At 46.8% G+C, this 72,089-nt stretch overlaps 1 protein-coding gene across 1 annotated transcript; it reads right to left on the bottom strand.

Moving 5' to 3' along the window:
* Positions 1–29,799: 29,799 nt before the first annotated feature.
* Positions 29,800–70,918, bottom strand: MYOZ3 (myozenin 3). The gene is made up of 6 exons (XM_063928657.1): positions 70,499–70,918; positions 60,491–60,573; positions 51,524–51,678; positions 49,466–49,670; positions 44,684–44,861; positions 29,800–31,007 (listed from the first exon to the last, which is right to left on the bottom strand). Exons 2-6 carry the CDS (start codon positions 60,567–60,569, stop codon positions 30,821–30,823), a joined length of 804 nt encoding a protein of 267 aa, XP_063784727.1. The 5' UTR covers positions 60,570–60,573; positions 70,499–70,918; the 3' UTR covers positions 29,800–30,820.
* Positions 70,919–72,089: the final 1,171 nt, after the last annotated feature.

The raw sequence follows: 72,089 nt of genomic DNA, 5'->3' as shown, positions 1-72,089 counted from the left end.
GTCGCTCGGACCCGTGAAAAAAAACATGAAGTTCGTGCGGGTTCGGATTCAGAGAAACCGAACCCGCTCATCTCTACTTTTTAGTGGTATTAGTATTATCAGAAATATGTAAAACATTTTTCATTGCCTCAATCATGTAACGTGTGGCCCTACTGGAAGTCACGTTTGTCTCTTCCCCGTCGACACTGGAGTCAGTATCCGTGTCGACGTCTGTATCTACCATGTGAGGTAACGGGCGTTTTAGAGCCCCTGATGGCTTTTGAGACGCCTGGACAGGCACAAGCTGAGTAGCCGGCTGTCTTATGTCGTCAACTGTTTTTTGCAAAGAGCTGACACTGTCACGTAATTCCTTCCATAAGATCATCCACTCAGGTGTCGACTCCCTAGGGGGTGACATCTCTATTATAGGCAATTGCCCCGCCTCCACATCATTTTCCTCCTCATACATGTCGACACAATGTACCGACACACAGCACACACACAGGGAATGCTCTGATAAAGGACAGGACCCCACTAGCCCTTTGGGGAGACAGAGGGAGAGTATGCCAGCACACACCAGAGCGCTATATATATACAGGGATAACCTTAAATAAGTGTTTTTCCCCCTTATAGCTGCTATTTGTAATTATTACGCCAATTAGTGCCCCCCTCTCTTTTTTACCCTGTTTCTGTAGTGCAGGACTGCAGGGGAGAGTCAGGGAGACGTCCTTTCAGCGGAGCTGTGAAGGAAAATGGCGCCTGTGTGCTGAGGAGATAGGCTCCGCCCCCTTCTCGGCAGCCTTTTCTCCCGCTTTTATGTGGAATCTGGCAGGGGTTAAAATTCATCCATATAGCCCTGGGGGCTATATGTGATGTATTTTCGCCAGCCAAGGTGTTTCTATTGCTGCTCAGGGCGCCCCCCCCCCTAGCGCCCTGCACCCTCAGTGACCGGAGTGTGAAGTGTGCTGAGGAGCAATGGCGCACAGCTGCAGTGCTGTGCGCTACCTTGGTGAAGACAGGATGTCTTCTGCCGCCGATTTTCCGGACCTCTTCTTGCTTCTGGCTCTGTAAGGGGGCCGGCGGCGCGGCTCTGGGACCGGACTCCGAGGCTGGGCCTGTGTTCGGTCCCTCTGGAGCTAATGGTGTCCAGTAGCCTAAGAAGCCCAATCCACTCTGCACGCAGGTGAGTTCGCTTCTTCTCCCCTTAGTCCCTCGATGCAGTGAGCCAGCAGGTCTCACTGAAAATAAAAAACCTAAAACTAAACTTTCACTAAGAGCTCAGGAGAGCCCCTAGTGTGCACCCTTCTCGGTCGGGCACAAAAATCTAACTGAGGCTTGGAGGAGGGTCATAGGGGGAGGAGCCAGTGCACACCAGGTAGTCCTAAAGCTTTACTTTTGTGCCCAGTCTCCTGCGGAGCCGCTATTCCCCATGGTCCTTACGGAGTTCCCAGCATCCACTAGGACGTCAGAGAAAAGATAATAGTGCAGTGGTTCTTAAAAAATGACAAAATCTTTAATACCAGTTACACTTACAAGAAAAACATAAAATCACAGCAGATTAAAATACTCCACTAATGGCAGGCAGCAGACAGACAGGACTTCCGTCACCTTCCCTGATGTTAGCTGAATGGAAGAGAGAGGATGAGGTCCAGAATTTCAGCCCCTCAGACAGTACCTCCTGGTGTCCGTTTTTTCGCCCGGAGTCGCATACAAACGTCCCGCTTATTTTTTTCAGTGTTCTAAGAACACAAACCCCTCTTTACTGCACCAGTCCCTGAGCCACACATTTACCTCCCTAATCTCCCTCTGCCTCCCTGGACTAGTGTGGTACCCTCAGGTTAGCCCCTTATGGCAATGTGCTTACCAGAAAATCCGTTTCGCGATGATACTCCTATTCTCTTCGCGGAGAGGTCTGAAGGTATGAGTAATACACTTTTGAATATGAAAAACAACGTTCTTTAATAATGCAGGTGTATTTATTTCAAGAACCAGTGCATGCGATATAGTCTGTACACTAGCACAATAGATACTCAGTATAATACATGGGATCACAACAATGACAACTTTAAGCACAGTACTTTGCATATGATTACTTGTTGCCTGATACTGTCTTTCTTTCACCGTAATGACAACTTGTATATAACTTACTAACCGTTATCTGCATAAATCAGTAATAGGTACAACCAATCTAGGGTTATTACTTGAGTGACTCAGATTATTGGACCTTTAGGTAGGGCCCAACTCTGTGACCATTTATCAAGCCTGTTAAGGGATTTTAATACCTTTCAAAAATAGACTCCAAACAAGACACTAATCAATTATCACAACTATGCTTAATTACTGTATAAACATTAGCATCGGGTACCCGAACACACACAACCTGAATAGTGTCCAAATGTTGATTTTATACCTGTGCACAGGATTTTAGGATTGCAATCCTTTGATAAAGCTTGATTTCCATATAATATGTAGGGACTGGCAAGTATAGTGTAAATGTCACCAATTGCTGTATCTAGGATGAGCCCCAACAGATCACTATTGTCAAAGTCAGAAAAATATCTCTATGCACACTACCATATTTGCACCTCACACAGGTCCGTGCTGCGCATGCGTACGCTCTCCCGTACGTGCGCATACTCACAGTCGCGGGCACCCGCAGGCGCACGGTATGCGTATTTACGGTAGAGTTTATGTGATCGTAGCGTGCGACTCAATCATTACATATTTTCACCATATAATGTATTTTTTAGATCATGGTCCCTTTGATAGATTCTGAAAGTTTGGTTAATATAGAATGTTCATGAACAGAGAAATCCCTCTTTGTTTGATACGAAGGGTCAGACAGGAGTAATACAGTGGTGTTTAGTATCCATCGGAAGAATATTTAATTAGAAATATTCCGGTGTTGGTTTGAAGCAGATCAATCGCTCGTGCGAATAGTTATGGACATAAGAAGTTTATGAACATTTACTTTATTTGCACTTTATTACCCATGCGGCGGGAAACCCAGTTTCCCTCCCACCTGAGCTGTTGGAAATAGTCACAGCCCACCTGTATGAATCAACCTATGACCTTTTGTTATAATGCGAAGCCGAATTCCTGTGTCCAATGAACAATGAGATTGTAGGGACCATTGAATTGCATTGTGTGTGGGGCATAAATAGAAAGGCCGATCACATCCAGCTCTCACTCTTCAACGGTTATCATTGCTGAAAATCGGGAGCTGGATGTCCAGAGGCGCATGCGATCGTTTCCTTTGTGCGTAAGTTTTTCTCCGTAATCATACTGTTTCTCTCTTGTTATTGTGGGCCATATCTCTCTCTCTCTTCTCTTTCTCTCATTTTTCTCTTAAACTTAATTGTATTGTATTTACTGTGTAGTTACCTGGTTAGTTAGTCTATGTTATATTGTAGTGTATGATTTGTATTTGTATTAATTCTTTTGCAAGTATATCATTCAAAATATATATATATTAGGCGTTGGACCCTAAGCCCAGGTATCTGTGTATTTCTTATAGAGTTAAGTATTCTCAGAGCGTCGGTGACGCTCAAACTGCTTTTAAGCTAGTAAGGTTATACTGTGTTGCATTTACACCATATCACTACACAAAGGGTTTACTGCATAATACACTGTTTATGGTTTAGATATAAAGGTTTTACATTGTGAGCGTATGCGCCGCTGGTGATCTCCTCGTGGTCTCGAGCGGTCGCATCGCTGTAGCGAATCATTACGGTATTCGGCAGCCAATAGCGTGCCTGCCAGTGATCTCTTGGCCGTGAGCGAACGTAACGCTTGAGCGTCTCGACCACGGCTAAGCGATTGTTACGCAACGTGCGTACCCTTACGGTACTTCATACGTAGTTAGCGTACAGTGTTCTTAGACCTCATAAAGGGTATTATATACGATAAATATTTAGCTTTATCAATTGCGGGCTCGTCCTGTCCTTCACATATCTGCACTAGGTAATTTCAGCAGACATTATCCAGCAGCAAAGGGCGGGAGATCATATTCCTCGTAGTGCTGTTTGGATAAGCGTCTGCTTCTCTTAGTAAAGGGTGCTGAAGGAATCCGGGAACCAGAGGTAAGAACAACACGCTAGTCTCTTTTAAAACTGTTTATTTTTCTGTGTTGCGTACACACGCACGCATATCTGCATTTCTTTTTTTCATTTGTGTATTTTCGTATATCACTCTCCTGTTTGCCAGTTTTATAGTTGATAAACGTGCTAAGAGAGATTTGCCGCTATTTCATAGTTTAAGAGTAAAGGTAATATAGTTAAAGTATAGACAAACACACAGCTGTGCCTGAGAGACAAGGCGAAGTCAGTGTGGTGTGCGGTAGATGATAAAGGATCATCTACATTGATAAACGTATAAATTGTGTTACGGTGGATCTTTGCTTTGCGTACACGTGTCTCTAACAAAAGACTGAGACTTGCGTACGCAATCCAAGGGCCGACGCACACAGCGTATATTACGCAACGGAGCGTACGGGTACGCCCACGTAACTCAAATCACAAGTTTTTTTTTCTCTCCTCTCAACGCGATAAGTAGCGCCACGCGGTAAATAACGCCAGGCGATAAATCGCGCAAATCTATTTTTTTACATTCCAAATTTAAATTAACAGATCCTTCTCCTAATTGCAAAGGAATAGGTATACCCGAAGGTACTTGGGCGCTTAGGGTGTGAGATGCTTCGCCGAGCTGCAGTCACAAAAAAAAGGGAGAGTCACTCCCGTTAATTGCATAAAGAAGAAGGAAGGGTGGTGTGACTGCGCTAGGTTTGATGAATACAACAATAATGGTAAAATATAACAAATTTATTCCTAAAATTGTACAATGAATATATAAGAATAGTATCAATAAAATATGCACATAAATAAACTAATAGATAATGCAATTGTTAAAAGTATGGATTAACATCCCAAGGGACCACCCAATTTTGCCAGGTGTAGAGATTGGACTTTGTGGAGATGTATGCAGTGACCGTTCCAAATGTGTTTCCCCTATATTCTAGTCCAGCTTATACAATAGTCTCAGAGTTTAGGCAAGGTCCAAATGAATGGACTAGTTACCGTTAGAGGGTATATTACTCCGGAATCTGTAGTGGAGAGCTCCTCATGCGTTACGGTTATATGAAGTCCTTTGTATGATGTTTGCCATTTGGAGTCTGAGAATTGAGAAGAACGTCTGGACGATGCTGGGGAATGGTTCGGTCCTCCTTGAAGTCACTTCCTGGCTGGGGTCCCTGGATCACCTGACGCGTTTCGCTGCAACCAACTGGCAGCTTTCTCAAAGCCTTCTCCTAATTGGTAACACATCTGGTCTAAAGAAAAAATTTCTGCGCAGAAATAGAAATAGAAACAAAAGTGTACATGTGGTGAGTGAGTGTGGTGTATACAATTTTACAGGTTGAACCACAAGAAAAGTCGAGTTCTCGTGAGGTACATGCGTGTAAGTGACGTACATGGTGGCTAGGGAGGCATCCCTGGTTAAAACATACAATTTGAGCATTAGAGTGTAGCAGACCAGGAGGTCATACTGTAACAGACCAGGAGGTAATAGCAGACCAACAGGTTCAGGTACAGCAGACAAGGAAGTCCGCTATACAGTCCACAGGCACAACACCAAGAAAGGGTTGGTGCAACACCCATATAGGCCATACAAGCTCTGGCTGAAGGAATTCGCAGCCGCAATTTTCGATTCCACTGGTCGCTCCGTACATAAGATTAGTTGCTTATGTGCTGAACGATTGTACCGCACGTAATTGTGTACATTAGTAAACCTGACCGGTACTATTTGTGTACGAAGGTCATAAACGCTATTTGTACATTCTAACGTGATTTGTGTAATTTTTTTTTATTTTAAGGGAAGTTCGCTGCTCACTCAGGAACTATCCAGCAACCAATAGTTACTGGAAAGAGTAAGTGTTCTTCGGATCACCCTCACAGGTTCCAGTAAATAGAGGTTCAGGTCGCAGGGGCCCTAGGTCGAGTACGCCAGCACCATATCGGTGTGATCAGGTCGTATTGGTCGGCGTGGGCGAGTGAGTGGGGTACTCGGTAAACCGCCACCGTCAGCCTATTTTGGACATTTGGTTTGCGTAAGGGTTGGCTGGATAAAGCAACACTTTCGAACTATGGGGGCCACTTGTTCAGGTAGGGGGCGATCAACCTCGGTTCGGGTTGATTCAGTGAACCGACCAATTGGGTCGGCAAGGTATGTAATGTGTGAGAAATACGGAAGTCACACAGAAGCTTTATGTGATGAATGGGAGAGAATGACAGTACATGACGGGGAGAAATTCCCAAGAGTAGGTAGCTTCAGCACAGAAGTGTTAACGAATTTAAGGAGAAGGATATGTCTCATTAAATCAGCAAAGAGACGAATCAAGCATTATGATTATTTGCAGTTGTGGCAACAGGAGGGTGACATACAGAGAGGATTGGCTCAGGCGGCGGGATCTGGCTCAATCAGAAAACTGATAGCCACGGCCCCACCGCCACCATATATATCGGGAGAGAAATTGGTTGCGGAGAATGACGCACTAAGGTGTAACACACAAACACTTAGCAACTGTGTAAATGTTAAAGATAATGTTAACCAATTAACCAATGCAAGTATTAACCCGTGCAAGTTGTACCCTGTTTTGAACTTTCCTCAGGAGTGTGATCAAGAAGACGAATCGGCAACAATTTCAGCGCTCTCTCTAGCAGCCACCATAGCAGAGACCACAGTAGGCACAGCTCCACCCACGAGATTAGTAACAAGGGCCCCTAGCGGAGGGATAGGTGAGGTCGTATCTACAGGTAAGTACGGCACCATACACTATGCTGAAGCCATTTCACCACAGGCTGTAGAACCCACACAGAGTGATGTTGTTAGAGTTAATCCTGTTAGGGTAATAGTTGTTCCAAATGGGAAAACTGACACATCAGGAGTCACCCCTGTGAGGAACATTGCCATGTATAGCCCATTTTCCAGAATGGAATTAAGGACCATAGTGTCTGAATTCCCTGACCCTAGAAAAGACTTAGTTGCCAGTCAAAAATACATCAGAGACTTAGTAACACTGTAGAGCCCAACAATAAAGACTGGCAGATATTGCTGAGAGCATGTTTACCCTCCAATGTTGACGCAACTCAATTTTTAGCTGATTGCGGATTAGATCAGGATGTACCTCTTACAGATGTGTACAACAAAGATAATGTAAAAAGAATAAGCTTACAGTTAAAAGAGTATTTCCCAGCGGTAGTCAGATGGAACAAGATATTCTCCATTAAACAGAAGGAGTCAGAGACAGCTGCAGAGTATTTTCACAGAGCATTATCAGAAATGGCAAAATACACAGGCATAGAGGACATTAAAACAAACATAAACCATCGAGAAGTAGCAGTATCGGTACTGATGGATGGTTTAAAAGAATCATTAAAGACTAGGGTACAGACCACACAACCATGTTGGCGAGGTCTGTCTGTGGCTACTTTGAGAGAGGCTGCTATTGATCACGATAGGAACATCACCAGACACAGGGAACAACAAAGTGATAAGTTAATGGCAGTAAGTATACAGGCCCTGACCACAAAACAGCCTGTGTTAACATCACCAAACCCTGTGGGTAAGTCAAATGTGGTAACATGTTATTTTTGTCACAAACAGGGACACTTTGCACGAGACTGTAGATCGAGAAATGTACAAAAATCTTATCAACCCCCTAGACAACGACACGACACACGACATTGGGAGCAGGGTCCGCAGAAACGGAGTTATGAGCCACATGCAGGGGAAACAAAAAGATACCCACCAAACAGAGATTGGCAGGCCTCTGGGAGTTCCCATTTAACCCCTTCACAGGTAGTTGCTGCCAGCGGAATTAAGGTAGGTCACCATACCCAATAGGGGTGTGGCCATACCTGTAATCTGCAGCCAGTCAAATTGATTGCAAGCCTTGGAAGTGAACCAGAAATTGCAATCAATGTAGCTGGTAAATCATTAAACTTTCTTGTAGACACAGGGGCGGCCAAATCAGTGATAAATTCGACAGTGGGCATGAGAACCACTGGTAAGACAATTCCAGCCATAGGGGTAACGGGAGTAGTCCAGCACTACCCTGTTAGCAAACCAGCCGAGATTACAGTAGGGCCGTTACATACCAAGCATTCCTTTTTGCTGGCTGCATCGGCACCGACCAATCTCCTGGGAAGAGACTTACTGTGTAAAATGGGGTGCGTCATTTATTGTACTCCTGAAGGTGTATTCTTGGACATACCTGAGAATCACGCTCAGGAAGTACGAGACATGTTAGACTCCCCGTCAAAATTAATGTCACATACCATTATGACAAATAGGACTCCCTCCGAAGTAGAAGAAATGACATCTCAGATACCAGAGTCACTTTGGACAAAAGATGGACAGGACACTGGATTAATGGCAAACGTAGCTCCGGTAGTTGTACAAGTAAAAGATGGTAGGATAGCTCCAAAAATCCCACAGTACCCTCTGAAGCCAGAGGTGGAGTTAGGAGTTTATCCCGTAATAGAGCGCTTGCTACAACAGGGCATTCTGGTAAGAACGTCCAGCACTGCTAATAGTCCCATCTTCCCTGTGAAAAAGAGAGGGGGGAGGGGTTACAGGCTAGTGCAGGATCTAAGGGGGATTAACAAAATAGTTGAGAGTCAGTTCCCCGTAGTGCCAAATCCAGCTGTCATCCTAATGCAAATCCCTCCCACTGCGAAATTTTTCACTGTTATTGACCTCTGCTCCGCTTTCTTTTCGGTACCTCTGCACCCTGACAGTCAATATTTGTTTGCATTTACATACAGAGGAGTCCAATACACATGGACTCGATTACCACAAGGATTCATAGATAGTCCAAGTATATTTTCTCAGGCTTTGCATGATTGTTTACAGTCTTTCCAACCAGTGAGTGGATCAGTATTAATACAGTACGTGGATGATCTACTACTGTGTTCTGATTCATTGGAGGCATCCCTGAAGGATACGAAACAGCTCCTGTTTCATCTTTCAGACACAGGACACAAGGTTTCCAAAGACAAGTTGCAATTATGCCAAACTAAGGTAAAATATTTGGGACACTGTTTAACACAAGGACTGAGACACCTGACCGCTGATAGAATTCAAGCAATTAGAGACATGACTCTGCCACAAACCCAGCAACAGATCAGAACATTTTTAGGAATGTGTGGGTATTGCCGTAATTGGATCCCAGGGTTTTCCATTTTAGCGTTACCTTTGCAGGAGATGGTCTCCTCAAACAAACCTGATCGGATTTCGCATACAGACGAGTCTGAGGCAGCATTTGAGAGACTTAAACAGTGCCTAACGCAGGCACCAGCATTAGGTATGCCGGACTATGGGAAACCCTTTGAACTATACGGAACAGAAAGTGCTGGTTGCGCGGCAGGCGTACTAACCCAAAAGCACGGTGATGCCAGCAGGCCGGTAGCATATTACAGCGCTCAGCTAGATACGGTAGCGCGATCCCTCCCCACATGCTTGCGAAGCGTTGCCGCGATAGCATTGCTAGTAACGAAAAGCGAAGACGTCGTGCTAGGTCACAACCTCACAATTCATACACCACATGCAGTGTCAGCCTTGTTGAATTCTGCCCAAACCAGACACGTCTCATCAGCGCGGTTTACAAGATGGGAATTGGCACTAATGGCCCCCGTAAACATCACCATAAGGAGATGCAGTGCATTAAATCCTGCAACATATCTCCCAGGTGTGCCTGGACAGGCACAAAGGGTGGAGGATGAGAGTGGTGGGGAAGGAGGATTTAATACAAAGGAAGACACTCATGATCGTATGGAATATTTGACCCAAAATTTTACCGCAAGGCCGAACATCAGTGACAACCCACTGGAAGATGTAGAACTTACGTTCTACACGGAGGGTAGTTGTCATAGACAGTCAGACTCGGGAGACTTGTGTACTGGAAACGCAGTCGTAGATGACCAAGGCACCATAGAAGCGGAACCGCTAGGCCCACCTCACTCAGCCCAGGTTGCTGAACTGGTCGCCCTAACCAGAGCATGTGAATTGGCTAAGGGCAAATCAGCCAATATCTACACCGATTCTAGATACGCATTCGGGGTAGTCCATGATTTCGGAGCCCTATGGCGCCTCAGAAATTTCATGACGGCAGCTGGTACACCGGTAGCGCATGCAGCTCACATAAAAAGGCTTCTAACAGCGATACAGGAACCCGACAGAGTGGCTGTTATCAAATGTAAAGCACATACATATAGCCAAGACCCAGTATCGCTTGGTAACAGCCGAGCAGACGAAGCTGCTAAATTAGCAGCTGCTACCCCCAGACAGACAGACACCACACAATTGATGGTATTTAATACCATCAACACACAGAAGTTGTGTGAAATGCAAAATTTGTGTTCCACACAGGAAAAGGCAGTCTGGAAGGCAAAGGGATATGGCCAGGAGTCCTCAGGACTCTGGACGGATGGACATGGTAAACCAGTGGCCCCCAGAGCATACCTTCCATGTTTGGCTGAAGCAGCTCACGGGCTGACTCATCTAGGCAAGGAAGGGATGTGCAAGTTGGTAAGAGCATATTGGTGCGCCCCAGGATTCTCCTCTCATGCGAGTAAAAGAGCCATGTCATGCCTTACCTGTTTGAGAAAGAATATTGGAAAGGCAATACCTACAGAACCATCCCATATCCCACCTGCCGGCGGCCCTTTCCAGGTAATACAGATTGACTTCATTCAATTACCCCCTTGTCGAAATTTGAAATATGTACTTGTTTGTATAGATGTTTTCTCAAATTGGGTCGAAGCATTTCCGGCGGCCACAAATACCGCTATGTTTACTGCTAAGAAAATTGTGCAGGAATTTGTATGTAGATATGGTATCCCTAGAATTATCGAAAGTGATAGGGGTACCCATTTTACAGGTGATGTCTTTCAAGGAATGTGTAAATTGATGGGAATTGATAGCAAGCTGCACACTCCATACCGTCCACAGGCGAGTGCGAAAGTAGAAAGAGTGAACAGCACTATTAAAAATAAACTGAGTAAAGTGATGGCAGAGACAGGACTGACATGGCCAGAAGCTTTACCCATTGTACTGTACAGCATCAGAACCACTCCCAGGTCCCCTCTTAATCTGTCTCCCTTTGAAATCTTGTTTGGTCGACAACCGCATGTTATGATTAACCCTCAGGATGATATGAAGTGTAACAATGAAGTGACTGTAAAATACTTGATTAACATGAGTAAACAGTTGAGGAATCAAAATGATAATCTGAAGATAGTGATTCCTGATTTACCAGATAGTAATTGTCATGACATTGAACCTGGGGATTATGTAATGATACGGAATTTTCTACGCTCAGGTTGCCTTATTGACAGATGGGAAGGACCATACCAGGTCTTATTGACTAGCACTACAGCATTGAAGGTTGCTGAGAGAGAGACTTGGGTTCATTCGTCCCACTGTAAAAAGGTTGCTGATCCAGAGAGGTCCCGTGATAAGGAACAGACGGTAGAGGTTGTATCACTGGAGTGTCTGTTCCAGGAAGATTGAGGCGGCACCTGAGCATTGAAAATCACAAGACCAAAAGCAGTTGTCGATCCCCTGTTCCCTTTTATTGTTTTTCTCCAACTCCCCATCCCCTCTCCCTCAAATTTTTTTTTTTCCCCCTTCTCATTCTTCTCCGTTTCCTCCTACAAGATGGACTTGCCCCAAGAGACTGTGATCCGGATTTTCCTGTTGACCATGATGTTGACCAGAGCAGTCTGTTCCGGCGAGAGTACCATGGAGTTCGAGAGAGGTTCTGGAATGGGTTCTGATGACAGAAATGGAGGCGTAGTTTTCCGAGAACAACATAATCAACAAGCAAAGGCGAGTATCAGAAAACGATCCGATAGCATTGACCATAGAAGGAATTGTGAAGGATTGTTAGCTGAAGAAAACTGTATCTGTCGGCTTTGTAACAATGTCATTGAGGATGGGTGCATAAAGAAATGCCAATCCAGTTTTAATATCCATATGGACCGGCATCCCTTGAGTGACTATCACTCTTTAGTGGGTAGTGTGTTAAATAAAACAGATTGTTGGGTATGCTCTCAAGTACCTCAAGGTCATAGCAAATCAGGGCTAGTACCATTTCCTTTAACGTTAGGGGAGGTACTTGAGTTAAGTGGTGGGAGACCGGTGGACAGGAGGTTTAATATCTCCAGCCCTCCTAGTTTGAAGCTCCACCAATACCATGTGGATAGGTCCCTATTATGTTTTAACATCTCCAATCCCCGAAAGCCGGGAAATTGGGAAGTGTCATGGAGTAATCAAACCATGACCTTTTCACACAGAGCAGATAGAATGCCTACAGATACAGAGCTTATACGCCACATAGCCAGTAGAGGAAAATCTTTCCGGTATAGGTATACCTTAGGAAATAGGATTACGAGAGTTGGAGAGGTATCACCAGGATACTGTGCACATATCGTACAACCTGATACGTGTACTAAGCAGATGGAAGAATTAGGGTTAGGAGATTTCACATGGAAGGTGTGTAATATGGTTATGTCCTACTCCGTCCCATATGTTCTCCCCGATGATGCATATTTCATATGCGGGAGAAAGGCGTACAAGTGGCTTGCCCCAAACTCTGAAGGATTGTGTTATATTGGAAAAGTATTGCCTGAAGTAATGACTGTATCACATGACAAAATGAAAGACATACACCGTGTTGCCCAAACTCCTTATACTCATACTCATTACGAGCACATCGTTAAACGGCACCTGATAGAAAGAACAGAGCACCCGGCCTCTGACATGATCAGTGAATCCACCGGGATTCAATTCTTAATCGCGTTAGATATCACTCACACCGTTAGAGGAGTGTTGAATTTTAAATACATATCTGCGCTCGCCAATTTGTTAGATAATATCACTGAAATGTATGATGACACATTTAGGTATACTGGAAGGGAACTTCAAGCTTACAAAACAGAACTGGTACAGCATAGAATGGTTCTCAATTACCTCACAGCAGTGACAGGCGGATATTGTGTCACACTGGCAACACAATACGGCGTGAAATGTTGCACATATATTACGAATAGCACCGAGGACCCGGTCGAGGTCATAGACCAAAAGATGGACGATATTCTCCAACTAAAGAGGGAATTTCGCAGAAGACACAATCTCACCCTTGCTGCTGTGAGTAATGAGCTGACTGGTTGGGTGTCATGGTTGAACCCGCGAAATTGGTTCTCCGGTTTAGGAGAATGGGCCCAAGGAGTTATAATGGATGTTGGGAAGTTTCTCCTATGTATCTTAGGTGTTATCATAACGATTGGTTTGATATTTAGATGCGGTCAGGCTTTAATGAGGTGCAATCATCGTACTAGGGTAATGAGTTTAAGGAGTGAGGAAACTGTAATTCCAATGGACTTGATTTATGACCCAAATGTAGAAACAATGATGTGATGAAAATGCGATTTCTACGGTCCGTTTCTTTCACCTGTTTTTCCGTTTCCTCCAAGGTAAAAAGACCCACTTGGACGAGGAATTTGATGAGCCGATATACAGACAACAGAGGGATTAAAGAAGAAGTTTTGACAACCTGATACACAGATTTTTGATGAACTATGCCATGGATCCCCAGTTTCCCTAGAAATTTTAAAATTACGCTAGCCCAACACTTTTGTAAATCTATGGACATTGACAGCTTTTGCTCGCACCTTATGGGCAAAAGCACAAAGAAGACTGCATTCAACAGACACCAAACAAGACCTCAATCGACGAATGTACATTTACCTGACATAGAATACCACCGCTTTTACCGTAATTATGTCTTTTCTTCATTTCTACAACCCTCAGGTAATGACACACATAGTCGATAGGGAATACAGGCACAGATATCAGCAATCACATATCTCCCCCATTCATGTATCATCAACTAAAATGTGCTCCCCCATTTTGTTACAACCAAAGCCGAAAAGAGCTCGGTAAAGTTTGACAGCCCATCCACAGACCCGTACCACGGGATAAGAAGGAATTCAAATGTATACTTCGCAATACCTCGAAGCTTGATTTAAAACACGTACGGCACGATGATACATGACCCCCAAGCACGGATTCATACACACATGCTTCTGCTATCTCACTAGGTCATACCCTTTTCCTACCATCTCCTCTCCTCCCTTACCCAACCATGTAAATGTATTAACCCCTAACATATATTTTTCTCTTTTTGAAATGTTTTCAGGAAGTGGCAGTTATTGTTGACTACCAAAGGGTGGACTGTCAAAGTCAGAAAAATATCTCTATGCACACTACCATATTTGCACCTCACACAGGTCCGTGCTGCGCATGCGTACGCTCTCCCGTACGTGCGCATACTCACAGTCGCGGGCACCCGCAGGCGCACGGTATGCGTATTTACGGTAGAGTTTATGTGATCGTAGCGTGCGACTCAATCATTACATATTTTCACCATATAATGTATTTTTTAGATCATGGTCCCTTTGATAGATTCTGAAAGTTTGGTTAATATAGAATGTTCATGAACAGAGAAATCCCTCTTTGTTTGATACGAAGGGTCAGACAGGAGTAATACAGTGGTGTTTAGTATCCATCGGAAGAATATTTAATTAGAAATATTCCGGTGTTGGTTTGAAGCAGATCAATCGCTCGTGCGAATAGTTATGGACATAAGAAGTTTATGAACATTTACTTTATTTGCACTTTATTACCCATGCGGCGGGAAACCCAGTTTCCCTCCCACCTGAGCTGTTGGAAATAGTCACAGCCCACCTGTATGAATCAACCTATGACCTTTTGTTATAATGCGAAGCCGAATTCCTGTGTCCAATGAACAATGAGATTGTAGGGACCATTGAATTGCATTGTGTGTGGGGCATAAATAGAAAGGCCGATCACATCCAGCTCTCACTCTTCAACGGTTATCATTGCTGAAAATCGGGAGCTGGATGTCCAGAGGCGCATGCGATCGTTTCCTTTGTGCGTAAGTTTTTCTCCGTAATCATACTGTTTCTCTCTTGTTATTGTGGGCCATATCTCTCTCTCTCTTCTCTTTCTCTCATTTTTCTCTTAAACTTAATTGTATTGTATTTACTGTGTAGTTACCTGGTTAGTTAGTCTATGTTATATTGTAGTGTATGATTTGTATTTGTATTAATTCTTTTGCAAGTATATCATTCAAAATATATATATATTAGGCGTTGGACCCTAAGCCCAGGTATCTGTGTATTTCTTATAGAGTTAAGTATTCTCAGAGCGTCGGTGACGCTCAAACTGCTTTTAAGCTAGTAAGGTTATACTGTGTTGCATTTACACCATATCACTACACAAAGGGTTTACTGCATAATACACTGTTTATGGTTTAGATATAAAGGTTTTACATTGTGAGCGTATGCGCCGCTGGTGATCTCCTCGTGGTCTCGAGCGGTCGCATCGCTGTAGCGAATCATTACGGTATTCGGCAGCCAATAGCGTGCCTGCCAGTGATCTCTTGGCCGTGAGCGAACGTAACGCTTGAGCGTCTCGACCACGGCTAAGCGATTGTTACGCAACGTGCGTACCCTTACGGTACTTCATACGTAGTTAGCGTACAGTGTTCTTAGACCTCATAAAGGGTATTATATACGATAAATATTTAGCTTTATCACTATTTAAATTGGAGATCCCAAACTGGAAGTCTGCTGAATTTCCTCTCTGTATGAGGGATATAGGGGGTAATACCAAGTTGATCGCAGCAGGACATTTTTTAGCAGTTGGGCAAAACCATGTGCACTGCAGGGGAGGCAGATATAACATGTGCAGAGAGAGTTAGATGTGGGTGTGGTGAGTTCAATCTGCAATCTAAATTGCAGTGTAAAAATAAAGCAGCCAGATTTACCCTGCACAGAAACAAAATAACCCACCCAAATCTAACTCTCCCTGCACATGTTATATTTGCCTTCCCTGCTGAGCACATGGTTTTGCCCAACTGCTAACAAATTTCCTGCTGCGATCAACTTGGAATTACCCCATAGTCTTGTTAATTTCTATTTGTTCTCAGGTGGTGCCCGCAGTGTGGAGGATCACTTCTAAATGCTCAATGTAAAATCAATGTCAGTTTCACTGAGATAGCAGTGATTTAGCTTGTAAGGCAGTGTTCAGTCATTCGTGACCAGAGTCTCTCTCTTATATAGGCTGCCAGCCTTGTAGTCTACGGAGGGGCAGAGGGGGGCCTTTATATTACTTCACTCTTCTTCAGAGGCTCATTATGAGTCTTTACACCCGGACGCAGATGTTTAGTATAGTGTATGAGACTGTCCCAGTCGTTAGGCTACTCCAGAACTCAGTGGCTAACTTAGCCAGACTTATGTGTCCTATCACTGTAGTGATGATCTGTTTACTCAGGGGGCCACCCCACACGAACTCCGTTGTCTCACCATGCAGCGCTGCTTCTCCTCTGTGCACAAGAATTATTGCTGTCTCCGTCTGAGCTGCAGTAATTCACAGCATGTGGAATGTTTACTTCAAATCACGCTGATGACTGCTTGAATCTCTCAGGCCCTCCGTCACACTCCGGCAAATGCAGGCTTTCTCAGCTCACTGGCGTCTGACGTCACATCCCCCTCTGCAGCCTATAAATCCTCTATCCTTTTTCCCCGCGCTCCTCTCAGGCACAGTCAGATTCTCCTGGGTCTCAACACCCTCCAGATTGATTCCGTTGTGCACAGCCTCGGTTGCTTAGCACCCAGGCTGCAATTGCAGAATCCCAGACTGTCACAGTTCATTAAGTTCATAAGTGACACAGCCAAGCCACAGCTTGTAACCCTTTCCTATGTTTCCATAAAAGGGGTATCCCTCAGGACTGGGATGCCACACTAGCGCGTGGCACAGTTAATATTTCAGAGAATACTACCTTAGATGTCCTTGCCTTTAATTTTTGCACGTTTGAGATCTCCCCAGAGTGGCTCAATGATATTGAGGTCAGGAGACTGAGATGGCCACTCCAGAACCTTCACTTTATTCTGCTGTAGCCAATGACAGGTCGACTTGGCCTTGTGTTTTGGATCATTGTCATGTTGGAACGTACAAGTACGTCCCATGCGCAGCTTCCGGGCTGATGAGTGCAAATTTTCCTCCAGTATTTTCTGATAACATGCTGCATTCATCTTGCCATCAATTTTGACCAAGTTTCCAGTGCCTTTGTAGCTCACACATCCCCAAAACATCAGCGATCCACCTCCGTGTTTCACAGTAGGAATGGTGTACCTTTCATCATAGGCCTTGTTGACTCCTCTCCAAATGTAACATTTATGGCAAAAAGTTAAATTTTGGTCTCACCACTCCAAATGACGTTGTTCCAGAAGTTTTGAGGCTTGTCTCTGTGCTGTTTGGAGTATTGTAAGCGGGATGCTTTGTGGCATTTGCGTAGTAATGGCTTTCTTCTGGCGACTCGACCATGCAGCCCATTTTTCTTCAAATGCCTCCTTATTGTGCATCTTGAAACAACCACACCACTTTTTTTCAGAGAGTCCTGTATTTCAGCTGAAGTTAATTGTGGATTTTTCTTTGCATCCCGAACAATTTTCCTGGCAGTTGTGGCTGAAATTTTTGTTGGTCTACCTGACCGTGATTTGGTTTCCACAGAATCCCTCATTTTCCACTTCTTAATTAGAGTTTGAACACTGCTGATTGGCATTCTCAATTGCTTGGATATCCTTTTATATCCCTTTCCTGTTCTATACAGTTCAATTACCTTTTCCCGCAGATCCTTTTGACAATTCTTTTGCTTTCCCCATGACTCAGAATCTAGACACGTCAGTGCAGCACTGGATGAAAGATGCAAGAGTCTTTCAGGAGTCCAGAAACTCACTGACCTTTTATACACACACACTGATTACAAGCAAACAGATCACAGGTGAGGATGGTTACCTTTAGTAGCCATTCAAACCCGTTTGTGTCAACTTGTGTGCATGTTATCAGGCCAAAATCTCCAGGGTATGTAAACTTTTGATCAGGGTCATTTGGGTAGTTTCTGTTGTCATTATGATTTAAAAAGAGTAAACACAGTTGTTTGACAATAAATGGCTTCACCCAACCACTAACCATGAGTGAAAGATAAGTTTGTGAGTTATCATTCATATTCTCTGACAAATGGCCAGAAAATCACAAATTCTGCTAGGGTATGTAAACTTATGAGCACAACTGTATAATATACACACCACATTAAAATCACTGCTGTTATCATTGGTTTTATCATCAGAATATCTCAATGGATTTATGAGCAATATTAAGCACATTACCAAAACAGCAGTGTGCAAGCATCTAAAACATGTATACACAACCAATATAATAACATAGTAGCCTACATAGCAACTTCTACAATGTGATAAAACATCAACATGTCAAATATAGGATAGCAGAATTCATGTAAGCCCTTCAGTCGGTTGTGACTATAAATCATGTTTGTACGCATATAGAAATGAATACAATCCTAACAATCAAAACACAGACAAACAAGAAAAGTAACAAAACACATATAGGAGTTCATCAGTGTGGAAAAGGGGTGTAGTATGGCTGACCAGCGGTCTCCTGACCGCCGGTCAGCTTACCGACGCCGGGATCCCGGCAGCATACCGACGCCGGGATCCCGGCGGGGAGGGGTGAGTGCAGCAAACCCCTTGCGGGCTCGCTGCGCTCACCATGCTGCGGGCTCAGTGGCGACCTGTGGTCGCCACGGGTTCTATTCCCACTCTATGGGTGTCGTGGACACCCACGAGTGGAAATAGTCCCTGTTGGTCGGCATACCGACCATCGGGAAAGTGAGTCTTCGGGCTCGTGGAGGAGGTCATGTGACTGTCGGTCAGCTGACCGGCGGTCACATGAATACCACCCGTGGAAAAGATACCAACCGGCCTGTAAGCCTGGTCACAGATCCACCCATTGTATCCTACAAAAACAGTGATAACCATAACTCCTCATTTAGCCCATCTGGGGCCATAGAGTTCAACTGGTAAATCCAATGATTCTCCAGTTTCAAAAGCAACTTGTTGCGATTACACCCTCTTCTTAATGGTGGCATATGATCCAGTGGCATGAATTTAAAGTCCCTAATAGTGTGTCCACTGTTGACAAAATGTCTCACGACTGGTGGAGAGCTTGGGTCCAATAATTGTGGTGCTTTCTTAATCAAGGAGCGATGAATGGAAATCCTCTCTTTAACCATGTGTATGGTCTTGCCCACATAAAGTTTTTTTACACGGGCATAAAATTATGTATGTCACATATCGAGTCTCACAGGTCATTCTGCGTCGAAGACAATATCTGTCGCCCAGAGTGGGATGCACAAAGTTATTACCGATGCATCCCTCTCTGGGTGACAGATAATGTTGGTGTTTGTGACGCGGCGGCCCCATTACCTTGATGACCTGATTGGGGGTGTGGAATTGCGGCCTGAGTTGCCGATTCGTCACTTACGGATGACATCAGGGCATAGCCCCTTGGCGTCCTGGAAGTCTGAACAGCGTGTGCTCATTGATCACTGGCTGGATGAGTAGTGGCTTTTAGTAACAGGTGAGCACAGTTACAATTGATTGCTAACGTATTTAATAAGCATTCTGGGCAACATTAGACTACACTCCCCTGATGACAGCAGCTGCCGAAACGGCCGTTGGGAGCTGGTGCTAGGTCGGATTTATTACCCCGGTGATATTTGTATACTGGATACGTGAGATTACTTGATATGCCTTGAATATTATGTGCTATATCCTGTCATGCTGATTTTGCACAAATTTTGCACACATGTCTTGGGTGACATTAATTTATTGAAATGGAGTGCTGGTCTTGTCTGCATCATAACCCCTGCCGGAGCCTCATACTGTGGATTTAGTAATAGATATATGAGTGTATGTATATATATATATATATATATATATATATACTGTATATACAGTATATATGGCTCTTGTCAGGGTGGTCTTCAGTATGCCGGCTGTCAGGATCCCGGCGCACAGTACACTTATTCTCCGTCGTGGGGGTCCACTACCCCCCTGGAGGGAGAATAAAATAGCGTGGCGCATGTAGCGAGCCTGCAAGGGGCTCATTTGCGCTCGCCACACTGTCGGTATGCCGGCGGTCGGGCTCCCGGCGCCGGTATGCTGGTCGCCGGGAGCCCGACCGCCGGCATACCATACTACACCCCTCTTGTCATATGTACTACAATGTGGTGTACCGATTCCCCAATGACTAGATAGATCCTTAGACAGTGGATATGCCCCTGAGTGTCTGGTATAGCAAGAGAATGCCACCTAATAACAGATTATGCCACAGCAGATGATTGTTAAAGGGCTGCAGCCACCATTATGCCAGTGTATGTGCTGCTCCATCTTTGCACACTGCATTAACTTCAAAGATCTTGGCTGGATCGGTCACTTAGTACATGAATGCACATATAGTAGTAACGGCTACCAAGCATTCTGTTAATGAACAAACAAGCCTTGTTAATTGCCCTGCAGGGTGGGCTGACATCAATTGCCCCCTGGTGATACCTAGTAACACCATTGGTTCTTCCAAGAAGCGGTTTGTCAGAAATCTGACTATAGTGGACAAATGATTGGTCAACAATTCTATGGCAGCAGGTTAGTAGGGAGGTGATGTCTAGAAGAAAAACACACCTGCCCCTTACTGCTTGCTGATGCCCCTTTCACTACTGTACAGGTGTGAATGCATAGCTATGTACATGCATATGGGTGAATATGATAAGGATGGCTGATCTGCCGCTGATAGTCAATGGTTTTCTGACATTGTACACGCCATTGCACTGGGGCTATGGAGCTTAGCTCTGTCACCCCACTTCCTCACTGTTTGCCTGCTGAGTTTTGCTGCACTGATGGCAGTCAGGTTTCACGTATTCACTGATGGCGCCATCAGTGGTAGACCTGCTAATGACCATCCCTGGCATGTCTTATAGGGGATGGTATTCAGTATACCGGCTGTTGGGATCCCGGCGCTCAGTATACCGGCGCCAGAATACCGACACCCGGCTTACTGACAACTATTCTCCCTCTTGGGGGTCCACGACCCCCCTGGAGGGAGAATAAATAGCGTAGCGCGCCACCGTGCCGCAGTGTGCCCACAAGGGGCTCATTTGCGCTCGCCCAGCTGTCGGTATGCCGGCAGTCGGGATCCCGGCGCCGGTGTGTTAGCCACCGGCATAACATACTACATCCCTTATAGGGAAGGAAACTATATACGAGGCAGGAAGTAGTAATCTTCAGCGCATCTGCTGTCTGATGGGAAGAACTGTAAGGCCACACCCACTGCTAATCTGATACTATTGTAGCACTTCCTACATGGGCTTGTACTGTGATTGGCTGGTTATAGCTGCCTCTTGTTATCCTTCATGACTTGCAGAATTGAGAACTGTTCAATTGTGTGTTCCCCCTTACCATGCACTAAGGATGTCATTTAATAAGAATCTCTAGCACCTAAAAGACTAATCTCTGATAAGATTATTTGCACAGTTTGGTACATAGGGGCAGATGTATTAAGCCTGGAGAAGTGATAAAGCAGTGATAATGCACCAGCCAATCAGCTCCTACCTGTTATTTTTCAAATACGTAATGATTAGAGATGAGCGGGTTCGGTTCTCAGAGAACCGAACCGTACCGAACTTCACCATTCAAGTCCGATTCCAAGCCAGGCTTGTTCGGAAACCCGAACAAGGCAAAACGTCATCATCCCGCTGTCGGATTCTCGCGGGATTTGGATTCCATATAAAGGGCCACGCGTCCATTTTCACTCCAGTCTCGGAGAGTGTAGTGAGAGGACGTGTCTCCGTCCTCAGTGTCTGTGTGGGGGCGGGAAAGTGGGGTGGCGAGTCTAGTGCTGTGTTGTGCTGCTCAGTCCAGTCCAGTGTAGCCAGTGTCTTATGCTGCATCAGTCCAGCCAGCCACAGTGTTGGTGTCCTCTGCTGCTATATGTCCCCAGTGCTGCTGGCTGCTGTATAAGGCCCTTGCATTTTTGCTGTGTTGTCTTGCATCAGACCAGGGGAAGTGTCTTGTGCAGCATCAGTCCAGTGACCAGTCACAGTGGTGGTGTCCTCTGCTGCCATATACTGTATCCAGTGTTACTGCCGTATAATTCCCGTAATACTGGCGTATAATTCCAGTGATACTGGCGTATAATTCCTGTGATATTGCCGTATAATTCCCGTGATACTGCCGTATAATTCCAGTTATCCTGCCGTATAATTCCATATAATTCTGAATAAATCCAGCCCAGTGGTGCTGCCATATAAGTTCAGTGGTGCTGTCCTGTGCTGTATATTATTTACTCCAAATAAAGGGGCTATTAATATTTAATCCAAATAATTTTTACAGGGTTTGCCCTGTGAGGTGTAGGGGTACGCTCTCTTGTGCCGCATATTGTGTTATATAACTCCAGAAAAATAATGGAGAACAATTATTTGGGAAAGATCAAGAACCACTTCCTCCTAGTGCTGAAGCTGCTGCCACTAGCCATGACATAGACGATGAAATGCCATCAACGTCGTCTGCCAAGGCCGATGCTCATTGTGATAGTAGAGGGCATGTAAAATACAAAAAGCCAAAGTTCAGTAAAAAGACCCAAAAAAAGAAATTTAAATGGTCTGAGGAGAAACGTAAACTTGCCAATATGCCATTTACGACACGGAGTGGCAAGGAACGGCTGAGGCCCTGGCCTATGTTCATGACTAGTGGTTCAGCTTCACATGACGATGGAAGCCCTCATAACTGAGGCTTTGAAACTTATGTTGGTGTTAGACGTGCATCCGGTATCCGCCATTAGTGCAGTGGGATTTAGACAATTGATGGAGCTATTGTGTCCCCGGTACCAAATCCCATCTAGATTCCACTTCACTAGGCAGGCGATACCGAGATTTTGCCATTTAATTCAAGTGATTTGGACGTATAATTACAGTGATTTGGACGTATAATTACAGTTGGAATTGTTTGTGTCACTCTGCTTAGTCATACAGCTACCTCATTGCACCTCTTCGACATCTTTGCATGAGGTGCTGTTTGGGGCCTAGTTTTTGAAAAGTGCCATCCTGTCTGACACTGCCATATGATTCCAGTGGTACTGCAGTATTAGTCCTGGGGTACTGCCGTATAAGTCCACCAATTGCAGAATTTAAAAAAAATTACAGGGGCGTGCTGGAGATGCTGTCAGTGGACCGAACAATTGTGGCCCACTCTCGACATTCAGCCACTGCGTGACACTACTAGATGGGCCAAGTGGTTGTGTCGCTTAGCTTAGTCATACAGCAACCTCAGTGCACCTTTTTTTCTTCTTTGCATCATGTGCTGTTTGGGGACTATTTTTTTAAAGTGCTATCCTGTCTGACACTTCTGTATATGTCCAGTGGTACTGCCATTTAATTCCAGTGATTTGGACGTATAATTCCAGTGATTTTGCAGTATTAGTGATTTTGCAGTATAATTCCAGTGATTTTGCCATTTAATTCCAGTGATTTGGACATATAATTCCAGTTATTTTGCCATTTAATTCCAGTGATTTGGACGTATAATTCCAGTATGAATTGTTTGTGTCGCTTGGCTTAGTCATACAGCTACCTAATTGCACCTCTTCTACATCTTTGCATGAGGTGCTGGTTGGGGCCTAGTTTTTGAAAAGTGCGATTCTGTCTGACACTGCAGTGCCACTCCTAGATGGGCCAGGTGTTTGTGCCGCACACTTGTGTCGCTTGGCTTAGTCATACAGCAGCCTCGGTGCACCTCTGTTTCTGCTTTGCATCATGTGCTGTTTGGGGACTAGTTTTTGAATAGTGCCATCCTGTCTGCAACTGCAGTGCCACTCCTAGATGGGCCAGGTGTTTGTGCCGCACACTTGTGTCGCTTGGCTTAGTCATACAGCTGCCTCGGTGCAACTTTTAGGCCTAAAAACAATACATTGTTTGTGAGGTGTGAGGTTTCCAGAATAGACTGGAAATGAGTGGAAATTAATGTTATTGAGGTTAATAATACCGTAAGAGCAAAATTACCCCCAAATTCTGTGATTTTAGCTATTTTTATGTTTTTTTCAAAAATCATCCAGATCCAAAACCAAAACACTAAAGGGTGGTTTTTGCAAAACCAAGCCAAAACCAAAACATGAAAGTGGAATTAGAACCAAAACAAAAACAAAAAACACGAAAAGTGCCAGCCGCACATCTCTAGTAATGATTAGCTGGTGTATTATCACCTTCCACTTAACATTGCTTTATCACTTCTTTGTCCCTTCTCCGGGCTTAATCCATCTGCCACATTATGCACAATGGGGTATATGCATTAATGCTTAGAGCGGCTTTTCTCAAACTGTGCGCTGCGGCACCCAAGGCGGGGAACAGTATTGGGAATTGCTTTGCATTCCCGATATTGATACATCAGGCAGCATCGCATCTCCCATAGAAACCTAGGAGGATGCGGAGGGAATGCAGCAGGTATCAGAGACCTACTGCGGCTCCTCCTTCTTACATGCAGCTGATACTTAAAATTTGCAGCTAACCACGAAAACTGTTTTCGGGGACATAGCCGCCAATATTACTTGATAAATGGGCCCCTAGATTACAAAGCACTAGTCTATTACCGCTCTGTCTATCTTCAAATATGTAAAGGGTCGTTACAAGGAGTTAGCAGGGGATTTGTTTATTAAAAGAACTCTGTATAGGACACGTGGGCACTCGCTGAGGCTAGAGGAGAGAAAATTCCGTACACAATGTAGGAAAGGGTTCTTCACGGTAAGGGCAATAAAGATTTGGAACTCCCTGCCGGAGAAAGTAATAACGGCAGACTCTGTAAATGCATTTAAAAACGGATTGGACAAATTTCTAACTGGAAAAAGTATCCAGGGTTATAGCATTTAACATAGTGACATTAATATCTTGGAGTGGTAAGATCCATAGTTGTTAATTGGTACTAAACCATTATTTCAGCTGGTGCATTATAAATTATAATTTATAATATGAACAGCTTAACACAGAACACAGGTTGAACCCGATGGGAAATTTGCTTCTTTCCAACCTCACTAACTATGTAACTATGATGGTGATAAATGTATAATGACATGAGGATCATGGTTCTGTCCAAATAGCTTTATAATCAGAGAGATGATACAATTGTTGCTCTACCTTATGTATCTGGTGATGGGGAAAGTGCGGCTAGTCGGCTACTGTAAGGGAGACACATTATTGGCCACTGATTATAAAGCAGCCATTGATGACTGGTATTTTCGGCCAGTTACTGTAGAACGAGGAGAGCCTATGGAAGGTGGGGGCCTGAAACATGAACTGGTCACTGTAAAAATGTTACAACAGCTGACGACTGTCCTTCACCTTTTATCGTAATTAAACCCTTGCTCTCCTAGGTCTGGAGAAGCATACTTGCCTACTTATGTAAGGTTTTCAGGGAGATTGTGAAAGTAACACCTATCAGCGCGGACATGTACTGCTACATCTGAGAGACGTGTCATAAAAATGACTTACATCCAAATGTAAATGAGCCGCAACATTTGTAAGATTTACTTGTTGAAGAAAAGACACTGATATTTTTCAGGGCTTGCTCATGTATTGTGTTTTACAAGTTGTTCCATATTCCACGGCAAGCCGTAGGGGTCACTGTGCCTTTAACCGATGCAGGGAAATGGCACTAATGAATGATTTCATTTGAAGGTATATATCTTTGATTTCTTTTTGTGTCTCTAGAATAAAACTGCTAAATAATGGGTGTAAGCTATATTTTGGGAGATTGCAAGACTCTTCAGGGAGTTAGGGAGATTGCTGCTATTTCAGGGAGTCTCCCTGATAATCAGGCAAGTTGGCAAGGAAGTGGAGAAGGCTTTTACATGGCATGGGTACTGTATTCCAGTATTATCTACTAGATTAGATGTGTGCATGCTATTATACTCCTTGTTTATTCTAAATTATGTCTAGTCTTAATAGGCGTGTGTGTATATAGAATTGTCAGAATTGGGAATAAAGATGGAATAAACCATGTTGCAAACCAAGCAGTGCAAACACATTATGCTTTTGCATACAGGGTAAATACTGTGCACATTTGCATGTAGCCTACAAAAGGGTAGCAAACACATTTACTATATACTTTGTTGGCAGGGTAAATACTGGCTGCTTTTGCATGCAGCCCACAAATACTAGACTTTAGTTTTACACTTTAGATATTAGTTTGGATGCAACCCTGGCCAATTTAACTCTCTCTGCACATGTTACATCTGCCCCCCTGCAGTGCAGCATGGTTTTGCCCAGGTGCAAAGTTACTTGCAGCAAGAAGACAAATCCACGTAGGCCCAAATGTAAAAAAAAAAAACAACGCAATGATTTAAGAGGAAAATCCAGGCTGGTTTGGCCTGAATTAACATTGCTTTAAATCTAGCAGCTAAATCGCCAAGATCACACTGGTGTCTGACATTCACAGGCTATTACATTTGGGTCACACACTTTATTTGAAACCTATTTTCCTTTTAGATTTGTCGGCTTTGTGTTCCAGACAATACTTGTTATTGCCAGGGTGTGCTACTTGAACACTGCCTAAAATAACTAGAGTGACCTCTGCGTGTTCTGTATCTCGTTACAGTAACAGTATTCTGCAATTCCTAGTGCGGTGGTCGCAACTTCTACTGTAAAGTCTCAAGAGATGTGTCATGTATAGTACAGTATATAGCATGAGGTGAGCTCCAGGTGACCCCACGCTATAATACTGCAGGTAGTTAAAGCCCCGGGGCTCCATTTAGATCAACGGTCGCCAACTTGTCGCTCGCGAGCGACGGGTAGCTCGGTACCGCTTTTTAAGTAGCTTGTGGCGGTGGCTGCATAATAATATGGTGCCGGCCGCCAGCCAATCAGAGCTTGTGCGCCGGCTCCTGATTGGCTGGAGCACCATATTGGCACCATATTTCAAATGACCGCGCACCAACTGCACCTGCCACGCTTGCTCCTTCTCCGCCGCCGAGCTGCCGTTCCCCAGCACCTGCAGCTCTACCGGATCCAGCGAGAGCAGGCTGAGGTGAAGGCCCGCTGAACAGGGTGGAGGCAGTGAGTAGCAGCAGCGAGAGCAGCGCCCGCAGCCAGGCCGGCACCCCCTCCCGCACCTCTAGCGCCAAGTGCCACCCGCCGTGGTGCTCCCACTGCTGCCAGTCATAGGCGCACAGAAAGAAGCACTTCCCCCACTCCCCCTTCCGCAGCTGCTGGGCAGGAGACGTCAGTGCCAGTCAGTGGTGCAAGTAGAAAAAATGTCTTACAGGTACTGAGTGCACGCGCGCCAAAAAATGGGTGTGGCCAAATGCCATATGGGGCGTGACCAATGAAAATGTGGTCGTGATACACATATGGGGGAGGGGCAGATACACATATGACCCCCACAGTGCCAGATACACGTTGCCCCACAATGTCAGATACACGAATGCCCCACAGTGCCAGATACACGTTGCCCCACAGTGCCAGATAAACGAATGCCCCACAGTGCCAGATACACAAATGCCCCACAGTGCCAGATACACGAATGCCCCACAGTGCCAGATACACGAATGCCCCACAGTGCCAGATACACGTATGCCCCACAGTACCAGATACACGAATGCCCCACAGTGCCAGATATACATTGCCCCCACAGTGCCAGATATACATTGCCCCCCACAGTGCAGATATACATTGCCCCCCACAGTGCCAGATATACATTGCCCGCCACAGTGCCAGATATACATTGCCTCCCACAGTGCCAGGTATACATTGCCCCCCACAGTGCTAGATATACATTGCCCGCCACAGTGCCAATTACACATTGCCCCCCACAGTGCCAGGTATACATTGCCCCCCACAGTGCCAGGTATACATTGCCCCCCACAGTGCCAGATATACATTGCCCCCCACAGTGCCAGATATACATTGCCCGCCACAGTGCCAGATACACATTGCCCCCCACAGTGCCAGATATACATTGCCCGCCACAGTGCCAGGTATACATTGCCTCCCACAGTGCCAGGTATACATTGCCCCCCACAGTGCCAGGTATACATTGCCCCCCACAGTGCCAGATATACATTGCCCGCCACAGTGCCAGATATACATTGCCCCCCACAGTGCCAGGTATACATTTCCCCCCACAGTGCCAGATATACATTGCCCGCCACAGTGCCAGGTATACATTGCCTCCCACAATGCCAGGTATACATTGCCCCCTAAAGTGCCAGATTTACATTGCCCCCCACAGTGCCAGGTATACATTGCCCCCTACAGTGCCAGATATACATTGCCCACAACAGTGCCAGGTATACATTGACTCCTACAGTGCCAGATATACATTGCCCCCCACAGTGCCAGATATACATTGCCCCCCACAGTGCCAGGTATACATTGCCCCCCACAGTGCCAGATATACATTGCCCCACCACATTGCCCCCTACAGTGCCAGGTATACATTGCCCCCTACAGTGCCAGGTATACATTGCCCCCCACAGTGCCAGGTATACATTGCCCCCCACAGTGCCAGGTATTCGTGAAGCAGCAGCAGAATCCCCCCCCCTCCCCTTCCCCTGCTCACCGCTGCTGCTGTCTTGTGAGAGGGGAGGAGAACGCAGCCTGCGCCTCTCCTTCCCCTCAGTCTCCGGCGGGTGAGTTCAATATTCAGCGCCGATCCGTGAGCCAATCAAAGCTCCGCGAGCTCTGATTGGCTCACGGGCGGCGCTGATTTGAACAAAGACACTGATGGGCAGGAGAGGCGCAGGCTGCGCTCTCCTCCCCTCACATCAGCGGTAGCAAGCGGCAGGCCCGTCTGTGTGGGTACGGCGTACCCACGGCGAAATTCTTAAGGGTACGCCGTACCCACCCGTACCCGCATATTTGCACCGCTGGTGCCAGTACTACTTCAGATGGAGCAGGAGACTGAGCATGTGTTTAGTGCCGGGCTCTCCTCTCCTCATCTTCTCCCATCAGACACAGTGGCTGCTGCAGATGGCAGTAATTGTGAGCACTACTTTTGTATCTGTCACTAATGGGGAAATTACCAGTATCTGCACTGCTGGGGGGGTGGGGGCATTATTTATGTATCTGGCACTGCTGGGGGGCATTATTTGTGTATCTGGCACTGCTGGGGGGCATTATTTGTGTATCTGGCACTGCTGAGGGGCATTATTTGTGTATCTGGCACTGCTGGGAGTCATTATTTCTGTATTTGGCACTGCTGGGGGGGCATTACTGTTGTGAGGCCACACCCACTTTTGTGAGACCACATCCACTTTTCTGAGGCCACACCCACTTTCACAGGAATGCGCGCGCATTGGGGGGAGGGGGGAGCTCTTCCAGAGGTTTTATTTTCCGAAAGTGACTCACACCCCAATTAAGGTTGGAGACCACTGATTTAGATTTTGCAACAGTGCCTGTTTATTAGGTATTAGAGACTTTCTAGCTCTGAATTCACATTGTGGTGGGGTGGTCGCACAGAGTGGCGTCATCCCACAAGGCTCCTCATTTACAATTTTTCCTATAAGTATGGTCACAACCAAGTTGCCCAGAAGCCACATAGGATATTTGGATCACAGCGGACATGCAAGACTGCGGGAAGGGGGTGCTAGGTTTAGGCAGCACCGGGGAGGGTTAAATTTAGGCTGTGGGCAGGATGGATTAGGGTTAAGGGGGTCGGGGGGAAGTGAGGTAAGTATACTACTTACCTTCCCTGTCGGGATTCCGCGGTCGGGATTCTGACCACCGGAATCCCAAACGCCGGAAAATTGAACCCAAGTCAATAAAATGGATGGAACTATTAGTAAGCTGCAAAATAAGCCTTTATTGAGCTATTATTTTTTTTTACAAAGACGAATTGTCATAAAAAAACAATCAGTTGCCTTGTTTACACAGCTGTTATTTTCTTGGGTATTGATATCTTTGGTGGACATGATGAGCGGTAGTTAAAACTCTGCAGAACAGAAAAAGGTGTAGACCAGTGATGGCTAACCTTGACACGCCAGCTGTTGTTGAACTACACACCCCAGCATGCCCTGCATCAGTTTTCGCATGGCCAAATAGCAAAACTGTAGCAGGGCATGCTGGGATGTGTAGTTCAACAACAGCTGGAGTGTCAAGGTTAGCCATCACTGGTGTAGACAAACTTGGTACCATTAATTAGTTGGTCCACTATCATCACCTGAAGCCAAATATTTTAGTGTAATCCCATCAGCATTACAATTTTTCAAAGTGAATTCCTTTTGGTTTTAGCATTTTTTTCTTAGGTGCCGAAAAACCTTGGCTTCTTCAATACAGGATTATTTTGTTCAATATACCCACTATTAGAGAGAAACTCTGGTTTATGACCGAATCCTGCCAGATCTACAATTACACCGAGTGCTAACAATTCAGCTGCCCTGAGGATTTATGTCTTAAAATGCAGAGATGCCTTCACAATGGCATTGCATCACTTTAACTAACTATGTAAACAAATTAATTCATCATTGATGTAGTGTACAAACGAGATACTAACATGGCAAAATGTAAAATTATTCCAAGGTAGCTAAACGCGTGGGTTTTGTTTTCTCGGGTATATGGCAGAGTGCAGTGGAGAAAATATATGGTTTCCTAAATGGCTATAACAGGTGAGACTGTGCTGCCCTCTAGATTCCCGAAATATGATCTAACTTCAGCCCTCCATTAGCAATTACAAATATTTTTAACTATAGATAGCATTAAGCTAGCAAAACAATGCAAAACGAAGTGACATTATCCTGTTCTTAGTTAGGAAACGCCTTGCGTTGATGTTATTCATAAGATACAACATTTATACCACAAAGTAGCCTACAAGTCTACTGATTCTGGCACATATCTCATTGCCCATCCCCGAGGTGCTCTGTTGAAGCTTGGTCTTTGACACATGAGTTCAAGTCCACTGGTGGATTCCTCGATTTGAGCTTGTAGTTCCTCAAAAATTATGGGAGCTGTTCCATTATCAACCATAGATAAACTTCCAAAGGGGATAGGAGTTCTTAATAAGACAAGAAAATAGGTTGTATTAATAAACAAGCATTTTTGGGACATGATAGAAACTTTCAAATATATCAAGGGTTTTAACAAAGTCCAGGAGGGAAACATTCTCCAAATGAAGAGAAACAATAGGACATGAGGACATGCACTGAGGGGGGGAGGTTCAGGGGAAATTTGAGGAAAAATGACTTCACAGAAAGGATAGTGGACAAGTGGAATAGCCTCCCATCAGAGGTGGTAGAGGCTAAGGCAGTAGAGCAATTTAAACATGCATGGGATAGACATAAGAATATCCTTACAAAGAAATAAGGATCAAGTAAGGTTTGAGAAAAAAAATATAGAAAAAAAAAAAGGGCAGACTAGATGGGCCAAGTGGTTCTTATCTGCCGTCACATTCTATGTTTCTATGTATGTTTTCTATGTTTAGTAAAACGCGTGGACATGAGCTGCAGAGAGCATTTGATTTCATATTTCTACTGAATATACTTTCCTACTTAAGTACTACCCTCCAGAATTTACAACTTTACTGGGGAAGTGAGTGGGATCTGGGAGGAGGTTCTACTCTCCAGGGAGTGTGGGAGATCTCCCGCGGAATTTAGGAGAGTAAGGATGTATGGTATGTATACAGTAGGTGTTTATAGTGTGAGCTTGCGTATAGTTTACCATTCTAACATTATATTGCCTCAGCCACCTACACACACTAGAAATCATTTGTGAATGCAAAATGTCCACTCTGCAGCCTTGGACCTGTTGATCACTTCACTTTGCGCCTAGCTTTCTGCTGGGGGTCATGATTGTCAGAGCATATGTGGATGCACAGCTGTATGCACAGGTGGTGCAGCTGGGTGGTATTGGAAGCGGATGGCATATATGTCTTCCTAGTGAAAAATGGGCTGTCAAACTGATATGTGCATGGCAGGTGCCTCCATGGGAAGACAATGAAGTCTAGAGGCTATCAGGCTGAGACAACAGACAGCACACTTGTCCTGTCCAGTAGGCAGTGCTGGTGGGTGAGGCAGTGCAAATCGTGTCATAACTGCCCTGCTTCCCTGCTTCTGTGCAATGCAGCCAATCGCGGCATGACTCCGGGGAGGCAAGATCATGATGATGCAATCTGGGGAGGTTCGCGCCATCAGGCCATCCTCTTCCCCTCCACCTGTGGCCTATTTCACTAGTAAGGGAGCAGGAGGTGAGAGGGTGACACGCTAATACACGAGAAGCACATTTCTAGGTACACTCGGGGCAATGTAATAAAAATCTACACACACATTAGAAACACATGTAATAAAAAAGTTCTTCTTTCTCCTCAACTCTGAATAGTTTGTCATAAATAAGGCTAACTTGCATAGTATTTTAGGAGACAAATGGGAGCTTTTAAACTAATGAGTGGGTCAGTCCTAAAGCTATAGGACCAGGAGTGCTTTAAGGGAGGAGGAGGGCCGTGTCCAGCCTCCTCCTCTCTACCAGCAGCGCTGAGAGTCTGAGCACTAGAGGGCTCAGACTCTACTGCGCATGCGTAGATCTCCGGGAAAATGGTGCGGCGGCCATTTTCCCTGAGATTTGTATACTGCGCATGTGCAGAACTCCGTGAAAATGGCAGCTGAGCCATTTTCACTGTGTTTTAACAGCACTGCGGATGCTGGCGCTGGACTCCGGAGCGGTGAGTATTTTAAAAATGGGTGCAGCGTGTGCAGTGGGGGCCCCTTCTGGACTCAGGGGCCCGTGTGCACCGCACACACTGCACCTATTATAGAAATGCCAGTGTATAGGACCTTGATGTGTCATGTTTGAACAACTCACATCCTAAAGAATATAGCACCTGTATAGTGCATTTTATTTTCATTGTGAAGGTGTCAAGTAGTTGGCATTCCAATGCTCTGGATGAAGACTGGCGCCGGAATCCTGCTGTGGGGGGAGGGGGGGTTAAGGGTTAAGCACTAGGGGGAGGATTAGAGTTAGGCTGTAGTAGGGGAGGGTTAGGCTGCGGGCTATGGGGGTCAATCCGACCCGATTGCAGCATGCTTTCGTTTGCACAGCTGCGACCGGGTCACTACTGCGCATGCGCGGTGGCCGTAATGCACATCTGCGTCATTGCCCGGCAACTGCAGTCGCTGGGTAACGACGCTGACTACGAAGAAAGCGGTCCTCATAGCGAACGCAAGAAGATTGACAGCGGAGAGGCATTCCAGGGTGGATACTCGCCGTTGGATGCCGTTTTGGGGGAGTGGTCGGCCGAACACAGGCGTGTCCAGGCGAACGGAGAGCGGATGTCTGACGTCAAAGCTGGGACCTTCGTCACTGGATCCGTCGCACAGGGTAAGTAGCTCCAGCCTTACTCTTCACTTGCACAAAATTTTTAGTATAGCAGAGCTGCACAAGCGGTCGCAGCCCTGCTATGCTAAAATAATACACTCCCCCATAGGTGGAGATTAGTTGATCGCACCAGCAGCAAAAAGTTGCTTGGTGCGATCAACTCGGAATGACCGCCTATGAGGGTTAGGGGGAGGGAAAGGGGTAGGGTTAGCTTACGTTAGAAAAATTGTTGGAATTCTAACTAACTGGATACCGCTGTCAGTATTCTGACCGCCAGCATCCTGACTGTCTCCTGATTGTAGTAAGCAGGCATGTATCTTATTCTTTATATGTGCTGGGAGGACCATCGAAAAACCAAGTTATTGTGTGGTGGTCCTCACTGTACTAATCATCTCCAGTAGAGACAGCATTTTTAGATTTGAACAAATGCTCATGATAACGCTACCTATCCAATGGCTAGGAACTAGATAGGCGGACATTAAGGGTCTGATTCAGGGGTGAAAGCATAAGTGCACGCAGCAGCATCTGTTGGCAGTTGGCCTTGTGCAACTTTATGCAGCCACTACAAAGTCCTTCCCTTGTGTACATCCGTGTGACCAAATGTGCAAGGACTGTGACACCCGCTGTCAGTATCTGCACACGCAGTTAATACCGATTGGTGCATCCTTATAATCCACAAGGGGTGCACCATGGAAACTTACACCAGCCCTGCGGCAGAAGCAGTTTCTCTGTCTGGCCATTGCCTCCCATATCTGTGGATGTGTATGCAGCTGCTTTCACTGACACGCCCCTGACACTCCCATAACACGCCCACTGAATAGACCATTTTTTGCGTGCACTACTGACCACCTTCCAGTCACTGCCCAGGAACGCCCATCACTTTTCCACAGCATCTCTGATACCATCTGTCCAAATCAGAGCCGGCACCTGGCACAGGCAGTATACGCATATTCCTGGAAAAGCCTAGGGGCATCTGGGCAGGCTGGACATCTAAGCTTTGCCGTAACGGCTCCAGAGTTTAGAAGACCCGGCTGACGGTGACTGCCCTCTGGTGGGTTATAGGTTTCCAGGACTATATTGTATGGCAGGCAGCAGGGAAGCAGCAGCAGAAAGCCTGTACAGCCCAGCACCGATCATACAGCTCTTGCAGCTTCCATCAGTGTGATGCTGGTATGACCTACTGTAAGGTCAACCTCATTCACAGGCGAGAGGGCACCATGGTGGAGAGAAGAAGAGGGAAGACAGCAAAGGAAAGTAAAATATAAGAGCTTGTTAAAGAGATTGGTTGGGGATTGGATTAATGGATACAAACAAGGGGGAGAGATGTGACAGGTGGAGACACATATGGGGGGAGATTTGATGGCTGGAGACAATTACACCTTTTGCTTCCCCAGTCACCCACTGTCACAAGGCCACTCCCATTTAGTGAGGCTACGCCCCATCTCAGGCATGTGTGTGTCTTCAGTAGGCACAAAGGGTCCTACATTGGGGCTGGGGGGCTCCATCCAAAATCTTACCTAGGGCATCAATTGTTCAGGGCTGGTCCTGGTCCCAATCACAACAGCAATTTTGGACTTTGGGTCTGATTCAGTAGCGTCGTACGGGTACAAAGCTCTTTGTGGTTGTGCACAGGTCCTAGCGAAGTTTTCAGTTGCACTGACGGCCGCAAGAAGATTGACAGGAAGGGGGCGTTTCTGGGTGTCAACTGACCGTTTTCAGGGAGTGTTTGCAAAAACGCAGGCGTGTCTGAAAAAACGCAGGCGTGGCTGGGCGTTTGCTAGGCGGGTGTATGACATCAAATCCGGAAACGAATAGGTTGAAGTGATCGCAAGCGCTGAGTAGGTTCAGAGCTACTCAGAAACTGCACAAACTGTTTTTGCAGAGCTCGGCTGCACATGCGTTTGCACTTCTGCTAAGCTAAAATACACTCCCCAGTGGGCGGCGGCATAGCATTTGCACGGCTGCTAAAACTAGCCAGCGAGCGATCAACTCGGAATGACCCCCCATGTGCAGTGCAGGTGGGGCAGATGTAACATGTGCAGGGAGAGTTAGATGTGGGTGCAAAGCTGGCCCTAGGTATAGACAAACTAGGCAAATGCCACTAGGCAAATTCTGCTGATTAAAATGATATGCGGCATCCCTATAATCTGTGTGTGACTGCGGCTGTATGTGCATATGAAATGCTACATTACAGTGTATTCCTAGAAATCCCTGTAACGTAGCATTTCGTATGCAGATACAGCCACAGTGGCACACAGAATATAGGCATACTACATATTGTAATCAGCAGAAGCTGCTTGTACGTTCTAGTCACATAGCAATGAAAATTAGATGCATTTTCTGCAACGTTAGCAGAGCTGGACAGGAGCTGCATGGCATATTGAAGCAAGATGTATGAGGACACATCTGTATCCAAGCAGAGGAAGAGGTCACAGTGTTAGTGGCATTTGTGTAAGAGGCATTATGTATGTTATGTGTATAAATGCATTAATAATGTGCAACATATGTGTAAGGGGCTTTATGTGTGTCATTATGTGTATAAGGACATTAATAAAGGTTGGCATAATGTTTAAGGCGTATTATGTTTATAAGGACATTAATAATGTGTGTCATATGTGTAAGAGGCATTACTGTGTGGTATTATGTGTAGAAAGGCATTACTAATGTGTGGCATTATGTGTATAAGGTGCTCTACTGTGTGGCGTAATGTATAGAAAAGGCACTACTGTGTGGTCTAATGTGAATAAAGAGCAATATGATGTGGGGCACTATTGTGTGGCCATACCCCTTCCCAAAAGAACATGCCCCTTTTTGGGCTGCACGCCGAATGTGCGCACTGTTCCTATTTAAAATATAGTGGCTAGGAGCACCAAAATGAGGACTGCTATGACTGAGGGGTGATGGTGGTGGGAAAGGGGTGCAGGGTCAGAGGCGGAACTAGCAGCTGTGCTGGGGGCACCAGACAAAATCTTGCCTAGGGCATCATATTGATTAAGGCTGGCTCTGTGTGGGTGGGTTATATTGTTTCTGTGCAGGGTAAATACTGGCTGCTTTAGTTTTACACTGCAATTTAGATTTCAGTTTGAACACACCCCACCCAAATCTAACTCTCTCTGCACATGTTACATCTGCCCCACCTGCACTGCACATGGGGGGTAATTCCAAGTTGATCGCAGCAGGAATTTAGTTAGCAATTGGGCAAAACCATGTGCACTGCAGGGGAGGCAGATTTAACATGTGCAGAGAGAGTTAGATTTGGGTGTGGTGTGTTCAATCTGCAATCTAAATTGCAGTGTAAAAATAAAGCAGCCAGTATTTACCCTGTGTGAGAGGACGGCGTGTTGGGGGAACGGGGGAGGTCGCCCACCTCCATCTCCCCCGGACATACAGCGGCGGGACCCAGGCGGCATTGCGGCGGGTTTCTAGCACGGAAGGGCTTGCGTCCGATAGGATTCAAGCCCCTCCAATCACGGCGCGGCAAGACAAGGATGGCGCCGGGCGGGAGCCAATCAGGGCTCGCGCCCGGTCAGCCAATGGGAGCATGCCGCGACGAGCCAATCAGGGCTCATCGCGTCATAGCGCCGCCCCCTCCCAGCGTCTTATAACAGACGCGGCGGAGCGGGAGAGGCCAGTCGGCGTCGGACCCGGAGCAGTGAAGAGCTCCCAACGAGAAGAAGACGCGGTGGCCGAAGAGAAGAAGAAGAAGCGGCGGCGGCCGAGGATAAGCAGAGGAAGAAGGAAGAGACCCCCGTGGAGAGCAACAGGCGGCGCCCGAGGAGAAGACGTCGAGGCGGCCGGAGAACAGGAACCTGAAGAGCCCACCAGGAGGTCCGGTGGAGAGTGCTGCAGTGTGTGGGAGGCAAAAGAGCTAACGAAGCTCCCCACTGCAGCCTCTCCCTACGGTCTGGTAAGCGGCCTCGTGCCGAGTCTCCTACCCTCCCTAGACCACCGGGTGTTCGGGCATTAGGCCCGTGGGCATATACGGGCAATAGGCCCAAACGCAGATAGGAGTGTGGTGGGGGGGGTCATTCTGTGCGGTGGTTTGGGCGTTAGGCCCAAGCCATCCTCTTGTCCCAGTCAGGCGGGCAGTAGGCCCGGGCAGCATATCAGGCACTAGGCCTGGGGGCCATTAGAGGGCATTAGGCCCTAGGGACACTGCGGGGAAAGGAAATAAGGTAACCCCGGGCATTAGGCCCCGGTTATCTAGCTGGCAGCAAGTAGGGCAGGCACTAGGCCTGAGGCTGCAGTCAGGCTCTAGGCCTGTGCCACAGTCAGGAGAGGGACACCGTTTGGCTGCCTCGTGTCAGGCCAGGGGAAGACGGCCTTAATCCTAACCTCTGCTGGGGGTCTGGGTCCTTAGACAAGCGCACCGGGGGGGGGGGGGCGTTCCTAGTACAGTCTGAGCCCCGCCCTTTGGATACTCCGGCGAGTGGGCTGTGCGGCAGCTCGCGCGGGGCCCATTGTAGGCTGGGTACGGAGGGTCGGCTGACCCTCGCATCTTGTACACACCTTGGGTGTTAGGGAGGGGCTGTGGAGAGATCGTCCGTTTTCTTGCACGGCCTATACCCGGGTGCTGGAGTGGACGGTGATCGCCGCGAGGAGTTAGGGCGTATCTGAGATTGTTCTAACTGGGGAGAGGTAGCAGAACCTGCATCGTACCGGATTGTAAAGGTAACCCTCATTTGCATTGTATTCACACCGTGAACCTGTATTTGCTTGACCTGTGATTGAAGTTAGATGAAGTAGCCAACAAGTTACACTGTTTGTAGTTCATAGTAGATAGGCTCAGTTCTGTTGTTAGCCGTTGTTTAGTTGTAGGGAGGCTGCTGTCATTTTCTCTCCAGGAGCAGAAGTTAGCGACGAGCAAGCTCACAAGAGTACCAGTGTGAGTATTCTCTGTGAGTGTGTGTCCTTGTCCGTGTTGAGCGCCTGTCGCGAGACCCCGCTAGGCCTAGCGGGCTCGCTCCCACCTAGGTGCGCAAGTGCCGAATAGGTGACAGTTTGGGTGGCTGAGGCCCATGGGCCGATGATGACATTCACCTAACCGGTGAACATCGCTGCCACCCCGGTGTGCCACTTTTTCCCCGAGGAAGGAGTGGGCACACAGTGATAGTGTTCCTTGTTTCCTCTAGCCGTCGGCCCCCAGACTGAGCCTCGGGCGGAGGCCCCGAAGAGGAATCCTTCCCGGACGAGCCGAGGCGGAGTGGCCAGAGTGCGAGATGCAAGCGGAGGTAAGAAGCGGTACGTTTGGACGGTCACAGGCAGTACACCATACCATCACCCTTACACCTGCACAGAAATAAAATAACCCACCCAAATCTAACTCTCTCTGCACATGTTAAATCTGCCTCCCCTGCAGTGCACATGGGGGGTCATTCCGAGTTGTTCGCTCGCAAGGCGATTTTAGCAGAGTTGCTCACGCTAAGCCGCCGCCTACTGGGAGTGAATCTTAGCATCTTAAAATTGCGAACGAAGTATTCGCAATTTTGCGATTACAAACTTCTTAGCAGTTTCAGAGTAGCTTCAGACTTACTCGGCATCTGCGATCAGTTCAGTGCTTGTCGTTCCTGGTTTGACGTCACAAACACACCCAGCGTTCGCCCAGACACTCCCCCGTTTCTCCAGCCACTCCTGCGTTTTTTCCGGAAACGGTAGCGTTTTTCCCCACACGCCCATTAAACGGCCTGTTTCCGCCCAGAAACACCCATTTCCTGTCAATCACATTACGATCGCCTGAGCGAAGAAAAAGCCGTGAGTAAAAATCCTAACTTCATAGCAAATTTACTTGGCGCAGTCGCAGTGCGGACATTGCGCATGCGCACTAAGCGGAAAATCGCTGCGATGCGATGAAATTTACCGAGCGAACAACTCGGAATGAGGGCCATGGTTTTGCCCAATTGCTAACTAAATTCCTGCTGGGATCAACTTGGAATTACCCCCATGGTTTTGCCCATTAGAGAAGGATTTTGCTTTTGCGATCCATGCTGAATTAGGCCCCTTATTCAGAGATGAACACAGTTCACTGCATATGCAGGCATATCTGCGTTCTTCTCCTCACATTCTGGGGGCCGCCCAGCACAGTACTGCCCTTCCCCTGTTCGGATCTCCCCGCCCCCCCATGCTGCAACGCCGCCCTTTCCCCTGACGTCTGCCGCTGTCAATCACACTGTGGCCGCATCCTTCCTGGTTGTGGGCGATATGTGTAAGGTTGCACACAAGCAACAAAGGCCGGTGTGCATGCGCAGACCACCTGTATGCGGCCGCTGCGTACAAACGCGCAGCTGCGTCCAGTTCTGAATAACCCTATTTGTGTAACTCATGCGAAGTAGGGTTTTTTAGGATATCTTGCTCATGACCACTTGCAAAAAAAACCTACTTAACTATGGGCCTAATTCAGACCTGATCGCTCGCCAGGGTTTTTTTGCAGCGCTGCGAGCAGATAGTCGCCGCCCAAAGGGGAGTGTATTTTTGCTTTGCAAGTGTGCGAACGCCTGTGCAGCCGAGCGGTACAAAATAGTTTTGTGCAGTTTCTGAGTAGCCCAGTACTTACTCAGCTGCTGCGATCACTTCCGCCTGTCCGGGGACGGAATTGACGTCAGACACCCGCCCTGCAAACACTTGGACACGCCTGCGTTTTTTCAACCACTCCCAGAAAACGGTCATTTGACACCCAGAAACGCCTTCTTCCTGTCAATCTCCTTGCGATCGGCTGTGCGAATGGATTCTTCGATCAATCCATCGCCCAGCAACGATCCGCTTTGTAGCCGTACGGCGCGCCTGCGCATTGCGTTGATTACACATGCGCAGTAGTGACCTGATCGCTGCGCAGCGAAAAATCCTAGCGTGCGATCAGGGCTGAATGACCCCCTATGTCAACATCTGCACTGTTTGTGGGTCTGAATCAGCCTCAAATTATTTATTGGTAACATGTCTAGATTATTATATGTGACTGTGCTTTAGAACTGCAAATACTTCTGGTTAAAGATACAATCAATTTATCAGGTAAAAAATACTTAACTTTGCTACAGTAAGTAATTGAAAAAGCCAACAATTAATTAGGAAAAGAAACTCGGAAGCAGGTTATTTTGGTTATCCTAAAATGGACAGACAGAAGGATTCTGCAGGTGAAAATAAGACAAGACCACTGGCCCAAACGGTATCTGGATGGCAGATCGACAGTGACATGGGGGTCATTCCGAGTTGATCGCTCGCTAGCTAGTTTTAGCAGCCGTGCAAACGCTATGCCGCCGCCCACTGGGGAGTGTATTTTAGCTTAGCAGAAGTGCAAACGCATGTGCAGCCGAGCTCTGCAAAAACAGTTTCTGCAGTTTCAGAGTAGCTCTGAACCTACTCAGCGCTTGCGATCACTTCAGCCTATTTGTGTCCGGATTTGACGCCATACACCCGCCCAGCAAACGCCCGGCCACGCCTGCGTTTTTTTGGACACGCCTGCGTTTTTGCAAACACTCAGTAATGCCCTCTTCCTGTCAATCTTCTTGCGGCCGCCAGTGCGAAGAAAAATTTTGCTAGAACCTGAGCACAACCACAAAGGGCTTTGTACCCGTACGTCGTGCGTGCGCACTGCGGGGCATACGCATGCGCAGAAATGCCGTTTTTTCACCTGAGCGCTGCGAAAATCGGCAGCGAACGATCAACTCGGAATGACCCCCATAGTCAATAGTGACTAGGTTGACAGCAGGTGGTCGATAGGGTCAAAAGGTCTACAGGCATAGGCGTGCGCAGCATATTTTATTAGGGGGTGCACCATTGGAGGGGCGTGTCTAGCACCGCCTTTTGGGCGTGTCTAGCACCATCTATTGACATCAACGCAATATAAAATATCCACCGTTGTACCAATCCTAATAAAGCAGATACATTGTCAGATGTTGTGGTGTGCACCAAACAAACACCCCTGATGGCACTCACTGCAATTACACTGCTCCTCCTCAGCCTGGTCTGGCTCTCCCTCTCTTTCCCCTGCAAGTTGCAGCAGCTTATTTACAAGTCACTCACTGACACTGACAGTCGCAGACTAGTGCTGCTGCTGCTGGAAAAACGAGTAACGTGTCAATGCTGCTGTCGACCGCCTGCCAGTATTGAACGCTGGCTGCATGCTGCTCCTCATCAGTGGCTGGCGTTGTCATAGCATAGAAGGAGAGAGGTGGGCGTGTGACGGGTGGGTGTGTGAGCAGCATGACATCATCACGTCACATCACGCTGTTTTTGTACATGGAGGTGGAGCCGGGAGTTTGAAAGCCGGTGGCAGTGGCACCCTTGATTAACCCAGGCGTCCGGTCAGTAATACAGTCCTGACAGGGTGCAGCGCAGAGGGGACAGTAATCAGCCTGCTCGGCGATCGCTGCGTCAGGCATGTGAGATCGGGGTGCCAGACATTAGGGGGTGCCTGTGCGCACCAGGCACCCCCCCCCCCTGCGCACACCTATGTCTACAGGTTTAAATGGTTGGCATTTAAACATTTGACACAAAAAAGGTTGATGCAAGGTTTTTCAAGGTATAGCATGATTTTCAGGGTTAGGGTTAGGCACTTGGAGGAGTGTTAGGGTTAGGCTGCAGGAGGGTTAGGGTTAGGCTGCGGGAGGGTTAGGGTTAGACATTACGGGGAGGGTTAGGGTTAGGCTGTGGGAGGCTTAGGAACTAGGGCAAGGGTTACAATTAGGCTAAAATAAAAATAAATCATGTGCCAATCTTTTTTGTGTTGACTATTTGAATGTTGACCTTTTGACCTGGTGAACCAATTACCTGTTGGTCTATTGACCAGGGACATGCGGTGAGATAAATAGCTGAGGAGGCGCTGGCTAGTACCAGAGCCAGATTTATACACAATACAGTGCCTAGCTAAAGTATTCACCCTCCTTGGCTTTTTACCTATTTTGTTACATTACAACCTGTAATTTAATTTTTTTTTATATGAATTTTATGTAATGGATATGCACAAAATAGTCTAAGTTGGTGAAGTGTAATGAGAACATTTTTTATAAAAAACAATTTTTATAAACAAAAATGTGAAAATTGGCACGTGCATATGTATTTACCCCCTTTGCTATGAAGCCCCTCAAAAGTTCTGGTGCAACCAATTACATTCAGAAGTCACATAATTATTGAAATGAAGTCCACCTGTGTGCAGTCTAAAGGTGTGTACACACGGTGAGATTTTTTCTTAAGATTTTGACTATATATTCGTAAGAAAAGTTAGTGCAGATCGCAAGGTGAAAGTCACCTTGCGATCCCGATGCGCGGTCCCGCCAGGTCGGCATCGCAAGAAAAGATAGGCTGTGCAGGCAAGTCAATCCTTGCTAGATCGGTGTACTATCTAGTTCATCTCACATGTCAATGACATCTCACATAAGCCAAAATCTCACATAAGCCAAAATCGTAAGCACACATAGTCCAAGTCCATATCTCAAGAAAAGTTAGTCAAAATCTGTCCTATCTGGCCTCCGGGGAGTTCAAGGGAAATCGCAAGTAAAAATAGGACATAGCAAGGATCTCACCATGTGTACACACCCTAAGTGTCCCATGATCTGTCAGTATAACTATAAACACACCTTTTCTGAAAGGCCCCAGAGGCTGCAACACCACTAAGCAAGAGGCATCACACCATGAAGACCAAGGAGCCCTCCAAACAAGTCAGGGACAAAATTGTTGAGAAGTACAAGTCAGGGTTGGGTTATAAAAAAATATTCAAATCTTTGATGATCCCCCGGAGCACCATCAAATGCATCATCTTCAAATGGAAAGAACATGGTACCACAACAAACCTGCCAAGAGAGGGCCGGCCACCAAAACTCACAGACCGGGCAAGGAGGGCATTAATCAGAGAGGCAGCACAGAGACCAAAGGTAACCCTGAAGGAGCTGCAGAGTTCCACAGCAGAGACTGGTGTATCTGCACATGTGACCACAATAAGCTGTACACTCCATAGAGCTGGGCTTTATGGAAGAGTGGCCAGAAAAAAGCCATTACTTAGTGTTAAAAATAAGAAGGCACGTTTTGAGTTTGCCAAAAGGCATGTGGATGACTCCCCAAATGTATGGAGGAAGGTGCTCTGGTCAAATAAGACTAAAATTGAACTTTTCGGCCATCAAGAAAAACACTATGTCTGGCGCAAACCCAACACATCCCATTACCCCAAGAACACCATCCCCACAGTGAAACATGGTGGTGGCAGCATCATGCTGTGGGGATGTCTTTCAGCAGCAGGGACTGGGAAACTGTTTCGAGTCGAGGGAAAGATGGATGGTGCTAAATACAGGGATATTTTTGAGCAAAACCTGTTTCACTCTGCCTGTGATTTGAGACTGGGATGGAGGTTCACCTTCCAGCAGGACAATGACCCGAAGCACACTGCTAAAGCAACACTCGAGTGGTTTAAGGGGAAACATTTAAATGTGTTGGAATGGCCTAGTCAAAGCCCAGATCTCAATCCAATTGAGAATCTGTGGTCAGCCTTGAAGATTGCTGTTCACAAGCGGAAACCATCCAACATGAAGGAGCTGGAACAGTTTTGCCTTGAGGAATGGGCAGAAATCCCAGAGGCAAGATGTGGTAAGCTCATAGAGACTTGCAGCTGTAATTGACGCAATAGTTGGCTCTACAAAGTACTGAGTTTAGGGGGGTGAATAGTTATGTACGCTGAAGTTTTCTATTATTTTGTCCGATTTGTTGTTTGCTTCACAATAAAAAAAAAATCTTCAAAGTTGTAGGCATGTTCTGTGAATGGAATGATGCAAACCTTCAAACAATCCATTTTAATTCCAGGTTGTGAGGCAACAAAACATGAAAAATGGGCGGTGAATACGTTAGCAAGGCACTGTATATGAGCCAAAGGGTACATGTGGGCATTATGCAAAAGTGCAGCGGTATAAACTCCTGGAAATTTGGTGAGTTTTGATCAGAGATGTGCGGATACGGTAGACAGGTGGGGCACTGACTCACAAGTGGCAAGTGAACAAAGAGAACGTCAATGGTTGGGGGGGCCTAAAATACTGGATGAGTGGAGTTATGTTGTTTTTAATGCCCCTGCGGATCCCCGGCATGGAGCGCTGACCTCTGACACAAAGGAGATGAATTCAGCAGTTTTTATATGTGAAGCTGCCGACTGCGGCTCCTCCGTGGGAATGTAACACTGGGCATGCAGACCCCCCAACAAGTTCATCCCCCTTCATCTATGATAGCAGTCACCTGTGCTGATCTAATTACTGGTGAGAACGGTGTTACAACGCAGGTGACTTCAATCATAAATCAGGCGGGAAATCATGTACCATCTTGGTGCTCCTCTAGCCCCGCCTGCCCCTCAGCCCTCCCAGGGCTTGCATCGATTCCGGTTATCATGCAAATACAAACCTGTTATAGCTACCATATTGGACATTGAGGGGTGTTTCTGTGGGTGGTGGGAGTGATTCGTTCACATGTATGACCTGCTCTTCTGTGTGTCTCGTAATCCAGGGTGATTGGTAAGATTTAGGGATGGCTGTTACGTTGAATCTCTCATATGGGATCTCCTTTAGGGGCCCAGAATAACCTTAATTCAGAAAAAAAACAAAGTTAGTGCACAGAGTCCCACTCACAGTGTATGCACACTTACAGTAAAATGTATGTATGTATGTATGTATGTACTGTATGTATGTATGTACTGTATGTATGTATGTATGTATGTATGTATGTATGTATGTATGTGACACCACAGTCAAAACAAAAAAACTGCCAATCATTCTGTTTTCTAGTAACTGTTCAAATGTTCACTGTTTCCTAGTAACTGGCCAACCAATCACTGTTTCCTATTAACTTTCTCCAATCATTCTATGTTTCCTAGTAACTGTTTCCAATCATTCTGTTTCCTACAGTAGTAACTGTCTCCGATCATTCACTGTTTCCTAGTAACTGTGTCCAATTATTCACTGTTTCCTAGTAACTGTCTCCTATCATTCACTGTTTCCTAATAACGGTCTGCAATCATTCTGTTTTCTACAGTAGTAACTGTCTCCAATCCTTCACTGTTTCCTAGTAACTGTCTCCAATCATTCAATGTTTCCTAGTAACTGTCTCCTATCATTCACTGTTTCCTAGTAACTGTCTCCGATCATTCACTGTTTCCTAGTAACTGTCTCCGATCATTCACTGTTTCCTAGTAACTGGCCAACCAATCACTGTTTCCTATTAACTTTCTCCAATCATTCTGTTTCCTAGTAACTGTCTCCGATCATTCACTGTTTCCTAATAACGGTCTCCAATCATTCTGTTTCCTACATTAGTAACTGTCTCCAATCCTTCACTGTTTCCTAGTTACTGTCTCCAATCATTCAATGTTTCCTAGTAACTGTCTCCTGTCATTCACTGTTTCCTAGTAACTGTCTCCGATCATTCACTGTTTCCTAGTAACGGTCTCCAATCATTCACTGTTTCCTAGTAACTGTCTCATGTCATTCACTGTTTCCTAGTAACTGTCTCCGATCATTCACTGTTTCCTAGTAACTGTCTCATGTCATTCACTGTTTCCTAGTAACTGTCTCCAATCATTCACTGTTTCCTAGTAAATGTCTCCAATCATTCTGTTTCCTACAGTAGTAACTGTCTCCAATCCTTCACTGTTTCCTAGTAACTGTCTCAAATCATTCACTGTTTCCTAGTAACTGTCTACAATTATTCTCCTTTTTCTAGTAACTGTCTTCAATCATTCACTGTTTCCTAGCAACTGTCTCCAATCAGTCACTGTTTCCTAGCAACTGTCTCCAATCAGTCACTGTTTCCTAGTAACTGTCTACAATTATTCACTTTTTTCTAGTAACTGTCTCCAATCATTCTGTTTCCTAGTAACTGTCTCCAATCATTCTCTGTATCCTAGTAACTGTCTCCAATTATTCTCTGTATCCTAGTAACTGTCTCCAATCATTCACTGTTTCTTAGTACATTGATACATTTTTTTTATTCTCATAAATATTGATCAGCCCACAAAATGGTTGCCTCCACTCTGTACATGTAAATATAGGAGAATAACATTACCATTATACGCTGTTATCTGTCACATCGCCACCCCAGTACCATGACAACTTCACCAGCTTCTTTTCTTATTTTCTCTGTTACTTTTCCACTGACTAACCAACTGTTATACTAGGGAATCCCTCCCCCCCCCCCCCACCCCCCTTATGTCACTGCCACTGAACTCCTTCTGTCTCTGCAGTAGACATTATTGAAGTAACACTTTCTGGAGCTAATTTTCTGTCATCCTTGTATCATCTCCAGGTTTCCAAACTCTGCCCTCCTAACTCTCTGACCACAAGCTTATCTTTCTCTCCCAACCCTCATACCCACCCAAATCCCTCCACACAAAGTGGTGCTTAATCACCTTAACTCAATCATCTTCTCAACCTGACTAGAACCAGTGCTCTCTTCTATTTCTAGTGTGTCCTGCCCTACTATCGCTGTTCATTCTTCAGACCTAGGCATGGCAGCTCCAGCCACTACACATTGTCGCCAATGAGCCAAACTCAAACCCTGGCACTCATAGACTGGTCACCTGTAAAAGTACTCCTGTACCACGAAGCACAGATGGAAACAAATTGTCTTACTATACTGCCCTCTCTCTCTCTCTCTTGCACTGCAAACCTACTTAGAACCTTCATATCTAACCAGATGACCATCTTTGGTCTCCTGTTTGCCACCATCATCGTTTTTCTCTTACAACATTCCTGACCTTGTCACTAGATAACCTGCCTCTCACCTTATTTATCCTCGCTCTAAACTACTCTGATAATCATCCCTTTCACCTGCCCCCAAGCCTTTTCCTGCTCCTCACTTATGTCACTACCTGACCAGGATCTCCCCCAACCTTCTGCCTGTAGAGAGCTCTCTAATAGCCACCTCTTCACCTACGGCCTATCCTACTTACTCTGCATGTTGTACCATATACAGCACACCCTCCTATTGTCTCATTACTGCCCTTTCCCTCTAGACCAGGCATGTCAAACTCGTGGCCCTCCAGCTGTTGTGCAACTACAAGTCCTAGCATGCTTTGCCAGCATACCTTCCACTGATCAGCTGGCAAAGCATGCTGGGACTTGTAGTTTCACAACAGCTGGATGACCATGAGTTTGACATGCCTGCTCTAGACTGTAAGCTCTCAGGGACAGGACCCTGCCTACCCTTTGCCTCACATCTGTACTTCCTTTGTCAACCTATTCTTTAAGTTCTGTTTTTAGATGTAATTGTATTTTGTATGATTGTCTACTCTGTTCAGCCCTACAGAGTTTTGTGGGGCCTCACAAATAAACCATCATCATCATTATGTAGGGGGGCAAGAAGAAATTATATGGTAACATAATTAAGTTTTTTGGAGGCACAATGAGGCTATACTGCAGCAGTACAGGGCTGTGTGGTGAATTCTGAAACCTCATCTCTATATTAGAGAATACCCTGCTATACTGCTTACATTAAAGCGCATCCAACACTGTCCTAATCTCTACATTCGCTCCTATACCTGAGGGGGGCGGGGTACAAGTTACCCAAGCTGGGTCAGTAGCTGAGCACTGCTGAGGATTCCCAGTTTGCAGAGCGCAGCGCTGCGGGTCAGTTGCTGAGGGGGACATAGCCTCTCTTTGCAGCACGCAGTGCCGCATAGTTTTTTTTTCACATTATTTGAGGGGCGTAGCCACATCCTCCAGATATGGTTACACCCCCAGTACCTGCTTCCAGGACAGTGCTTGATGGCCCTGCAGGGAATGAGCGCTCTCTCATGAGCAGGTCCCTCACAACCAAGGGTGTACCTACCTTAGGTGCAGGCAGTGCCGCTGCAATGGAGCACTGCCTGCATGAGAGGGGCCACCTTCCCTGTCACAGTTCCATGTGTTATATACATTTTCCACCATAAGTAGATACATAAGGGCCCTTACAAACTTTTGCCTTGGGGCCTACAAAATATCTAGTTACGATCATGGTTCTGCTCACTGTAGTGTGGTATAAAATTAACTAGAGGGCATTATAATGTTATATAATATGAACGGGGCTCTGTAATGTGGCACATTATCAAGTGGAGTCATTATAGTGTGACATAATATGAACTTTGTATAGTTATGTGTACTGGCAGCCCTACAATGTGGCATAATGTGAACTAGGGCACTACTATGATTCATAACATAAACTAGGGCACTTCTATGTGGCATAACATCAACTAAGGCACAACTATGATTCAGAGAATGAACTAGAGCACTATTATGGTGCATACAATTAACAACAGTGGCAGAAAGGTTATCTCTAGAAGTATTGGGACAGGGCCCCTTCAAAATGTTGCTATGGGGCCCGCAAAGTTCTGGCTACGCCCCTGCTCACAACCCTTTCATTGTCTGTACTTATTTTGCCTATACTGTATTCCCCAGTTTTATGTATGTCCTTGTTTAATATATGACCTTCTCTCCATACTGTCCTGCACTGCGGAGCACCACTCTCCATACTGTCCTGCACTGCGGAGCACCACTCTCCATACTGTCCTGCACTGCGGAGCACCACTCTCCATATTGTCCTGCACTGCGGAGCACCACTCTCCATACTGTCCTGCACTGCGGAGCACAACTGTGCCTTAAAAATCAGTGATTATAACAATAATGAGTAAACCTGCAGATTGGTAACGTCACATACTCCTTCATGCTAAGTATTTTCTCTCAGGCCAGTACTTGATAATTGATGGAACTTTATTCACAATTTGTATAGCATGGATTTTGAATGAATGTTAAAGGGCACAGCTGATGCTGTATTCAATTAATGTATTTAAACTCATTCCTATATAAACTTAGGTACTATAGGCGGCAGGGCTAAGTGTGCAGGAGAATGGCAACGCTCCGTGAGCATCGCACAACAGCTAGCAAAGCTGAAGGGGACATGGTGAACTATGGGGTGTAGCTGTAGTTTCGGCAGGCTCTGGCCCCTTCAACGTACTCTGTACAGGATTGTACCCACCCTTCTGCTCAGTACCCCCGGAAATAAGCCGAATTAACTTACCAGATAGGACTAAACAGTTTAATTCTTTCTTTCTTTCTTTCTTTCTTTCTTTCTTTCATTCTTTGATTTCCATGCATCGCTATCCCAGTTGCTCTAGTTATTGGTATTTGTGTATTCCTTATGAATAAATACTATTACCTGGAGCTATATCTCCTGGATGCAAAGACATCTGCATCTGCAGGACCTTGGCAGATTTCTTGGGAACGTGAGGAGGGGTCCTGTTGTCTCCTGGGACTATGTGTATTTCAGAGCGAAAGTTCTCCTTCCCATTCACCCTTGAGGTGCCAGTTGAGTCGTTGGCTGCTGTCCACTCTGTGTTTGAAGCATTCACATTGCCAGCTGCCTGTTAAATGGACAGAAAGTTAGAATACCAGCATTAAGGTGAACCCAGCCAATGTGTGTGTGTTTGTGACTGAGGATGCAGATTACTACGGAGGATATGTATCATGCCTTGGGTAGAGATACAGTAGAGAACTGGTCTATGGTGGTCATTCCGAGTTGATCGCTCGCTAGCTGATTTTAGCAGCATTACACACGCTAGGCCGCCACCCTCTGGGAGTGTATCTTAGCTTAGCAGAATAGCGAACGAAAGATTAGCAGAACTGCTACTAAATAATTCCCTGCAGTTTCTGAGTAGCTCCAGACCTACTCCTAGATTGCGATCAGCTCGGTCCGTTTCGTTCCTGGTTTGACGTCACAAATACGCCCTGCGTTCGGCCAGCCACTCCTCCGTTTCTCAAGACACTCCCGCGTTTTATCCTGACACGCCTGCGTTTTTTTGCACACTACCTGAAAACGGGCAGTTTTCGCCCAGAAACACCCACTTCCTGTCAATCACACTCCGATCACTCGAGCGTTGAAAAAACGTCGCTCGAGCTTGTGTAAATCTCCAAAGTTTTGTGTTAAATTACTTAGCGCATGCGCGGTGTGTACCATGCGCATGCGCATTTTCCACCTAATCGCTCCGTTGCGAAAAACGGCAACGAGCGAACAACTCGGAATGACCACCTTTAGCAGCTTCTGACAGCTTCTAACTGTCATTTATATAACACAGGGGCAGATGTATTAACCTGGGGAAGGGATAAAGAAGTGATAAAGATGTGATAAGTGCAAGGTGATATCGCACCAGCCAATCATTTTGGATCTGAAAAATGACAGTTATTAGGACTGGAGCTGATTGGCTGGTGCTTTATCACCTTGCTTTTGTCACTTCTTTATCACATCTTTATCACTTCTCCAGGCTTAATACATCTGCCCCTCAGTCTTTGGAATGACAGATAGAAGCTGTTTGGTTGCTTTGGGCAACCAACCAACTTTATCTCTCTCCAAGGCTTGATGCATACTGCTGCACTTCACTAAGAACCAATGAGATTTTTATGTATTTAGTGTATCTCCCGAAAATGACTTCATATGTTATTTTTCTTTAGGTTTAACTATATGTACATTATTTAAGGGGCCAGGTAGTTAAAGAACCAGACTGATCGCCTAATTCAGACCTGACCGCTGGGCTGCTAAATGTGCTGTCCTGTGATCAGAGAGTCGCTGCCCAAGGGGAGTGTATATTCGCCCCGTGCAAGTGCGTGATCGCATGTGTACGCCATGCTACAAATATCCCTCAGTCAGCGGACAGCTGCAAATACGATCGCACCTCACTCACCATCGAATGATTTTTCCACTATGTGCAGTCTGTGCGCAGCCCAGGACTTACTCCTACAGCATGAAGAGAACGGGCTGATCGGGTCTGGAACTGACATCACACACCCTCCCTGAAAATGCTTGGGAACGCCTGCGTTTTCCCTGACACTCCCAGTTACCACCCACATACGGCCTCTTCGTGTCAATCAGCTTGCGATTGAAATTTTCGCACCAGCTTGTCGCTGTTTGGCGATGCCTGTTGTTGTCTGGCGATGTGCGTGCACATTGTGGTGCATACGCATGCGCAGTCAATCGATAATCGCCTGCTGTGCAAAATCGCACAGCACAGATCAGGTCTGAATCGGGCCCTGACTCCAGTAAGCATCCCCACTGAGTATTGATAGATCAAGTGTAAACTGGATTTGATATTATTCGAGCGATTGAACTAGCATGAAACACTAAATGCCCTGTATATACCTGAGTCTTCCTTCCAGCAGTAAATGGTGATATTACATAATTACCAGGTACATAACTTTATAATGTTCCTCTCTAGGTACTCACATTTATACGATTCGATGGGTACTCAAATGTGTATCTTTGTGCACGCTTCTGCCGTTCCAAGTACATGCAAGAGCCACGGTTGCGCTGTAAGTTGAGTTCTTCCATCATTAAATCTTGTGGTATGCTAACCTTCTTACCCAGGTCCAACAGTGGGGCTGGCAGAGAAATCAATTCATATGTTATGTTATACAGATCTCAAGGCATACTTGCCTACTCTCCCGGAAAATCGTGTGGCGCTTCCAGCCCCCCGGAAGAGTGGGCAAGTCTCTCGGCCGAGCGCCCACCACCCGCAACCCCCCCACACACACACACACATCCCTTAGCAAACCCCTGGCGGCGCAGTTAAAAGTGGGTGGTCTGGGGGTCAGATGACGCGATTTGCGGCATCCCGGCCCTGCCCCCTGTCTTGCAATGCCAATATTATCGGCATTGCTAGACAGGGGGTGGGGCCACGATGATGTGAACATATGGCCACGCCCCCAATCCCGCCCCTAACCGTCATCCTCCATCATCACCACGCCCCTGCTGCTCCGACCTGGCTGCCTCCTCCTGGAGGGGGCTGCCAGATTGTCGGTAAATATGCCTCAAGGCAGCCAAACAGTCCAGGTTTTAAGGATATACATTCTTACAGTGGCACTGAGAGGGGGTAGGGGGAGCGGGTACTAAATACCTGGGCTGCTGGAGGGGCCCGACAGGGGCCCAGGTCCGCCTCCTCCACTCCCCGAATATATTTACTCCTGGCTGGTGCTGGGCGGCACCATCTTCCCAGTGACAACTTCGGGAAGATGGCCACCACACCATGAAAGCAAAGATTTGGGCACTGTTCCAGAGTCTTAGCTCTCAAGTGCACATGCGCCATCTTCCCAGATGTCACTGGGAAGCTGGCGCAGCCGGCCGAGGAGCAGATACCCGCATCCGATCAAGCAAGGTAGGAAGCGGGTGCCATCCCCTGCATCCTACCTGCCCCCCCATTTAGGTCACGCCCCTCGTTACATTACCAGGGCCCCACGTGACTCTCTACGCCATTGCGTTCTTGAGCACAGAAAGTTGAAAGAAAAAAAATTATTGAGTTAAGTCACCTGTTCTTAAGCATGGGTATTCTTGAAACCTGGACAGTGTCAGACTGGGTCATGAAGGGCCCACCGGGGGGAATGCAGTAATAGGGGGCCCATACTTCTAAGTGTGGCCAGCCTACAAAGGGGGTGTGGCCAGCCTTCACAGAGGATTGCAATACACAATTGTCTTGTGCAGTGTAATGCAACATATCTACCATCTGTAATACAAGTGCACAGTCTGGAACCTCCCTAGAGGAGGGGGTGTGCCCTCGGGCAGTGGGGCCCACGGGTGGTTTCCCCTGTGCCCCTGTGGGCCGGCAGTGCCGTTTCTTGCGGCGGACGAGCCGTGCAACCGCACGGGGCGCCCGCCACGGCACTTTACGGGTCTCAAATCCCCCCCTCCTCCCTTTTCTCGAGTACTCCTGCTCGGGGGGCGGAGTTTCGCGGTATGACGCGGTTGCGTCATGACGTCACGACGCAACAGCGTCAATCCGCGAAACTCCGCCCCCCGAGCAGGAGTACTCGGGAAAAGGGAGGAGGGGGAGCCAAGCAAGCTGTTAAGAGGAGGTGGCCGGCGCGAGGAGCGGGGAGATCTTCTTCACATGTATGTTGTTCATCTCTCTCCCCCCCTCCCTCTCCCTTCCTCCCCCCCCCCTCCCCACTTGACACTTGCCTGCCGTACTGCATAGAATAGGGACACTTTCCTGCCGTACTGTATAGAATAGGGACACTTTCCTGCCGTACTGTATAGAATAGGGACACTTTCCTGCCGTACTGTGTAAAATAGGAACACTTTCCTGCCGTACTGTGTAAAATAGGAACACTTTCCTGCCTTACTGTGTAAAATAGGGACACTTTCCTGCCTTACTGTGTAAAATAGGGACACTTTCCTGCCGTACTGTGTAAAATAGGGACACTTTCCTGCCGCAATGTGTAAAATGGGGACTCTTCCCTGCCGCAATGTGTAAAATGGGGACACGTGCCTGCCGCAATGTGTAAAATGGGGACCCGTGCCTGCCGCAATGTGTAAAATGGGGACCCGTGCCTGCTGCAATGTGTAAAATGGGGGCACGTGCCTGTCGCAATGTGTAAAATGGGGGCACGTGCCTGTCGCAATGTGTAAAAGGGGACATGTGCCTGCCGCAATGTGTAAAATGGGAGCAAGTGCCTGCCATACTGTGTAAAATGGGGACACTTGCCTGCCGTGCTGTGTAAAATGGGGACACTTGCCTGTTGTGCTGTGTAAAATGGGGGCATGTGCCTGCCGCAATGTGTAAAATGGGGGCACGTGCCTGTCGCAGTGTGTAAAATGGGGGCATGTGCCTGCCGCAATGTGTAAAATGGGGGCACGTGCCTGCCGTGCTGTGTAAAATGGGGTCGCGTGCCTGCTGTAATGTGTAAAATGAGGACTTTCCTGCCGTACTGCATAGAATAGGGACACTTTCCTGCCGTACTGTGTAAAATAGGAACACTTTCCTGCCGTACTGTGTAAAATAGGAACACTTTCCTGCCTTACTGTGTAAAATAGGAACACTTTCCTGCCTTACTGTGTAAAATAGGGACACTTTCCTGCCGTACTGTGTAAAATAGGGACACTTTCCTGCCGTACTGTGTAAAATAGGGACACTTTCCTGCCTTACTGTGTAAAATAGGAACACTTTCCTGCCTTACTGTGTAAAATAGGAACACTTTCCTGCCTTACTGTGTAAAATAGGGACACTTTCCTGCCGTACTGTGTAAAATAGGGACACTTTCCTGCCGTACTGTGTAAAATAGGGACACTTTCCTGCCTTACTGTGTAAAATAGGAACACTTTCCTGCCTTACTGTGTAAAATAGGAACACTTTCCTGCCTTACTGTGTAAAATAGGGACACTTTCCTGCCGTACTGTGTAAAATAGGGACACTTTCCTGCCGCAATGTGTAAAATGGGGACTCTTCCCTGCCGCAATGTGTAAAATGGGGACACGTGCCTGCCGCAATGTGTAAAATGGGGACACGTGCCTGCCGCAATGTGTAAAATGGGGACCCGTGCCTGCTGCAATGTGTAAAATGGGGGCACGTGCCTGTCGCAATGTGTAAAATGGGGGCACGTGCCTGTCGCAATGTGTAAAATGGGGACATGTGCCTGCCGCAATGTGTAAAATGGGGGCAAGTGCCTGCCATACTGTGTAAAATGGGGACACTTGCCTGCCGTGCTGTGTAAAATGGGGACACTTGCCTGTTGTGCTGTGTAAAATGGGGGCATGTGCCTGCCGCAATGTGTAAAATGGGGGCACGTGCCTGTCGCAGTGTGTAAAATGGGGGCATGTGCCTGCCGCAATGTGTAAAATGGGGGCACGTGCCTGCCGTGCTGTGTAAAATGGGGTCGCCCATTTTAATTTTAATGAGGCCACACACCCTTGTCGGGAGCACGCATGCTTTTCCTCTTTATATCTATGGGGGGGCGCATTTTTTTTAATGTGAATGGGGGGGCGCATTTTTAAATCTCGCACTGGGAGCCAAATTGGCTAGAAACGGCCCTGTGGGCCGGTCCGACCCAGACTGTTAAGATGCCTGGAGGACGAGTGTGGGAAACACTGAACTGTATGAGTATAACCAATGCATGAGATTTACCACAATCCGTCCACTAGATGTCACTGTTTAGCTGTGTAAGAAACATGAACCCAGAGCATTCCACACTATAGTTTAGTATGTGACCTTTCGTACCAGGCACAGCAATAAATCCCCAAATGCACTGACTTTAGCAGCACTTTCTGAAATTTGGAAGGAACATCCTAAATCTAGTGACTTCCTAATGTGCACATCAAGAGGAGAATATTGGAATGTCACTATTTACGCCTGGTATGGCTTGCCGGCGGTGTCGCTGAATTGGACGTGGTACAGCATCTTATATAACTGTGCCGTTGACAGCACACCCCTGCTTTTATTTTAGTTCCAGTGGCACTATGCACACATTGCTAAGTACTGACTCACCCCCTAAGAGTTGTATAGGGGATAATATAGGTGGTCATTCCAAGTTGATCGCTAGCTGCATTTGCTTGCAGCGCAGCGATCAGGCTAAAAAAGGCAGTTCTGCGCATGCGTATGCGGCGCAATGTGCACGTGCGTCGTATGGGCACAACGAACGATGTAGTTTTGCACAGGGTCTAGCTAAGCATTTCAGTCACACTGGTGGCTGCAGTGTGTTTGACATGAAGTGGGCGTTTCTAAGTGTAAACTGACCGTTTTCAGGGAGTGTTCGGAAAAACGCAGGCGTGCCAGGAAAAACGCAGACATGGCTGGGTGAACGCGGGGCGGGTTTGTGACGTCAAAACAGGAACTAAACAGTCTGAAGTGATCGCAAGTGCTGAGTAGGTTTAGAGCTACTCTGAAACTGCACAAAAAAACTTTGCCGCCGCTCTGAGATCCTTTCGTTCGCACTTCTGCTAAGCTAAAATACACTCCCAGTGGGAGGCGGCATAGCGTTTGCACAGCTGCTAAAAACTGCTAGCGAGCGATCAACTCGGAATGACCCCCATAGTGTGTAGTCCTACACAATTTGTGCAGTTCTAAATAAAACTGTGCAGGTGTAAACCCAACATTTGTGCAGTTCTAAGAACTAGGGATGGCCATCGATGATTCAAAATCATCGATGGTCTATGGCCGATGTAGAATAGTTTTTCCATCAATGGGAGAACCAGATGGTTCCCCGCAATCGATGATACACAACCACCAAAAAAAAAAAAATTTCAAGTAGTCGGGACACAAAGCTTATCTCCGCCCCCGGCTTTGATCGGCCCACAGCTTAATGAATAGTAAAACAAGGTTGACCATCGGTGGGTGAAACCATCAATACTTCCCTTACAGATAGTTTCATACCATTAAGGTTACCCATCAATGGTACCAGGGCCGTAACTACGTGTGTGCCAAGGGGGCTTGGCACACAGCGCAGTTGCCCTGGGGGCGCAACGGCCAGCGGCATGTAATGAGTCAAATTGACTCATTACATGCCGCCTCTGTGTGCGCCGTGCGCCGCGCTGGAGGAGAGTGACCAGCGCCGGGTTCAAGGAGGAGGAGGGAGGGGGAGCAGGGAGCCGCAGCAGCGCTATTTGATTGGTAGTAAGCGCCGCTGCAGCATCCCTCTCTCCTTCTGTATTGGCTGCCCGGCGCTGCTATGGATGCTGGGATGCGGTTCATCCCAGCATCCACAGCAGCGCCAGGCAACCAATACAGAAGGAGAGGGGGATGCTGCAGCGGCGCTTACTACCAATCAAATAGCGCTGCTGCGGCTCCCTGCTCCCCCTCCCTCCTCCTCCTTCTCACCTCACACAGCCTGCACCGAGAGGGAGCTGCACGAGGAGCCTGTCAGCGGGGAGAAGGTAAGTATGTCTCTCTCTCTCTCTCTCTCTCTCTCTCTCTTTCTCTCTCTCTTTCTCTCTCTCTCTTTCTCTCTCTCTTTCTCTCTCTCTCTCTCTCTCAGGGGGACACCGTCTGCCGCAATGTGTAAAAAGGGTTCCTGGCTGCCGTAATGTGTAAAAAGGGGACCTGGCTGCCGCAATGTGTAAAATGGGGTCCTGGCTGCCGCAATGTGTAAAAAGGGGGACTGGCTGCCGCAATGTGTAAAATGGGGTCCTGGCTGCCGCAATGTGTAAAAAGGGGGTCTGGCTGCCGCAATGTGTAAAAAGGGTGCCTGGCTGCCGCAATGTGTAAAGAGGGGGCCTGGCTGCCGCAATGTGTAAAGAGGGGGACTGGCTGCCGTAATGTGTAAAAAGGGGGACGCTGTCTGCTGTAATGTATAAAAGGGGCTCTACCTGGTGTAGTGGCGCTACTGTGCAGCGTAATTTGAATAATGTAGACTACTGTGCACCGTAGTATGAATTGCTGTTATTTTGTGGCCACGCCCCTTCCCCGCGCACTGCCCCTGTCTTACATGGGGGGGCGCCACTGTCGTTTCTTGCACACAGCGCTAAAATGGCTAGTTACGGCACTGAATGGTACCGTTCATTCCTAATCAGAACACCTTGCTTATAACTACAGAGGTAATAATTCCCTCCAATCAGGGCTCAGCACACACTACCCAGCCCCAGGGGAAGATTTAGGGGTCAGGCCAACCCTAGGCACATTATTGACCAACCCCCCATAACGTCACCGCTCCCTTAATTTTGAGGTCTGTCAGGATGCCTCAAAGCCCTCAATGCAGCCTCAACCTCACCCCACTACTACCCTCCAGAACACAATTTTCTGCCCCTACTCAGTCAGTTGCAAATAAAATTTATAAAAAAAATAAGCTGTAATGACAAAAATAAACCACAATAATCTGGCCTCATCGCTCTGATGTGCCGTCCCCCAACAAGTGCCACCCCTAGGCAGTGTAGGCACGTGCCTCATGTGCCTAGTGGGAAATCCACCACTGCCCAGCCCTGGTGATCGGTCTGTGATTGGGACTGAGCCAATAGCGACACTGTATTAGAAATATCAGCCCCTGTTGCACTCTCATTATAGCTGCTGAGCATCATATTTACACTGCCTTTGACGCGTTACGCCAGAGGTTCCCAAAAGCGGTCCTCACGACACCCTAACAGTCCGGGTTTTAAGGTTATCCATGCTAAGGCACAGGTGATATAATTAGTACCACAGTCAGTTGATTATACCATCTCATACCCTCCAACGTTTTACACATAAAAATCGGTACAAATTCGAAAAAGGGGCGTGGTCATGGGTAAAGAGGGCGTGTACACGCCCCTACTTCTATACTTTCAATGGAAGTTTGGAGAGCCAAAAATCGGTACAGACCATAAAAAAAAGGTACTGTACCTGCCAAAAAGGTCCAGCTGGGGGGTATGACATCTGTCGCCTCTCCAGATGCAGGTGGCAGCTGATGATTATAAAGTCTGTAAGTAAGTGTTATGCACCGGTCCAGGGCACTCAGAAATAGCAGGTGCCCTATCGCCGAGCTCTGCCTGTCATTAGGATGGTTTAAAAAAATATACATCTAAATCAGACCTGGGCAAAGTACGGCCCGCGGGCCACATACGGCCCTTTGACCACCCCTCTCCGGCCCCTCTCCGCCCACAGGCTCCCTGCACCATGGATGCTCGGGTGCTGCTGGACGCGCTGTGAATCACAGTGCTGTGTGTGCCTCAGCCAATACTGAAATGCTACTGGCTGAGGCGCACACAGGATGAGTGACTCACAGCGCATCCTGCAGGACACAATCGTTCCCCGTTGCCCGCTTCCCCTGTCAGTCACCGCCAGCATGTTCCCAAGGCGCCTCCTGATAAGTCCGTCGTCCCTCCTTGCCTGACGGCGCGCCGCTCAGTCAGCACCACAAGTACTGCTTGTGGAACTACAAGTCCCAGGTTCAATTGTCTCTTAATTTTCTCCTGTAAATACCCAGCGCTGGTGCACTTAAGACCTTCTTAATTAGGTTGGCGTCTTCCCCTTATTCCCGTATCCACCGTCAGGTAATGTGTGCAACTCAATTAAAAAGAAGGGGTGTGCACCACAGTGCATAAAACCACACATTTATTAGGACAACCACATACAATTAAGTATAGAATCAAGTACTAACAGTGGCAGTATAAACCACCGCAAGCAACATCAGCATCATTGGTTCGGCCCTCCAACACATTTCAGATTTTTCATGAGGCCCCCTATAGAAATGAATTGCCCACCCCTGATCTAAATGGTCAGCAACAGGTGGTTGTCACGCCCCCTAGGTCCAACTGGGCTGTAGGCACCCACCTAGACTGCCTAATGGGTAATCCAGGCCTGCTCGCAAACATGCTTGCGTATACAGTAGTATTCAGTGGTCACTGGGCAGTGACTGTAGTAAGTGTTGTTGCCACTACCACATTTGAGTTGAAGCCTCAGAATTACTTTATCAGCCTATCCCCCCTCCCCCCAGTTATCCCTCTCCTGGGAATTTCCCAAAAAGTAGACCATTGGCTTCTATATATCCAACGCCATCTAATGATGCTAGGTATCGGGCACAAGCGCTGGAAAATTCCACTTGCCAGAGCTTGACGCACGGGGCCGCAGCTCAGCCTCAGAGAAACCTATAGAAATCTCTGTTATATGCTGTGGTCCCTATACATGCATATGGGCACCATCTCCCTCCTCACAGAGGTGTCCCGGCCACCATGGCCAAGGGTAGTTTGGGACAATAGGACGATATACTGTATTACAATGGGCAGAACTCCTTTTGGTCTCTAGCCAGTGGCGTAAGGACACTGTGGATAGACTGGCAAATGTCCAGGGGCCCACAAGGTGAAGGGGGCCCACCCCAAAATCAGTCACTAAGGGGTCTATTTACTAAGCCTCAGGTGGAGATAAAGTGGCCGGAGATAAAGTACCAGCCAATCAGCTCCTAACTGTCATGCCACAGGCTGGGTTTGAAAAATGACAATTAGGAGGTGATTGGCTGGTACTTTATCTCCGGCCACTTTATCTCCACCTGAGGCTTAGTAAATACACCCCTTTGTACTGTAGTCACCAGTGGCGGCTCCAAGGCGGTGCTGCAGCGCAGTCCAAATTTTAAATAGGGGAACCACACCAACTGCCACCAACTGTCACCCCAAACTGACTCACTGGCAGTTGGTGCGGCTCCTCTTTTTATAATTTGGACTGCACAGCAGCCCCGCCTCTGGAGCCGCCATTGGTAGTCACTACTCTTGTGTAACTAGCCAATGGGAGTCTAGGGGCGGGCTTATACAGGAAAAAGGAAACCGAAGCTGAGTGCTGCATCCCGAGTGCAGATGCGGCGGCTATGATACACAGCGCTGCCATTCCCAGGGGTCAAATAGGAGGCCCACCTTGAGAATTGGCAGGGTCCTCCAAGCCTCTAGTCACACCACTGTCTCTGGCTTAAAGGCAAGTTTGCTATTCATCCTGCTATACGCCACCTTTCACTACTTCTGATGAAATCTTACCTTCCCCTCTTATTTCTCTGACTATAGCTGACGCCAGACCTTTCCTCTCCTTCACCAGATCTGCATGCGTGGGAAACATTGTCCTGGCCGGGAAGAAAGAATAAGAATAATTATACCACAAGATTACTTCATTTAATCCTTTTATTGCTACAAGATTTAATATCTCTGCTTGCGCACATATGAAAGAGTTACAGCCAGGACTGGGAAAGTGGAGATAACTAGATGAACAGAGAATATTTTGGGGCTAAAGAGTCGGTCAGGGGATTAAACAACTTTCCGCTTGTAGTTTGAGAACAAATGGAGACAAGCACATTATAGATGAAAGTCGCAGTAACACAGAGGTAATTACACAGTGCAATTATTTTGTTATGTTCATAAATGATGTGATGCTGTTTGTTCGCATGTGCTTTGCCCTCTATTAGCAAAATAGCAGCTGCTGTAGAGACTTGTCTGCGCGTTCAATATGTGTGGCTGCTTTATCTGCCTGCGGATTTATGGACAGTCATGAACAGCTACTGTGCTTATGTAATACTTGACTGCTTTGTCTAACTCCTATCCGGGAGAAGCATGGAGAGAAGTTGCACATGGCCACTGAGGGGGTGGGGCCTGGTGCTTTGTAATTAAGCCACTCCCCTATCACAGCATAATCCCGCCAATCACAAGTCTAAGAAGGAGAGGCAGAGCCAAAAAGATCTAGTTCACACAAGTCCTGTACAATGCCGATAATCTCATGTTTCATGAGCTACTGACAGAGCTTTCTGACCAGAGGAGAGATAGGAGGGTGGAGAGAGCTGTAAGTGACACATGGATCCCAGCTTCTCCTCCTCCCCACCTGGATGTACAGTATGAGTCCTCTGTAAACTGTTATACAACTAAAGCATTTGGGTCTATAGATAGAGACACAAACACAAACAGAGAGTCTTCCTGAGTCCTGTCCCAGTGTGTAAGTAGTACAGCGGCTGCTGCTATTCTGTCATGTGACAATATTATTATTATTTTTTCCGATGTGTATTTTAAGGTTGTCTTTGTTCCACTACAAGAAAAGTTGATAAAATAGTTGTCTTTCAATTAGGTGGAGCTATAAACAGTACCCAGGCATTTTTAAACTATTAGTTAAATCTAATATACACCATTGGTTTAAATGTAATATACACAATCTATACCTCCCACCATGACCCATTCCAGGAGGGACAAAATGCTCTCTACCTGGACTTCCCTCTTAATTTCTGATTGATAGTGATCACCTGTGTTGAAATACCTTTCTTATCAATTAAATAGTTCAACACAGGTGACACCAATCATATATTAAGTGGGAAGTCCAGGTAGAGAGCATTTTGTCCCTCCTGGAATGGGACATGTTGGGTGGTATGCACAATCTAATATACGTCCCCCACCTTCCATCCTGTGCTAAGTGCCACGGGTACCCCCAAGGCTTAATCCGGCCCTGCCCGCACCGCCTCCAGCTGTGTGCCAACCTGGCTGCCCCCAGAGATCACATTAGGAAAAATCTTAGTGGCGGGCAAATCTTAATGGTGGTCTATAGAGGCCCCATCGACACTTACTGGTGCAGATTCCCTGTACGTGTATGGTCTCTTATGTGGGTAGTCACCTGACTGTGTATACAACCACTTACACCAACACTCCCATAGCACGTCCATACGCAGTGGTGGAGCAGAGCTCCCTGATACCCTGTATTGGTAATGACACCCTGAACCTGTGACATCATGGAGGAGGCGGGGCCACTGGCAGGGGATAGTGTAAATCTCGGTAAAGGAGAGACTGATGCTCAGTCTGACCACATCTGTATCCTAGCCTGCAGACCCAAAATGCATTCACTAAAAAACTGCAACTGCAGGCCTGTGCCAAGTTGCAAATATCACAAGACACATGCAGGTCTGCACCGGGAACCACACATGCACCATAAGAGTGCATCACATTTATACCTGATCATTAATAACTTGAGCAAGGCATTCATAGCACCAATGAGGAAGCTGAACATCTGAGATTTGCTTATACTGACAGCTGAGGATGATTTATTTTCCATGTACGGATCGCTGGGAGGCAAGATTGCACAGGGATTATTTTATGTATTTTATGACTGAATGCCTTTATGTCCTTGTAATTCACACAAAATGCTGGTTTGCTAAAGACATACTGTTTAACCAGTTAGAGAATAATGATGTGCAAATGGACAGAGAGCATGTAGAACAGGGTTATGTTGCCCTTCACAGAGCACAAGGAAGGAACTATGGAATGTATTCAATGATGGATACAGAAAATAAGTTATTTTTACAGCATACAGGAGCAGTGTGCTTTTAATTTTTAACAACTGCATCCCTGTATTTTTACAGCATACAGGGCCAGTGTAATGTTATTTTAACAGCAGCACCCCTATATTTTTACACATACAGGACCAGTGTGCTTTTAATTTTTAACAACTGTACCCCTGAAGTTTTACAGCATACAGGGCCAGTGTAATGTTATTTTAACAGCAGCACCCCTATATTTTTACAGCATACCGGACCAGTGTGCTTTTAATTTTTAACAACTGCACCCCTGAATTTTTACAGTATACAGGGCCAGTGTAATGTTATTTTAGCAGAAGCACCCCTATATTTTTACAGCATACAGAAGCAGTGTGCTTTTAATTTTTTTTTTTTTAATCATGTAGTTTTTATTTTGAAGGAGAAACATACAATTCAGCATAAAGTAATATGACAGAAATATAATCAATAAACGTGGCTGAAAGGCCAGTATGAATACAGGTACATAAAGTTTCTCCAAAGAGGTAATAAAAGGGAAAGAACGTGTAGTATACTAACGTCACATCTAGAGACTTGAGACATAGGTAGTAAGACGTTTTTGGAAAACAGAAAGATATAAGATCAGAAAAAGGAGTGAGCTCGCAGAGTTCCGAGCTATAATGGAGATGGTAAATATTTAGCGAGCAGATAGGTAAAGTAGGTGGGAAGGGAGGAACAGAAAAGAGAAATCAAGAGATGTAGAAGAAACAAGAAGAAAAAGAAAAAGGAAAAGTTCTCCTATGAGTCGGGGGCCTGAGAAGTAGGAAGGAAATGAGGGGAGGGGTAAAAAAAAAAAAAGAACCCGTAATTAGTTTAATCCTGGGAGGGGATGGTCATGATGCCTGTACCAGGGAAGCCAGATAGATAACTGTGTTATGTTGAAGACTAGTAATGTATTCCATGTTTGCGACAAACCAAATTCTGTTCATTAGTACCTGACGGTTGGGAGCTTCGGGGTTCTTCCAATTACGTGCTATTTGATATTTGGCTGCGCAAGAGATAAAGAGGATCAGTTTTTAGAGTCTTTAGAGATGTAGTCGGGTGGGGTGTAAAAAGAGGAATCTGTGCGCTGTAATGTGTAAAAGGGGCTCTACCTGGTGCAGTGGCGCTACTGTGCGGTGTAATTTGAATAATGGAGACTACTATAATATGTAATATGAATTGGTATTATTTTGTGGCCACACCCCTTCTCCATGAAGCCACACCCTTATATTTTTTGCGTGCGCCTACGTCGCGCACTGCCCCTATTTTACATAAAGGGGGGGCGCAGATGCTCTATTTTGCACACAGCGCTAAAATGTCTAGTTACGGCACTGATATTTTGTATGAGTTTTCGCGGATAGCCACGCTGATGGAGCATTGCGAGATCGCGGTGCGAATTGTGTTCCATCCCTCCTCCCCAAGGTGTTGCCCGAGATCCGATTCCCATGCTAGCACGTGCAGTTCAAGGGGGGGGCGATTCAGGGTTGAGGATGGATTTATAGAGAAGAGAGCTAGTGCCCCTACCGGTAGGGTTGTAAATGCAGAATCTCTCAAGAGGTGAGGGAACCGGTAATGGGAATGGTAGGTGTAGAGAAGAAAGAAAGTGACGGATTTGTAGATATTGATAAAACAGAGAGTTGGGTAAATCATATCAGTGTGCTTTTAATTTTTAACAACTGCACCCCTGAATTTTTACAGCATACAGGGCCAGTGTAATGTTATTTTAACAGCAGCACCCCTATATTTTGCAGCATACAGGAGGACAGCAACACCCATGTACAGCTGCAGGACCCGTAATAGCACATGAAACACCAGAGACAGCCGGGACAGCACCCCTAACACAGCACAGGTACACCACAGTGACTGCAGCAGCACCCCTGCAGAGCACACACTAACCCCACCCAACGCCACCACCCATAGAGAGACAGAGGTCAGGTCTGTCTCCCTCACTCTCCAAGTCCGGAGTGAAAATGGCGGCGACGCGTGGCTGTTTATATGGAATCCAAAACCCATGAGATTCCGACAGCAGGATGATGACGTTTTGCCTCGTTCTGTTTTCCGAGTCTGGTGGGAAATCCCAAGCCGGACTCGGATCCGGGCTCGGAGCGTGAAGTTCGGGGGGATTCGGTTCTCTGGGAACTGAACCCGCTCATCTTTAATTTTAATAATCAAAGCTAAACTGCTGTCAGTTCTTCTCAACGAGCATCTCAGTTGGCAAGATTCTTGTCCAAAATCACGCTGAATAGACGGTTCTATTATGTGTGTATGCCCATTTATTGCCCTGTTGGCTCCCAGTGACGCCCACCTGACGGTTGGAGCTGAGATTTATACAAATCAGAATTTCTCATACATACATAGAGATACATGCATTCGCTGCTGTGCAAGAAATCAGTAGATACAGCCACATTTAGTCTTTCCTGTATATCAGAATCAGGCCGTATTCAGTGGTGTATCTGTAATGGGTGATAGCGGGGGTCATTCTGAGTTGATCGCTCGCTAGCTACTTTTAGCAGCCGTGCAAACGCATAGTCGCCGCCCACTGGGGAGTGTATTTTCACTTTGCAAGTGTGCGAACACCTGTGCAGCCAAGTGGTACAAAAACATTTTGTGCAAAAAAAGACCAGCCGTGCACTTATTCTGTGCAATGACTGCAGTGACGAAGGTCCCGGAATTGACATCAGATACCCGCCCAGCAAACGCCTAGACACGCCTGCGTTTTCCCAAATACTCCCAGAAAACGGTCAGTTGACACCCATAAACGCCCTCTTCCTGTCAATCTCCTTGCGATCGGCTGTGCAAATGGAATCTTCGCAAGATCCAGTGCACAGCAGCGATGCTCTTTGTGCCCGTACGACGTGCGTGCGCATTGCGGTGCATTCGCATGCACAGTTTTGCCATTTTTTTTACTTGATCGCTGTGCTGCGAAATTCGGCAGCGAGCGACCAACTCGGAATGACCCCCAGTATGCGGTGTACATAGGCCCATGACTCCGCACACACTCCACCCATGTTCTTTATTACATACCTTTCTGAATCTAGCAGCTGCAGCTCTGCACCAATCACGTGACGGCCATTTTCCTGGTGATTTGCTAATGCGCAGAAGGAAAACCACCGGGAAAATGGCTACTGTACAATTTTCCCAGAGCCTGCACATTCCATGCGCCATCGACAAGAGAGGAGAGAGCACGCATGGAGACTGAACACGGGCCCCTACCTCTGTTAATACACTCCTGGCTGTGTTTCTGTGGTGCCTCCTGGGTAGAGGAAGCTGCTATATATCTTTTACAATTGCACTACATAATGATAAAACCCTTATTTCTGTATCCCAAATGTAACAGGTTCTCTTCAAAATGAAATACTGAGAGGAAAACATTAGTTGTGAGTTCTCCATGTCCCACAGACTGCAGCGTGCAGATACCAGGGCTATTGGAGAAAGCATTGAGAGACATTTAGAATATGCTTAGCGCTGCAAAGTGACATCTGACGGTCTTCTACATTACAGCGGAACATGGAGGTCAGACAGATCGTGCCTCAGAGCACATAACATGCAATGTGCTCACTCTTATAAATAGCACACAACCACAGTTGCCAAGATTTAATATATTTTTTTTCTCCTGCTTTAGGGGCAAATTCAGTATGAATCGCAAGTAGCGATTTGTACAAAAATTTTGCTGAGGGGCCGCGGGCGCATGCGCAGCAAGCCCTACTGCGCATGCACCAACAATTTCTGCGGGGGGGGGGGCGCAGAAATTACGATCGCCTCTGCCTGTCAATTAGGCAGAGGCGGGCGCAGGGCGGGAGGGGGGCGACAACACTCTGTTTTCTGGGTGGAAACGGAGCGTTGCAGGGGCGTGCCAGCCCAAACGATGGGCTGGTACGCGCGAACGGGGGCGTGTCGGGGGTGCGGTCGCAGCGGCTGCGTGGCGTCACATGCAGCTGCTGCGACAACAAAAATGGCGCCGGGAATCCTGCGGCCGCAGCTAAGCTGCACCAGCAGGAGTCATCCTTAATTTCTGCTAACAAGCAGAAATTGCGTGCTGTTCGCAATTTCTGCTTGAAGCAGGGGGGGAGGCGCCGGTCAGCATGCTGGGCGGCCCCCAGCCTGCGTGCTAATGGTTAGCAAATTCTGCTGATTAGCAGCATCCGCTAACCTTACTGAATTGGCCCCATAATTAAAGAAAATTATTTGCATTGGTTCTGTGACATTTATTCAGTTCAGAACATTGAGGAAAGAAGACAGTGGCTAGTGACAGAAACATGGATAACTTCAGATAGAACCTTTTCATGATCTGACACTGATTAGCACTGTGTAATAACATCCGGCTCTTCCATTATTGCCACCTAAGCTAGATTGCCGCGATGATGTCAGCTTTCTCCAGAAACGGACAACTATCAATCAGGACAACTAACCATTTATATGTTTGTTGAGCTATCTGTGAAGGGGGGTGGTGGGGGTGGGTGGGTGGGGGTATTCAATTAGCGTCAATGGCTGTGAGGTGCTGGCATTCCAACCATCCAACTGATTCCCTGTATCCTCACAGCCGCCGACATTGCATGACCCCAGATTATCCCTCACAGTCTATAAAAGTGTGCAGGGAAATCTGTGGTGTTGCGTAATTTACGGTGATGTTCACAGCCGCATATCAGGACCGCACATAGGGGGTCATTCTGACCTGATCGCACGCTAGGTTTTTTCGCTGTGCTGCGATCAGGTCTGAACTGCGCATGCGTATGCACCGCAATGCGCAGGCGCGTTGTACGGGTACAAAGCGCATCGTTGCTGAGCGATGGATTTAACGAAGAATCCATTCTCACAGTTGATCACAAGGCGATTGACAGGAAGAGGGCGTTTCTGGGTGTCAACTGACCGTTTTCTGGGAGTGTTTGGGAAAACGCAGGCGTGTCCAGGCGTTTGCAGACAGGGTGTCTGATGTCAATTACGGGCCAGAACAGGCTGAAGTGATCGCAGCAGCTGAGTAAGTTCTGAGCTACTCAGAAACTGCACAAAACTTTTTTGTACCGCTCGGCTGCACATGTGATTGCACACTTGCAAAGCAAACATACACTCGCCTATAGGCGGTGACTATGTGATCGCAGTGCTGCAAAAAATAGCTAGCGAGCGATCAGGTCTGAATGACCCCCCTAGGGCCTAATTCATTTCTGATCGCAGCAGCAAATTTGTTAGCTAATGGGCAAAACCATGTAGACTGCAGGTGGGGTAGATGTAACATGTGCAGAGAGAGTTAGATTTGGGTGGGGTGTGTTCAAATTGAAATCTAAATTGCAGTGTGAAAATAAAGCAGCCATTATTTACCCTGCACAGAAATAATATAACCCACCCAAATCTAACTCTCTCTGCACATGTTACATCTGCCCCACCTGCAGTGCTCATGGTTTTGCCCATTAGCTAACAAATTTGCTGCTGCGATCAGATATGAATTAGGCCCTAGGGGGGTCATTCAGACCTGATCGCTCGCTAGCTATTTTTTGCAGCGCCCCATTTGTGTATACACAGGGAAATACACTTCTATATTTTGCTGCGTTTCTGGCAGTACAAAAATAATACATTGCTTCTGTTGATGGAATATGGTCATATTGTTATTTTTGTCATTCTCTTAAACTATCTTTACAAGTGAGGCAATATGCGAAATGGAATCATATACTGTATATGGTGGGATTTAATGCAGTCTGAAATCGACGGAGGTGTGGGTTGCTGGCCAATCTCAGACGTTTTACATGGGTGGTCATTCCGAGTTGTTCGCTCGTTGCCGATTTTCGCTGTATTGCGATTAGTCGCTTACTGCGCATGCGCAAGGCTCGCAGAGCGCATGCGCTTAGTTATTTTACACAAAAGTTAGGTATTTTACTCACGGCATAACGAGGTTTTTTCATCGTTCTGGTGATCGTACTGTGATTGACAGGAAGTGGGTGTTTCTGGGCGGAAACTTGCCGTTTTCTGGGCGTGTGCGTAAAAACGCTGGCGTTTCTGGGAAAAACGCGGGAGTGTCTGAAGAAACGGGTGAGTGTCTGGGCGAACGCTGGGTGTGTTTGTGACGTCAAACCAGGAACGAAACTGACTGAACTGATCGCAATGTCTGAGTAAGTCTGGAGCTACTCAGAAACTGCTAAGAAATTTCTATTCGCAATTCTGCTAATCTTTCGTTCGCAATTCTGCTAAGCTAAGATTCACTCCCAGAGGGCAGCGGCTTAGCGTGTGCAATGCTGCTAAAAGCAGCTAGCGAGCGAACAACTCGGAATGAGTGCCATGGTTTTGTCTTGTCAAAACCCGCACCTCCGGCGATATCAGTCTCCACTACACCCCACAGATGGTGTACTGTCTTTTCTTTTTTTTTGCATTATATCATTTCAGAGAGGTAGAGATGTGTATATGCCATACGGCATGAGATGCCCAGCACGACTGAGGTGATACAAGACAAGTAGCATACCATCATTTTCTGTAAACTCTGCAGCTTTTATACATCTCAGACGGGTTCGGTACGGGATACCGGCAGTCAGAACACCGACTGGGGCGCAGGAGGCCGCTAACCCTAGTCCTCTCCCTCCCCCTAACCATCACTCCCCCTAACCATCACTCCCCTCAACCCAACCCTAAACTCCCCCTGCCCGCGGCCTGACCCTAACCCTCCCCCTGCAGCCTAGCCCTAACCTCCCCGGCATACTTACGTTCAGGATCCCAGCTGTCGGGATGCCGGCATCGGTATTCTAAGAGGTGTTGGGATTCCGGCGTCGGCATTCTGACTGCCAGGATCCCGTGTCTCACAAATGCAGCGTAAAACCTCTCACAGTGTTCCAGGGATGCTGGGCTGCCACTTTTACCACACAGGAACTGATTTTTACACACGTACAAAGTCGCAGATGAAACACAACAGAACTCGGCGTGAGGAAACCTTCTTGTACAAGAGTCAGACACACACACATACACAAATGTTGCACAACAAATGAATCAGTGTAAGCCAGCAATGTAGTGTTGCCGCTCCCTGTTGTTTTATTTATGTGAATCAGATGCACATTTTGGGGGTCATTCCGAGTTAATCGCTCGCTAGCTACTTTTAGCAACCGTGCAAATGCATTGTCGCCGCCCACCGGGGAGTGTATTTTACCTTTGCAGGAGTGCGAACGCTTGTGCAGCAGAGCGCCTGCAAAATCATTTTGTGCAAAACAAGACCAGCCCTGTAGTTACTCTTCGTGTGCGTTGATTCTAACGATGGAGGGACGGCTTTTGACGTCACACACCCGCCCAGCGTTCGCCAAGCCACGCCTGCGTTTTTCCCGACAAGCCTGCGTTTTTCTGAGCACTTCCTGAAAACGGTTGGTTGACACCCAGAAACGCCCACTTAATGTCAATCTTCCTGCGTTCGGCCGTGCGACTGAAAGCTTAGCAAGAACCTGTGCAAAACCACAATGCTCTTTGTACCCGTACGTCACGCGTGCGCATTGTGGTGCATGCGCATGCGCAGATTAGTTGATTTTTACACAGATCGCTGCGCTGCGAACAACGGCAGCTAGCGATCAACTCGGAATGACCCCCTTTGATCGGGAAAGACTCTTGCAGCTGCTGAGCCGCCAGGACCTGGCGCGCCGAGTGGGGCTATTTGGCGTGACTGAGGCCACAGTGTGAAAGGACAATCTGTGTGCACATGCATGTGATATATGGATGACGTCATGTGATTAGTAAAATGTATTCATGCGGATAATAAGCCCACCTGTTTGTGCTGGTCGGCTTCCGTGTGTCTCCTGCCCAGTGAGAGGTTCTCTTTGGATCTTTATTCTTTTTGTGATATTTTGCAGCTTTTGACGTCTTTGTTATTTTTGTGCTTGTTCAGTCTTTTTGTTGCTAATTGCTCGATTTCAATCCTAATCCTTTCTCTTCTTTAGAAACGGAGGTTGCTGTGCCTCGTCTCCTTGTATGCTCCTTGCACCTCTCTCTTTCCAGTGCGGTGCATCTGTTTCTGCCTATCTCTGTCCTGGCTGCCTCCTCCCTCTGTGATATTTCATTACTTTCCTCTTCTGCAGATCTCACTGACCCTTTGCCTCTCTCTTACCCCTTCTGCCTTTTTACTTTCTGTGAGCTAATTTCCTCCTCCTCCCTCCCCCTTCCTCACCCCTACCTATGCCTCAGAATAACCTTGCTGGGTCTTCCACTGCTGACATAATGGCACTCTTACAGTCTCAGGGTGGTAAAGTTAGCACACACAACACTCCACATGTAAAAACCATCACTACTCCCTTGTGTCGTATTTACAGCTTGTCATGTAGTGTTGCTAGGGATAGGTTCCTTGTGTAGAGTAAACACCAGCACACAGCCATGCGACAATAAGCCAAAAGCAGTTTTGAATTGTTCATGTAATTAAAAAAATTTAAAAATAGCAAAGTGAAGATGAATATTTTTATTTGTGCAAAACCCTTTGTTCACTTTAAATAGCTACCTCCCCCCCCAAAAAAAAATAAAAATAAAATAGAGAATACCCCAGTACCGCTTTCCACTCAGAGTTTGTACTGAATATATAATGTCTGCAAAGGGCTCACTACCCAGGAGACAGGTCACTCATACTTACAGATGTACCTAGTCTAATGGAAGATCTGGGAGACTCCCAATTTTTTGAAAGTCCATAATAAGGGCCAATTTGCCAAGATTCAATGAGAAATGCGTCATTTTAGCTTCACCCCTCAACCACAGACGGCCAATGTGTGGCATTATGCCAGATGGGGTGGCCAAGCCTACGGAGTGGTCTCTCGCGCTGGGCTTCCCCTGAAGAGAAGAAAAAGAATGTCAGTGGATTCCCTGTCCTATATTTGAAGCTAGTTTTCTCGGGTCAGCCTGATAATCTGTAGCCTGCAGATAGAGACATGATTCAGATCTTTGTACTGTTATTAGACTGTGATCGATTGTGCTAAAAAATTTTGCATCTAATTAAATATCTGTGGGTGTCATGGCCTGGATGAACTGACATAGAATGACCCTAGCTAAAAGGTTATTTATTATTATCTATATATATATCAGTGACGTGCGGTGAGGTTAATGACTGGGGAGGCACTATACATTGGTAATGGGATCCCAGCGGTCGTGATGCATCAGCGACATCCCGATATTTAAAATACCGACACTGGCTGATTTTAAAGGCTAACCCTGATCCCTGAACCCCCTAACCCTAACCATCCCTCGCCCACAGAGCAACCCTAACCTTCCCTGCCCTGCAATCTAACCCTCAATCCTCCCCACCCCCCGCAGCCTAACCCTAACCCTTGCTCTGCAGGGTAAACCTAGCACCCTCCTTCCCCCCAACTTACCTCTCC

This window comes from Pseudophryne corroboree, chromosome 6, assembly GCF_028390025.1.
Source record: "Pseudophryne corroboree isolate aPseCor3 chromosome 6, aPseCor3.hap2, whole genome shotgun sequence".
Taxonomy (NCBI): domain Eukaryota; kingdom Metazoa; phylum Chordata; class Amphibia; order Anura; family Myobatrachidae; genus Pseudophryne; species Pseudophryne corroboree.
This window is presented reverse-complemented; position numbering and strand designations above follow the sequence as displayed.

Excerpts from the sequence above, each read along its gene's own strand:
- MYOZ3 (XM_063928657.1), bottom strand. The coding sequence starts at position 60,569 with ATGTTTCCCACGCATGCAGATCTGGTGAAGGAGAGGAAAGGTCTGGCG. Across the intron at positions 51,679-60,490 it reads CAGAGAAATAAGAGGGGAAG|CCCCACTGTTGGACCTGGGT; the intron begins GTAAGATTTCAT and ends TTTCTCTGCCAG. Across the intron at positions 49,671-51,523 it reads ACCCATCGAATCGTATAAAT|GCAGCTGGCAATGTGAATGC; the intron begins GTGAGTACCTAG and ends TCCATTTAACAG.